The sequence below is a fragment of the Lactuca virosa genome, chromosome 6 (genome assembly GCF_052849685.1).
Source record: "Lactuca virosa cultivar CGN04683 chromosome 6, Lactuca_virosa_CGN04683_v6, whole genome shotgun sequence".
NCBI classification, from domain to species: Eukaryota; Viridiplantae; Streptophyta; class Magnoliopsida; order Asterales; family Asteraceae; genus Lactuca; species Lactuca virosa.
Window position 1 is genome coordinate 105,746,676 of NC_136431.1, and position 72,089 is coordinate 105,818,764.

A 72,089-nucleotide genomic window follows, 5' to 3' on the forward strand; every position below is an offset into this window, starting at 1 on the left:
AGCCCTAGCAGATATCAGTTGGTTATGGCACCGCCGCCTTTCCCATCTAAACTTTGGGTACATCAACAAACTGATCGGCGATGATCTTGTTAGAGGACTGCCACTTCTGAAGCTTGATAATGAAACTCTGTGTGCTGCATGTGAAAAGGGAAAACTTTCCAAATCCACTCACAAAAGCATCTCAGAATCTAGTGTATCCGAACCACTAGAATTGTTGCACATAGACCTTTGTGGCCCTGCCAAAACCCAAACCATACAAGGGAAGAAGTACATTCTTGTTGTCGTTGATGGCTTCTCACGCTTTACTTGGGTCTTCTTCTTAAGACTAAAATCAGAAGCACCTGAAGAGATGATCAACTTCATAAAACAAATCGAACTGAAGCTCAAACGACCTGTTCGAAGAATCCGAAGTGATAATGGTTTAGAGTTCAAAAACAAGACTCTAGATTCATTTCTCAAAGACAAAGGAATTGAACATAACTTCTCAGCCCCATACACTCCACAACAGAACGGAGTTGTCGAAAGAAGGAACAGAACTCTATGTGAAGCTGCAAGATCAATGCTTATCTTCGCTGATCTGCCACAATACTTCTGGGCGGAAGCAATAGCCACAGCTTGCTACACTCAAAATCGTTCCTTAATCCATAAACATCTTCATAAAACACCATATGAAGTCATTAACAACCGAAAACCAAACATCAAATTTTTCCATATTTTTGGTTGTCGATGCTTCATAAAGAACAATAAAGATCACCTTTCAAAATTTGAATCAAGGTCGGACGAAGGAATTTTCCTTGGTTACTCATTTTCTTCAGCTGCTTATCGAGTACTGAACAAACGTACCAGAGTAATTGAAGAAAGTACCGATGTTCATTTCGATGAATTTTATGTCAGGAAATTGGATCGTGAACATTTTGGTTCAAAAATGATCGATAATATTTTTCAAAATCCAATTCAACAAACACCTTCTCCTGACAGAGATATTGAAATCGATCTTGATTTACTTTTTGAACAACCCAAAACCGCTTACAATTCTGAACTTCTAACTACTTCTATTGATTCTACAGGAACAACCACTGAAGGAACTCCACAAACAAACCGAAATGATGCAGATCAATTCGAGGGGGAACCACCTACACATACTTCTTCATTGGAACAAACACCAAATCCTCCTTTAAATACCCCATCCCCAAATATCCAAAACAATCCCGATGCATCATTTATGAGGAAACCTTCAAACCTATTCCAAGATGAAACTCCCGGAGAAGAACAATGGGATACTGAAATTCCAATTATTATAGCGGAAGAGAATCGCTTAATAAAATGGACCAGAAACCACCCAACTGACCAAATCATCGGAGATCCAAACTCAGGCATCCAAACTAGAGCCGCAACTTCTAATGATTGTTTATTTGGAGCCTTCTTATCCATGACTGAACCCAAAACCATACATTCTGCTCTCAAAGATCCAGACTGGGTAAAAGCTATGCAAGAAGAGCTAGAAGAATTTGAAAGAAATGACGTATGGAATCTTGTCCCTACCCCACCCGATGTTTCTGTTATAGGTTCAAGATGGGTATTCAGAAACAAAACTGACGATCAAGGAATCGTTTGTCGAAACAAGGCACGTCTCGTAGTCAAAGGATATTCATAACAAGAAGGAATCGACTACGATGAAACATATGCTCCAGTTGCCAGAATTGAAGCAATTCACATCTTTCTTGCATATGCTGCACATAAGAACTTCAAAGTATTCCAAGTGGATGTTAAATGTGCATTCCTACATGGAGAGTTAGATCGCGATGTATACATCCAACAACCACCAGGTTTCGAAGATCCCAAATTTCCTGATCACAGCTTCAAATTGCAGAAAGCTGTCTATGGCTTGAAACAAGCACCCCGAGCCTGGTATGCCACATTGACAACCTTTCTCGAAGAATCAGGTTTTAAAAGAGGTTCAATCGATCAAACCCTCTTTCGTAAAATCTATAATAAACATCTTTTAATCGTACAAATATATGTTGATGACATTATTTTCGGTTCTACTGATGAATCTTTGAGTATTAAGTTTGCAGATCTAATGAAGAGCAAATTTGAAATGAGCATGATTGGGGAGATGACTACTTTTCTCGGACTTCAAATCAAACAGTCAACTGATGGCATTTTCATCAACCAAGAGAATTATGTCAAAAACCTACTCACTCGCTTTTCAATGGACAAATCCAATACCGCAAAAACCCCAATGGCTTTTGGATACAAAATCGATGCAGACTTAAATGGCAAACCTGTTGATCAGAAAAGATATCGTGGAATGATCGGATCACTCTTATACCTCACTGCCAGCAGACCTGACATCATGTTTTCTACATGTGTCTGTGCCAGATACCAAGCAAATCCTATGGAATCCCATGTAGTTGCTGTGAAACGCATCTTCAAATACCTAAAAGGCACTCCCAAACTTGGCCTTTGGTATCCAGCTAAATCCGATTTTCAGCTGAACGCTTTCACCGACTCAGACTATGGAGGGTGCAAGTTAGATAGAAAGAGTACATCTGGTAGCTGTCAATTCCTAGGAGGTAGACTAGTGAGTTGGACTTCAAAGAAACAGACTTGTGTATCCACATCAACAGCAGAAGCTGAATACGTCGCTGCCGCCAGCTGTTGTTCGCAAGTCATATGGATGCAAACTCAATTGCGAGACTATGGCTTCAAAATTTCACAAATTCCCATATTTTGTGACTCAACCAGTGCAATTGCCATTTCTCACAATCCCTTTCACCATTCCATGACAAAGCACATCGATATTCGATATCATTTCATCAAAGACAACATTCAAAAGGGTCATATCGAATTGCACTTCATCAACACCGAAGATCAAATTGTTGATGTCTTCACTAAGGCTCTCGATGAAACAAAGTTTCAATACTTCCTAGGCCGTCTAGGAATGTTAAATCCAGATAACATTTATCCTTAAACTTTTACTTTTTGTTTGTACAAAAGTGTGTTTACTTTCATTCAAAAGGAAAATTCAAAAACAATTGAAAATTGCTTTCCTTTTAAAAAATACCAAAAACATTCAAATAACCAATATTTCCAAAAACATTCAGAAAAACAAATCTTCAAAAAAAAAATTAATAAAAGACTTGCCATAATAAGCTTTTATAGAACCTTGTGATTAATCTTCTCTTGACTTAATTTTCAGATGCTTATGCTCGATGAAGATTTTAAGTCATATTGATTCTCAATTGGAGTGAAGGTTCAAATATCCTACTTTTCATAATGTATATAACTTTATTTCCTTCGATTTTATTTCATTATTGACGATTTTAAACAATCAAGGGACATAAGGTTAGGAGGTTCAGATGAAAACAAAAACCCATGTGAGAATTTGTGCCTCGTCGATCTAAATCATTGTGGAAATCATTTCTTGTGAGCTTAGGTGTGTCACTATTGCTTATAAGGTATACCCAATTATACCTTGTCACGGTCTCATTTTTGCTTAGATATCAAAATGACCAGGGACGATACATTCATTTCTTACATACTAGACAAACTGTCTTTTATGCCACCTATCCCTACCTAGATAAAAGCCAACCAAAAATAAAGACTTGCGATCCCATGATCCATCAAGAAAACAACGACATATCCTTACAAGAAAACCAAAGGAAAAACAAATATCTATCAACATCCAATCCTCAAAGACAAATCAACAAGAAAACAAATGGATTCAATAAAGATATACCAAACAAAACAAAAAAATATATTCTATATTTGGTATTTTCAAACAAACTTTCAACCAAATGGTTATTTCAAAACAAAAATCATAAAATCGCGCGATTTGTTTTAACCATTTTTCACAAAAGAAGATATCTCAATCACTCAAGTCAAATACTCTTAAAAAGGTCTCAACTGTAGCAAATTCTCAATGCTAAAACAAAATATCTTTTTACAATAAATCGATATTGATCAACAAACAAGATACTATCAAAGAAGAAGCTGCAACAACAATGGATTTCCCGGGATACTGTAGCCTTCATCACTGAAGAATCTTAGTTGCAAACTGCACTATGAAAATTGCTAAACCCCTCTACATGTATTTCCCGACGGAGAGAGAGTGAACTTTAATGGCATGAATGAAGAAACCCGCTGAGTAATGCCGAAACCAGTCTTATGTGATTGATTATCTAATAATGAGACTAAGTGACTTTACAGGAAAAGCATAGCTGAACACCTCCAATATGAGTGTGAGTCGTCAGAGAGAGATATCACTCATTTTTAGTGATCATTAACGTGTTCTACTGCCAGAACAACCAAACACCCAAAGTGAAGTGTGAGCTATACCTATGAGCGTTCATCTGAATCGACCTGTTAGACCACTTGTCGTCGTTAATAATGCTATAAAATATAAGGAAATTTCTTTAGATACATATATGACTACCCTTTGATAACAGAACCCGAGACTTTGATTCGGAAACAAATTTCTGAAAATCTTTTACATAAGATATGTTAAACCAAGTCACAAACTTTCAAAACGATTACAATGGTTTTATATATATCTTCTCATTGACAAAACTTTTATCCCAAATCTTCAAGATTAAAACTGTTAATGTGATTATCTCTATCCTTATTTCATCAATGATCACATAGGGGGAAATTGTTGAAAAATGTTTTTATATGTGATCATCACTAAAATAAGACGAATTGGTTTTATATTATCTAACAAATATTATCAGTTATTTCAGGTTGCGTGGATTCGTGCTTAATTATGAAATAGAAAAATATGCAAAAGACGAAATACGCAAAGACGGAAAAATAGACGCAATATTTGATCGTTTGAAGACAAAACAAATCAAGACTAAAATTGTCAAGAATTTAAAAACCTCAAGGGTCAAAAATGGAAATTCAATTCACAATTGGATATATATATATATATATATATATATATATATATATATATATACAAGTGTTCGTGTGTGTGTGTGTGTATATATATATATATATATATATATATATATATATATATATATAATGGAAAGAAATGAACAAAGCAAAAAGAACCCAACACCATGTGTGCTACCAATTATTACATCCACCAACAAATTCTTTTTCATTTACAAACACTAGTGGAAGATTTCTTTTGATTAATTTTGCATATATATATAGATACATACGTGAGTTTGTTATAGAGAGAGTTTAAGTGTGTTTTGTGTTTCCTTGTAATATATCTCCTATTACTCTCTCATCTCCAGAAGAATAAACACATAGCCAACCTCAAAATACTCTCCAAACACCCTCCAAATACCCTCCTTAAACCTCCTCCAAAAACCCTTTTAAATCACCACAACCATCACCACCTTGCTGTTTTTCGACATCAGAATTTGCAAGTTAAGAAAAAATTCACCGAGCACAACTCAACAAGATTATACAGGAGAGATTTTCACCGCAAATTATTCAGGACCTTACCTACATCCAGGAATTTTCCTCGATTTTTTTGACCACTGCAAACCCCAGAGAGACGCGAGAGAGAATTGGCTATCCAGAGAGATTTACTACGAAAATCTATATTCATAACCACCCAAAGCTCTTTCAACATCACCCTCTTTGTTACCTTATACCACCAAAACTACAACCTTATTCCACCTTCTACCACCCTCCAAATACCCACTTCAACCTCATCAAATCACCTTAAAAAAACCCATACCCACATACAAAAAACATTACCCGTGTATTTTGTATCGTTTTGTAAACAATTCATTGTTACATAAAAAGAACTTATTGTTACTTACCGGATTGAACTTTGAACAAATAGAGACACAGTCTATTAAGATCCAGTCCAATTCTAAACCAGTTCAGTCAATTTATTGACGAACCAACTTTACATATATTTATATATTTATATATTTTATTACAGCTTTACGTCATTTAAATACTGTCATTTATTTCATTTATAGCTTTCAGTCATTTATAGCTTTCCAGTTTATATTTATTCCGCACTTCTTATTTTTTTCCGCATCTTATCTCCTTAAATATATATATATATATATATATATATATATATATATATATATATATATATATATATATATATATATATATCTGTCACCCAGTAACTGGTATCCGAGCCTTTATTCGTGGTAATCAGATCGTATATTTTCAACATAAAGAATCCATACTATCGCTTGAATATTTGGCAAGTGAGTCTTATATGTCAAGAGGACAGTGGGAGTCTCAAAGATCTTGGAAAATTTTCAAGATCTAATCAAGAATAAAAACCTGTAAGTTTGACACTAGCACACGACGTGAGGTTTATAACCTATCGTGTTGACATTTTTCCTATTTCTGTGCCCATTCCAGTTAAAGTTGGCTTTGCATATGAGTTCTGAGAGTTCTCAATTGGTTGCATAACAACTTGGAAGCAATGGCAAACCCTTGTGCTGCCAGGTTGCAAGAAATTAAGATTGAGTTCAGTCCATATGAGTTTGGATTTGTCATTATGGTTTTGACAAATTCACATGGATAGGAACACATACACCATAAAATCTAAGTGTCATAAGGTTTCTCTCCGATTCATGAAAATGATGGTGAGGAAACGCTTTCACTAAGTAGATTTTAGGTAGATGACAAGTGTGATATTTGCATTCTCAAAGTCGTTAATGGAGTGTGTGTGGTTAACCGGCACACTGACATGGACTTGTGAGGAATGGAAAAAGGTCTAAACAATTGAGACTATGATTACGGCATCCCTTTTCATATTCTGAAATTGTTTAGACACACATGTGAGCTATCTAAGGAAAGGTGTGTGATATTGATAAGGTTTTATCAAAGCATCTCGTATCAGAAATCTGAACTTTGGTAAGAAAGTCAATAAAGTATTGATTTCTAGAAGTTCAACTGATTTCTGAGTACATGTCAAAGCTAGTGGGAGCATAAGTGTTATGCTAATAATCATCATGTTAGTAGGAGCATGATAATTATGATAAGTGTTGCGAGTTAGCAATGTTAATTCTAGAAAAACAAAAGTTTAATTGGGAAAAGTTGTTTTGCTATAATTAAGGGAGAGGAAATTATACTTCATTTCAATTCTAAAAGGCTTATATTGAGATTTTAATCGTCTTTAGTCAAGGTTATATATATGAATTTTATGTTGGAATGGTTCAACATAAGGAAATTCTATATATATTGCGTTCTCAAAATTCGATTATGATTACGGCATCCCTCTTCATAGTCAAATTTTGAAAACATGGAAAATAAAAATATTGTAGCAAAAATATTGGTCTAGTATCATGTCTTTATGTGAAACATCGTGAATCGTGTCCCATATGCTTCGGATATAGGATCGATTGCATGTGCTATAATATTCATCGTTTTTAAATTTTCCAAATGCCCAAGGCAATAAGAGGGGAAAAGTCTAGAATTGGATATGACTAAAATGATTAAGCAATTGTCGAGGACAATCTAAGGTTTACCAAAGATTGGTTGCTCAGGGACAGTTGGAAGTATAGTGTTAATTTTGGAAGGACCATATTGACATATTCTGAAAAGAGGCAACTCTTGTTCAGAAGTGATAGTCAAAATGGTCCTATGGAAATGTTTCATAGGAGGAAGTTATTCAATTTGTGTAAGATTAGAAAAACTTAATGCAAGAAGGATGTTTCCATGGAGTTGATCTCCATTGGAATACTCTGTAATGTCTGTTGACAAGTCTTTGTGACTTTGTGCATAATCATTATAAGAGCATCAGTGCATATAAGTTTAATATCTAACAAGATTTCGGTAAATGGCAGGAATTTGGAATTCTTGCATTTGCAGTAAGGATTTGGGACTGTGAAATGAGAATCATTGGAATCATGTTCAATCGATCTATTTCACAAAGTAAAGATCATAGACAAACTTAGTTTGCATACTTGGTGTAAGGCATGACTAGTGTTTAGAAAACATAGTGTACATGCTTGGAGCATGGGACAACTATTGTTTTAATTCAAGTATAAAGTTGATAGTTTGAAACAGTATGCAATGAATAATGTGTAATCAATATGGTGATAAATAAAAGGTGTTTTATTTATATTCATAAGTTCTGAGACCATATTGGATTCGATTATTCTTGTGTTTCACTTTGCATGTTTTGACTTCCAGAATAACTAGGTCGTTCTTCCTGAATGACTAAGTTATTCAAACTATCCACAGTCGGTCATATGTTGGAAGTAGATATGAATCAAGACTGTCATGGGTTGGCTTGTAGAGGTCTAAGATGTTGGACAAAGTGGTGCTACAACACTCATGAGTGCTCATAAGTTCTGAGTATTGGATTCAACCCACGCTCATTGGAATCACTTCATGGATTTTATCACGATTGATCATGAGACGATAATATCCTATATTCTTCAAACCTAGAGATATGAGTTGTTACTATGAGTTGGTTATACATTGATTGCACGAAAATGCATTGGTAACTCGATGTTATAAAACGTGCCTTTGTGTATGATTCAACAAGTAGTAGAACAAGCCATATGAGTCGAAGTTTATCCATTCCTTTTGCCTTCGGGATAAGAGCGATATATGTGGGCCCCTCGCTGATTTAGTGATGACACCCCGAAGTGCTTGGCCAAGCCAGGACTGATTTGATTTGTTCAATCAGTCAGTCATCATAAATCGGAAATCGGGAAACAACAAATGGATTGAGAGAATGATTGATAATCCATGTCTCAGTCCATATGATATCTATAATGGAGGAATATATGATCCCTTATCTAATGGACAAGTTATTGACTAGGTCAGGGTTCGACAGCGGCTTTAAGACCTACGATTGCCAGTTAGGTTTTGGAGTCATACACAATAATAGTTTTAGACTTATCCAAGTGGAAGACGGTTGGATTAATGTCTAATCCATAACTATAATTGGTATGTACTTGACCCGACTTGGCATGGTCCATTTGGGTTGCACTTCACCAGAACAATTTATATGGATAGTCTTTTGAGAATAGTATGTTTTATGATTTATATTAATATATTAGAAGTTCTAATATATTTATATGGAATCATATTATTTAATTAGTATTGATCAAGAATTAATTTAGTGGTCAAAATGAACTAATTAAATATGAACTCTTATATATATATATATATATATATATATATATATATATATATATATATATATATATATATATATATGGAGTGGGCCAAGTTCATTTAGGTTGGGCTAAGCTTTCATGGATAGTCCATGGAGTTTTTAACCCATGGATCCTATAGAAATGAAAGGTCATGGGTATTAGGGTTTACATGGATGTAACCCTAATCCTCCATAATATATAAAGGGGTCCTTGGCTCACAAAATGGGGACTAGTGTGTGAAAAAAACTGTGGGCCGATTTTAGTGAGCATACATATTCTCTCAAGTTCTTCCAAGGTGTTTTGGTGATTTGTGATTCCACTTGAGGCTTCCACACTATTGGGGCTAAGCTCTTAAAGTTCAAGACTTCAAGCAACATCAAAGGTATGTCATCTAACTAGAACTTTGTAGTATAGTTGCTTCATAATATGCTAGTTAGGATGAAACCTTGGAATATTGATTATTTGCATGTATAGTAGAGAAAACATAGATCCAAGGTTTATAGGGTTGCATGTACACTATAGGAGTGTTAGAATGCTCAAAACCCAATAGACCCAACAATTGGCGAATTTCTGTTGGTGTTGTCGGAATTGCCCAGACTTCGATGGCTTTGACCTTGGAGGGATCTACATGAATTCCTTCCTTGCTGACAACATGACCCAAGAAATTTACACTGCGGAGCCAAAACTCACACTTGGAGAGATTCGCATACAACCTTTCAGCCCGCAGAGTCTCTAAGATCTGTCGAATATGTTGGCTATGATCTTCTTCGCTTCGAGAGTATACGAGAATATCATCGATCAAAACGATTATGAAATGGTCAAGAAATGGACGGCGGACTCGATTCATGAGGTCCATAAATGCAGCGGGGGCATTTGTTAGACCGAAGGGCGTCACGACGAATTCGTAATGTCCGTAGCGAGTTCGGAAAGCAGTCTTAGGAATGTCCTCATCTCGGACTTTGAGTTGATGATAACCGGATCTCAGATCTATTTTTGAAAAATAACTAGCCCCTTGGAGCTGGTCAAATAGATCATCGATTCGTGGAAGTGGATACCGGTTTTTGATGGTGAGCTTATTCAGTTCCCTATAGTCAATGCACATCCTGAAGGATCCATCTTTCTTTTTAACGAAAAGAACCGGAGCTCCCCATGGAGAGAAGCTTGGTTTTATGAATCCTTTATCCAGGAGTTCACTCAGTTGGCTTGATAATTCTTGCATTTCAGCGGGAGCTAACCTATAGGGTGAATTGGCGATCAGAGTGGCTCCAGGCATTAGGTCGATTCAGAATTCGACTTGTCTTTCTGGGGGTATTCCCGGAAGATCTTCTGGAAACACATCCGGGAAGTCACATGCCACGAGAATGTTATGAATCTTTATCTCTTCCTTGGCCTTATCTACGACGTGAGTGAGGAAGGCTCAGTTCTTCTTATGTAGACACTTCTGTGCCTTGAAACACGAGATAAGGCAAAGGTTTGCGTCGGGATTATCTCCATAGATTATTAGGGTTTCGTGATTGGGAAGATGAAGGCGAACGGCCTTCTCGTGACACATAATATCGACATGATGGGGGCTTAACCAATCCATGCCAATTATCACATCAAAACTCCTAATATTTACATGCATCAAATCTATTTGGAAGGAGTGGTTGTTTAGTGTTAACGTGCATCCTATATAGATATCTTTGGTTGTTTCAGTTTTCCCATTAGCCATTTCCACCGTGAAGGCTTCGTTGAGCTTCTGGGGTTGTTGATTTAGCAAGTATTTGAATTTATTACTAACGAAACTTTGCTCCGCCCCACTATCAAATAAGATGCATGCGTACGAGTTGTTAAGTAGGAACGTACCGGTGACAACGGCTGGGTCCTGCACTGCTTCACCCTGACCCATTGTCAGCACTCTCCCTGCTGCTCCCACCCCTTGATTGTTTGCGTTGGGGCAATTACGCCTAAAATGCCCGGTTCTCCCACATCCGTAACAGGTATGACTGGCCCCAACATTTGTGTTGTTGTTGTTGTGGTTGTTATTGTTTTTGTTGTTGTTGTTGTTTGGCATCTGGTTTTGTTGAAGCTGAGTCCTACAGTACTTTGTTGTATGGCCTTTCCGGTTGCACCTTGTGCAATTCATCTCTCTGCATTCCCCTTGATGGTGGAAGTTGCATTTGTTACATTTGGGGAGATTTCCTGAGTACTGCTTTGGAGCATTTGGCGTGGATGAGGCTGGAGCATGTGGTGTGGTGGTAGTTTGTGTTGTAGCATGAACAGTCACCATTTGTTGTTTCTTAGATGATTCCGAGTTTTGTTTTTCCCTTTCGCTTGTTGTTTTTCCCTTTCTTGTTCTCATCTTCTTTCTTAACCTTCGCTTCCACTGTTTTGGCACCCTTTTTGTTGCATTGATCTCACAGTTTCTTGGCCAGTCTCTTGGCGCTATCAAACGTCTCAGGGTTTGCCGCAATGACATTCCCTTGGATAGGCGCAGTCAATCCCCAGATAAATCTCTCAATCTTTTTCCCTTCTAAGGTAATCATTCCGGGACACAGAAGAGATAGTTCGCTAAACCAGGATATGTATGCGACGATATTGGAGTTTTGAACCGTGAGGTTCCACAGTTCTTGTTCCATCTTTTGGATTTCACCTCTGGGACAGTATTCAGCCAACATCATTTCCTTAAGCTCTTCCCAGGGCATCGCATTCGCCACCGGGAGTGTCATGGCCTCTACGTGGCCATTCCACCAGGAAAGAGCTTGATCAATGAATGTGCAGGCTGCGAACTTGACCTTGCACCCATCTGGACACCCGCAGATTTCAAAAACAGATTCCACTTTCTCAATCCATCGCTTCAGGGCTATTACGCCTCCTATTCCATTAAAGGTTCGAGGTTTGGCGTTGGTGAAATCCTTGTAGGTGCAGGTTCGCGTGGCTCCGTGTTTTGTCCCTTGATTCGTGCTCCCGGCTCCCTGCCCGTTGCCTTCTCCGTTGTCCATTGCGAATTTGCGCAAGTGTTGCAGTGACCGCAGCGGACACTGCTGCTTGGAATGCAACCGAGTTTATCTCCGATGGGGTTGGCGTTGCGTTGTTTCCACGGTTGGGTCTTTGAGGCATCTTTCTGTCATAGAGCGGAAATATGTTGAGTGCATATTGTTTTGCGAGTTTAGAATTCCATAGGCTAGGCGTATCGAGTGTGTATTTAAGTAATTCCATGCATTAACATAAAACAAGGAAATAAAACACATAGCAGATAACCACATCATGATAAAAACATAAAGCATTTTCATTAATACTAATTGTTTTTGATACATGAAAATTTGCCAGAAGGCATACAGTACATGGGGAAATATAAAATCCGGCAGCATGACGACCCTATGAGTAGTGTGATCACTTAAACATAAGGTCGATAGTACATAAGGTAAAACAGAGAAATGGTAATCGTAACAGGAGCACATGAACAGGTGCTAGTCGCGGCGGGGTGGATCCGGTGGTGCTGATGATGAGGTGGAGGCGCCTTGAAGTCTGGCCAAGTGGCGCTAGGCGTCCTGAAGTCGGTATTCCATCGCTGTCTGACGCATCTGGTAGTCCCTGACTACCTCGTGCGTCATCCTCTCCGTACGCTCCATTGCGGATCTCATGGCCACCATTTGGCCATCGGTCGCTTGCGCCTGCTCGTCGATATCGCGAGTCCTCCTCACTATCACTGGCAAGGCTCGATCGGCGGGTCCACCGTGACTTAGATCGTAAAAGTTCAGGTCCATACCAAACGGGGGCCGCACCCCCTGCTGGCGGCTCCATCTCCAAATTTCATGTGCCCATGGGGGCGTAGGTCCGTTGGGGCCCATCCGGTGTGGGGGCACCCTGTCCATGTACGGAGGGTTGATGACTTCGGACCCTGTGTCCGTGTCATCGGAGTCGCTGCCCTCCGCCTCTTCCTCGTCCGAGTCGGCTACTGGTTCTGCTGGTACTTCTTCAGGCTCCTCTTCCGGGTCTTCTGCGGGTTCTTCCTCGGGTTCTAACCATCCCCCATTTCCCTGATTGGGGAAATAGGGATCTCCAGGGTGATGAAATCCAGACATGAAGTCTGCACGAGGGGTGTAAGACGTCGCAAAAAAATTTCTAATCACGTATGCATATAGTATTTCCAAAATACTCCTATAGTATTTTAATTATTTGTGTTTGATTTTCTGAGAGGGTTTTGGATATGAGGTAAGCTTCTAGGTCAATTTCCCGCCATGATTACCCCCAAACACATGTTGGTCATATTTTGAATAAATAGAGTTGATCAGACTATATTTACCCCCAATATAACCACATAACTACCCGGGTTTAATCACAACGTTCCATTTCCTCTAGAGACTTTTAATGTTATAGTTTTAGTGTATGTACTTTATTCGGAGTGTTTTAGTCCCATTGTATTTATAGTTGCATATCATTTATGGTTAGATATGCCAGTTCACTATAAACAATGCTCTGATACCAACCTGTCACACCCCGAACCAGACGGCGGAAACGTCCGAGGGCTCGTGTGACTATCAATTGAAATATCATCACAATGAATATATATGAAACATAACACAATCATCACCAAACATTACATATTACAGCTGATATTGTTCACATCAAGTACATTGTCATAGGTTACATAAATCCAAAGTATTAATAGTACGATGAGTGACGTTACACAAAATAAATCCATACACACTTGAAAGTTCTTCTGCTTAACGATTTCCTGAGAATACAAGTTATTTTGAAAACGATCAACATATATAATGTTGGTGAGTTCATAAGCATATAAGAATAAAAGTCTTTGTAGTGTTTGTAAAACCCAGAAAATCCGATATTTTCTGTAAAAAGTCTGAAAAATGATGTGAAAATCGAGTATAATGCATGTGTGAATTTCATAGTAGTACGTATAGGAATGTAGTTCAAATTTCTTTGTATTCTTTCTATTGTAAGTAAGTGGTATTTGAATAATAGTATTTCCCCAGAAAATCCGATATTTTCTGAATTATAAAAATGTCACGGTCTTTGCACTGTAGAAATGTTTTGTATCATTATGACTTACGAGTTTTTAATCTTCCGTAATGTCCTAATGGAAATGGATCTCTATATGAGTCGTTATAATCATACATGATAGTGACTGATTTGCCTGTCTTGACATTTTTCCAAATGCTGGATTTTCGATCAAGGTTTTATCACCCTAGACTGGCCTAGTCTAACTGTAGCGAACAACTCAGGTGTGGGGGAGTCACCCCCCGTATAGATCTATACACAAACTCTCGCTCTCCCTCCAGGAGACTCTGATTATAACTACAAACTACGACCATACACTCAATGATGTCAACCGACACGTCTCACTAGATCTCATTTGTTTTCACATGAATTTATATAATGTTATATGTATTTCGAAGTTCGAACCCTAGATGATGTATGAAATGAAAAGATAAGGCCCAATAATCATGAAGAAAAGGCAACTATGGCCCATTAAACGTGTAAGTTATTTGCAGGCTAAATTAGCATGTAAATGGGCCACTAAGGCCCAATAACATGTAAACGCTAAATTAGGCCCATTTAGCATGTAATTGGGTCACTGAGGCCCAATAGACATGTGATGAATTCATTGGGTCCAATAAACATGTATAGCAAATACTAGGCCCAATAATCACACCATTGTTGTATTTCGTTTAACCGAATTATTTATCCGTAGCGTTATAAAAAGTCCAATGTTTTGCCATAATAATATTTTTAGTTTGATGTGTCAAAGTTCTATAATTTGGACCCGTATTTACTAAAAATTACACTTTAGATCCCTTGAGAACTAATTTGAACATTTAAAGGCTTATTTTACATAAAATGTCATTTTGGTCTATTTTAAATTAAAAGTAACATTTTAGTCCATAAATTTATAAAAATCTATATTTTCGCCCCAAATGTTTAGTGATTGACGGGTTTGGCCCAAAAATACATGTAATGACATTTTCAGTCCATTTATGCAGAAAATTATAATTTCAGCCCTTATTTGCATAAAATGACATTTTCGGCCCAATTTTTATAAAATTGACATTTTTGGTCCAAATCTTGAGATAGTGTCATTTTCAGCCCCTAATCTTATTTATTCTCATTTTTGGCTCGAGTTTTGATTAAATAACATTTTAATCCCCAAAATTTTACATTTTTGCAAATTTGGGCCCAATAGGCCGTGAGGCCCACATTAAGGCCCAAAATGCCAAATTTTACACTTTTGACTCTTAGAAAAATATGGTTGTTATAAAAACTCATTTTTAAGCTAATAATACTCTTTTAGCCCCTATAAAACCGTAGGTGTCACAATTGACCCCAAACTTTTGTTTTATTTGCCAAAAATGATCCTTATACAAGATTTTGTTTGGTTTTTCACAACTTAGGCATTTATAACACTTTTAACTTTATAGTATAGTGTCTAGAGTGTTTTTGTTTGTGATTCTCACTTATTTTTGTTAGAGTTTTAGAGATCCATTGAGTTTATCACATAAACACAACAAAAGCCAAGAAAATCACACATAACATGCATAAGTACATAGATCTACCCATAAATACTTGTATTCTCCCCCAAAAACAAGTGAAAACCGAAAACAAGGGGGTATGAACTCACCTTTGCTTGTTGTTCTCCGTTTTGAAGAAGAAATGGAAGAGGTTTCGGTTCTAGCAAGCCTTCCTTGAATAGATCTCGAGCTTATGGGGGTTTTCTAAGAGTATGATTACAAAAAATGCTTAGAAGGAGTGATCTTAGCATAAGAATGAAGTTATACAACTTAGATATGTAAGGACTTACCAAGGAAAGATGATTTTTGGTGGAAATCTCCTTGAACAAGCCTAGATCTTCGAAAATTTGGAGAAGATAGGAGGTTTTCTAGAGAGAGTGTTCTTGAAAGATTTTTGAAAGAAAATGAGGTGGTGAGGCTGAGGTTCGGCCGAGAAGAAGAAGAGAGAGGAGAAAGGGAGTGAGGTGATGTGCATGGAGATCCACCATGTAATAAAGAGGTGGCAAGCTCTCATTAATCCTCTATTTTCCCTTAATTTTTCTTTTCTTTTCCTCATTGGGTCGAGAATGGGCTAAAGAGAAAGGAGGTGGATTAGCTTGGCCCATTTCTATCCTTGGTTCGAAATTATGAGGCCCAATAATTACTTTTCGGCCCATTGGGATCATTAGGTGGTCCACGACCCATTTGAAAGAAGAAAGGGAGTTTATGGCCCATTAAGGCAAAATAATCCATTTATGGCCTAATAAGGCCCATTAGGGTTAGGATGAATCATTCTAGGCCCAAATGGTGCAAAATGTTATAGACTTATGAATTGGGTCACATTAGAATCCAATAGGGTTTCTAAGCCCAATATAGTTGAATTGAATGCTTATTGATCCATTAGGCCCAATAAGGAAATCCTAGTCCATAATGAACTTGAATCTGAATCTATAGAGTTTTCAACCCTTAATTGAACATAAGATATGTATTTAAATGTGCATTGATTGATATTCACTTAGAGTACATGCTTTACAATAGTTGAATGATTTCATGAGAAAAGAATTTTCCTAGCTAAAATGCTAGTTGTGACACTGTTTAATCGTGATAACCGGAATATAATTGAATTCCTACTTCAAACACGTTTTTGATAGAGTTTTGTCTTTCGTTATAAAATTTTGTTTACATATTTGGAAACTCTATATTCAGGACACCGAACTAATGTTTTCGAAAAAACGTGAGAAGTCATTTTTCGTTGGATTTATGCATGTGATTTGAGACGACGACACGTGTCGCGATTGTGGTGGATCCGCTTGGCGTGATGTGGGTGCAACAAGTGTCAATTCCTCATTTCTTTTGAAGGCTATAAAATGGAGAGAGTAGCTACCCTCTCTCCCACCGAATTATCTCTCTATCTCTCCAAAATCCTCACTCACTCACTCACTCACTCTCTCTCTCTCTCTCGGCTAGCATCTCCGGCGACCGAACCACCGTCGGCCACCGTCCCTCCGCCTTATGCCACCACGAGCCACTACATGGTGCATCCCTTCTATTGACTGGAGCTCCGGCCAGCAGCCCCCTCTGACGACAGAAAATCGCCTTCGGCAACCGGTTTTCCGGTGAATTTCCATGGTATTCTAGCAAACTCCGTCGACCTCTGACGACAGAAAAATGGCAGTTTCCCGACTCTCTTTTGCTCGGTATACAACCATCGTAAGTCGTTACGTTGAAAGGAGGTTTCGTTTGTGAAGTCCCGAATCACAATATGGTTTCTTATCTCGATAACGGTTTCTACGCACGCTTTGAAAGTGAGTTCACGATGCCGCTTTTAAACACTTTAATGCTTTCGGGGGAGAATACGTGCAAAATACTCGTTAGTATTTATATAAACATTTTAATCTATTATTTAAATGTTTATATAATTATAAAAATGGTTATACATGTGTTTGATAAAAACTAGTTATTTAAAATAATAACACACTTGTTTTACCAAATCATATATATATATATATATATATATATATATATATATATATATATATATATATATATATATATATATATATATAAAGAGAGAGAGAGAGAGAGGTAAGTTCAAGTATTCGAACTAACTATTGTGTGGATGTAGAAATAATTGTAGACCAATAAAAATTAAAATAAATAATTAAATAATTAAATAAATAAATAAGGATAATTTAGTAATTTGATAAATAACTTTTACAAATATTCCCTATAATCATGCTAACATTCACTTTTAACCTAATTTCTCCCTTTTTATCTACAGTCGTTCCTATAACACCACCACCCATTCCGCCTAATACTAGTGACACCCACCTATTTTACAGGTGAGGCGTATGATTCAATTTGCCAAGTCTACATCTTCCTCCTCAATAGCTTTACTCTTCCACCAGAAAAAGCCCTATTTGTCTACGTCAAATTGTATGGCTCTCCTTACCAATTCGGCGACGCAGTAACCCTAGCCCACCCTTCCGCCATCCTCTCCCTCCCCTGTGCCTGATCCAGGAACCGAAGGACTTCAAAAACAGGTCACCGCCCCCAACGTCGCCCTCTCTCAGCAAAAATCAACATTTCCGTTGAAGAGCATGCCTCTCTCCCATCACTTGATGTGGGAACAAAGAAAAGCATAGAAAGGCTAGCTATGAAGGTTGGCAAGAATTTGTTTAATTTTATGCAATCGTTTTGTGGAGTTGATGGAAGCAAATTGGTGGTACCAATGGATATCTTGGATTAGTGGTTTAAGAAGTTTCAAGAACGGGCAAAACGAGATCCTGAATACTTGAAGGGATTTGCTTGGTAGTGTGAATTAAGGTACATTCCCTTTATTTTTGTTTTTCAAACAAGTGTGTATTTTGCACTCAAAGTGTTTGATCAAATATTTGAGACATAAAAACTTGAGTTTTAGGGACAATTTAATTTAATATGTGGGCGATCTTCTTCTTCAAACATAATATTTTGATGGGTGAACATGTGATGACTCTCAAGAGCAAATTAGGCACATAAACCGTCCCAAAGCTTCGTGAAGGGCGTGAATAATATGAAATGTGTGTTTGTCTTCGGCCTCATATTGTTAGTAATGATTTATGTTGACTTGAGAATATGGTGGATCTTGGTTTCTAGTTTAGTAGTCTTTAATATGCCATATCCAGGTTTCGAGTTCAAGAAGCTTATTTGTGATTTCTGATTCGAGTATCCATTTGATTTTCTGAATTTCGGTTTTGCTTCGTATTTTCTAGATTTATTTTTATTTTTGTATATTATGTATTACTTCCTTCCCCACCACCAATGCCAACCAAAAATGGATGTAACATGCTCTTCAAATCACTAACTTGAAATTTTGGTGATGAAATTTCCACATTTAGTTGCAAAAATGAGATCTCCACTAATGGGAGCCTCTTTGCCTTTAACTATCTTACGAAGCATATAATGATTATGTTTTCTAATGGTAATTTGCAACTTGCAGGCGTGTTCTTTGTTGATACCGTTCATCCTTGTACGAATGGTTGGAATTAAGTTGACTATGAACCATTGAAGAAGATCAAGTGCATTTGTTCAAGAATTGTATATTTAAGCATGTTATGTGTTTTAAGAATTTATTTCATTTTTATGACATTCTGGTTAGAATATATATAATTGTATTAAAATATATAAGACTATTATTCTGTAAGAATATATGTATGAATCTACATTCAAATGTTCATGAATATACAAGGATCTTGTTATTTTTAAACTAATGGTTCAAGAATGTTGTTTTTCTCTAAGAAGTTCATTTAATCAAAATATATATTCTATCAGAAATATGTATCCTTTCATTCTTATAGAATATCATTATAACATAATGTAATTCCGACAGAATAAAATTGGGTATAATTAAAAATTACGTTAGAACTAAAATTGAAATAATTAAAAAAAATCAGAATTTTTAAATCAAGAGAATTAATTATCCCCAAAAATCTAGAATTTTCATTTTTTTTTAAATTATCTCAATTGACTAAAATACCCTTATAGTGAAATTAGATGGTATTTTCAATTATTTTAATTCAATAATATTTATTAATCACTCTGTTAAAATAACTAAAATGATTGGTCCACTTCAACTCTACATCAACATAATAGATAGTTAGAATACAATAACCTAGCCCCTATATATATATATATATATATATATATATATATATATATATATATATATATATATATATATATATATATATATATATATATAGAGAGAGAGAGAGAGAGAGAGAGTAAATTACAAGAATGGTCCCTATGGTTTAGGGTAATTTACGTGTTTGGTCCCTAACTTATTTTTTTAACTCGGAAGGTCCCTACTGTTTGTTTTTGTTACGCATTTGGTCCCTATCTTACCTAAAAAGGCTATTTTGCTCTTGATTTTTTAATTTATTTAAATAAACACACCCCCAACCCCACCCCTCTCACCTTACCTTAATTACCCCATCATTTTTTCCCTATTTAAATAATAGTCTTTTTAGGTATGATAGGGACCAAACGCGTAACAAAAAAAACAGTAGAGACCAAGCGTGTAACAAAAACAAACAACAGGGACCTTCCGAGTTAAAAAAATAAGTTAGGGACCATGCGCGCAAATTACCCCAAACCATAGGGACTATTCGTGTTATTTACTCATATATATATATATATATATATATATATATATATATATATATATATATATATATTAGCGAAATAAATATTACATATTTATTATAGATTATACTTCCGAATGATAAAATTATTATAGTTATATAGTTTATAAGCTGTTAAATAGTTGTCGTTTTGTTAAAAACAATAATTATACATCTATTTAGACTTGTACATATATTTGGTATTGTTGGTTTTATGTTGGTTAAAACCTGGATTTACTCGGATTACTTCCGTTATGCTGCCCGATTTTGGTTAGAACCATATGCACGATTAAATCTTTAGTTTAGTAACTTACGGTTTAACACACACACACACACAATCACTTACTGTTTGAACTGTTAAAACTCGAAAAGTCTATGTGAGATATGAAATTTGTCGTAATGCCTTCCGAATCGCCTTCCGAACAGCGGCAAAATATTGCAGGACCTATCCTCCGCAGAACCAGCAACAAGGAAACAACAACAACAACAACAACACCAACAACAGCGGCAATAATGCAGGATCAAGCCCCACCTGCTATGGATGTGGAAAGACTGGGAATATCCGTCGAAACTGCCCCAACATCAACAACCCTGGGAATGGAGGAGCAGGAAGAGTGCTGACCATGGGACAAGGAGAAGCGGTTCAGGATCCCGCTGTTGTCACCGGTACGTTTCTCCTAAACCACACTTATGCATGCATCCTATTTGATACCGGGACAGAACGTAGCTTTGTGATTAATAAATTCAAACACTTGTTAAAACAACAACCCCAAAAGCTCAATGAAACCTTTACGGTAGAAATGGTTAATGGGAAAACAGAATCCACTGGGGAAATCTACATCGGATGTACCCTGACCTTGAACCATCACGTCTTTCAAATAAACTTAATGCTTGTTTCCATTAGGAGTTTTGATGTGATTATTGGCATGGACTGGTTAAGCCCCCACCATGCTGAAATTATGTGTCACGAGAAGGTCGTTCGCCTTCACCTCCCAAATCACGAAACCCTAATTATATACGGAGACAAACCCAACACGAACCTTCGTCTTATCTCGTGCATTAAGGCACAGAAGTATCTACGAAAGAAGGACTTGACGTTTCTAGCTCATATAGTGGATAAGTCCAAAGAAGAGATCAATATTCGAATCATCCCTGTGGCTTGCGATTTCCCGGATGTATTTCCTGAAGACCTTCCGGGGATACCCCCTGAAAGACAAGTCGAGTTCCGAATTGACCTCGTGCCAGGAGCTACACCCATCGCCAAATCACCCTACAGATTGGCTCCTGCGGAAATGCAAGCGTTGTCCAGTCAACTCAGCGAGCTTTTGGACAAAGGATTTATCCGACCCAGTTTCTCACCTTGGGGAGCTCCGGTTCTCTTTGTTAAGAAGAAAGACGGTACCTTTAGGATGTGTATTGACTATAGGGAACTTAATAAGCTCACTATCAAAAATCGCTATCCACTTCCGAGAATCGACGATCTATTTGACCAACTCCAAGGAGCAAGTTACTTCTCTAAGATAGATCTGCGATCTGGATACCACCAGCTCAAAGTCCGGGAGGAGGATATCCCCAAAACCGCCTTCCTAACTCGTTATGGACATTATGAATTTGTCGTAATGCCTTTCGGTCTAACGAATGCCCCTGCCGCATTCATGGACCTAATGAATCGAATATGCCGACCATTCCTTGACAACTTTGTCATCGTTTTCATCGACGATATCCTCGTCTATTCTCGAACCGAAGAAGAACACGACCGATATCTCCGACAAATCCTGGAAACCCTGCGAACCGAAAAGTTATACGTAAAACTCTCTAAGTGTGAGTTTTGGCTCCGTAGTGTGAACTTTTTAGGTCATGTTGTTAGTCAAGAAGGGATACATGTGGATCCTTCTAAGGTCAAAGCCATTGAAGGATGGGCGATCCCAACAACACCCACATAAATTCGCCAATTTTTAGGCCTCGCAGTCTACTACAGAAGATTCATTCAGAACTTCTCCAAAACAGCCAAGCCACTTACCTTGCTTACGCAAAAGGGCGTACCCTTTGAATGGACGGATAAGCAAGAAGCTGCATTCCGAACTCTGAAGCAACCACTCTGCAGTGCACCGGTATTATCACTACCAGAGGGAACAGAGGACTTCGTAGTCTACTGCGATGCGTCCAATCAAGGTTTAGGCTGTGTGCTCATGCAGCGTGGGAAGGTGATAGCTTATGCGTCCCGACAACTAAAAACACATGAGGGGAATTATACCACCCATGATTCTCACGTTCTCAAATCTAGCTTTCAAAAGAATTTCAGGACGAAATTCCCTCTAACGGGGGGATGATGTCACAACTAGGAATTCTGATACGCTGTAAACACTTAACAAAGAGTGACATTGTAGTTAAAACTTGAAAACATGTATTGTGTTAAATCAATGACAACAAAATTCCTATACAAGCATTCAAATAGTCAACAAAGATTGGAAACCCTAAAAATCCCGATTTAAGTTCATTTTTGGATTAGGATTTTCTTATTGGGCCTAATAGACCAATAAGCTTCCAATTTGACTATTTGGACTTAGAACTCTTAAATGGGCCCTAATTTGACTCATTTGCATGAAACTTAATATTTTGGGCCTTGTAAGCCTAAAATGAACTAGGTTATATTCAATGGGCCTTATTGGGCCATCACAAATCTAAATAGCCCTAATGGGTCATAAAACTCATTCCTTGATTTATTTTGGGCCGTAAACCATCTCCAAAGACCAAATGGGCCGAAAAACCATCAAATTGGGCCCATAATATGGACTTAAACACAATAGGCCCAAAATTCCCTTCTCTCTTCTCTAACCCTCAGCCCAAAGTTAAAAAAAAAAGAGATTGGTGGAGGAATTAAGGGGAAGATGACACCTCACCTTTGTTTAGGGGACAACCAAGCTAAGTATACAACATACAACAATGTAATCACATGTATCTATGCAAAATCCCTCTTTTTCTTCCTCCTTCCCCTACTCTCGGCCGAGACCAACTCAAGACACATCCACACACTCTCAAAAATCTCTCTCAAACACATAAGAACACCCTCCTTCTTTTCATCCAAATTTTCGAGAATTATAAGCATTCCAAGGAGTTTTTCATTCAAAAATCACTTCAAGTTACAAATCTTTGGTAAGTTCTTACTTAAATCCAAAGTTTAACTTCTATACCTCATCAAAAATCATCTTTTAATTCATTCAACTTCATGATCATACTCCCTAGAAGCAATCTAAGCTCAAGGACTTCTAAAGAAGCTTGTTAGGCCGAAATCTTCTCTCAAATCTTCATCAAAACCAAATCCAAAACTCAAGGTGAGTTCATACCCCTCTATTTTCGGTTTTTACAAGTTTTATGGGGGAGAATACAAGTAAAATGTGTAGATCTATGTGTATGTGTATGCTATGTATGATTTCATGTATGTATGTGTGATTTTATGTGCTTATATGTTGAATATGTAAACAAAAAAAGAAAGAAATCTCGAGATCTATGGCATAAGAAGGAAAACAAACATGATCTAAGGTATATTACACTAAACAAGTCAAGAAAATTACCCTCTAAGATTAAAATCAACATATTGCAACATAAAACCCATTTTTGGGCTTAATTTGTCAAATAAACAAAAGTTGGGTTGAAAAAAAATTGCCATTCACGGTTTTCTTAAGGATCAAAAGAGTCAAAACAGTTAAAATAAATGTTTTTATGAATATTATACTCTTCAAAGGGCTAGAAATGTAATTTGTAGCTTAATGGGCCAATTTTTGGGCTTTTCGGCCCATTAAGCCCAAAATTGCGAAAAACATAATTTTCAAGGGACTGAAATGATAAATTCCTCAAAACAGGGGATAAAGAGGGTAAACAAACCAATTCAGGGGTTAAAATGACTTATTTTCCAAACAAGGATAAAAAATGTAAACTTTTTGGATTTTGGGCCAAAATTGTAAAAGTTGCGAAAAGTTGGGCTTTAACTGAAAAACTCTTTACTGGAAGGGCTGAAACTGTCAAATAGTAAATTTTGAGCTAAAAACCTTTATTTAAACAAGTCTATGGTCAAAAATGTCAAGAAAATGAGTTAAGGGCCTAAAATGTCTTTTCTTTATGTAAGGGACTAAAATTGTCATTTTTATTAAAGAAAGGGTTGAATGGGTCAAATCAATATTTTGAGTCAATTATTTTGGTTTTAAGACACTTGGGTTAAAGAGAATACCACATTACAACTTATGAAAATAGAAGGAAAAATATACATATAATCTCAATTATCGTTATAAACAACCGACAAGTTTCGTGTTATTGAGATTTTAACAATTTTTCAATCAAACTTCCGACCATTATATTATACCTAAAACACGTAATTATTCAAATAGTTGGACTTAAAAGATCTTAATCATGCTTAATGGGCCTTTGTGACCCATTAACGTGACTTTTGGGTTCGACGATAATAACACATGTCTATTGGGCCTCTTGTGACCCAATTACATGTTTAAGGGACGCTCAATGGCTTATATGTGCTATTGGGCCTTGGTGGCCCGTTAGCATTGCTAGTAAGGTCCAAATTTAATCAAATATGAAATGGGCCAATGTGTCATTCGTATAACCAACAACCTTAAATAACACGCGTAATTAGCAGGACCTTGTATTCCTCTTCTCCGTATCTGTTAGGCTTATTTGAAATCAAAGTAAACAAATCCAGGTCGTTAATCAACAGTAATCAATTTTGTTTGGATTAAGTGAGTAATAACGGGCGACACCTCTAAGGGTCGTTCGTAGTCTGTAGTTATAATCAAAGTCTCCTGGAAGGAGAGCGAGAGTTTGTGTATAGATCTATACGGGGGTGACTCCCCCACACCTCAGCTGTTCGCTACAGTTAGACTCGGCCAGTCTAGGGTGACAAAATCTTAAGATCAATCCTGGCATACATTAGGATGCCAAGACAGACGAACTAGTCATTATTATGCATGGTTATAACGACTCACATAATTAATTAAATCCAATACCATCCGAGTAATCAAGGAAGAGTAATCAAAATCATTCGTTGTGGCGGTATAGCAATTTGAAAAACAATTATATTTTATGTTATCGGAAAACATCGGATTTTTCGAGGAAATCAACACCACTCGCTTGTATTTTTCTATAACTATAATACAAAACTCCCTTTTATACACGTTTTGAAATCATTCATGCATCAACTTATGGATCTTCACACTTTGGTAAACAATTGTCTTTTCAGAAAATATCGGATTTTCTGGGTTTTATAAACTACACAAATCATTTTTATCACAACACTGCTTATGAACTCACCAACATTTCATATGTTGACGTTTTTCAAAATAACTTGTATTCTCAGGTAACAGGTAAGCTGCAGGGTAATATCAAGTATGTTAGGAAGCTATGTTTTGAAAACTCTTAAACAATTTATGTTATGGATGTGTAATATTTAAAACAATGTACTGGATGTGAACAATATCAGTTGTAATGTATTGATGCATGGTGATGTTTATGTTATGATTCATTTATATCCACTGTGATGATATTCAATTTAAGTGACGCGAGCCCTCGGACGTTTTCGCCGTCTGGTTCGGGGGTGTGACAGGTTGGTATCAGAGCTCTGTTTATAGTGAACTGGCATATCTAACCACACATTGATATGCAACTATAAATTAAAGAGGGACTAAAACAACTCTAAACAAAACAAATAAAACACAACGACAAAACATCTTTACTTGTACGATATAGGAAAAAGAACATAATACCAAATCAAATAAGATAATACGGACATCTTGGTTAAGTCGGGACTGTTCTTAGTTGTATTAAGGGGTGGATGTAGCCTGATCAACTACATTTTCTCCCAAGTACAACTATTACATACCCCGGTAAAAACCTCGATGGACGGTAAACCTAAAAACATACCCCTTGTTACCAAGAAAAGAACATCAACTCAAATTACATAATAACTAAAACATCTTAGGAATAATATTAGTACATTTATATACTCTCGCATACTGTATGGCCGGCTTCCATCACCCCAGAGATCCGTATTTCCCTAATCAGGGAAATAACGGATGGCTGGAGGAGGAACCTGAAGAAGACCCTGAGGAAGGGTCTAAAGAGGAACCTGAGGCGGAAGTCGAGGGCGGACCTGCCGAGCCCGTGGAGGTCCTGGAAGAAGAAGAAGAAGCCGAAGAGGACTTCGAGGAGGAACCAAGCGATGATGGTGATTCGGACACGGAGTCCGAAGTCATCAACCCCCCTTACCCGACTAGGGTGCCCGCTCACCGGATGGGCCCGACTGGCCCTACACCCCCCTGGGGTATCGATCTTTGGAGGTGGAGCAGACAGCAGGGACAACGACCTCCGTTTGGCATGACACGTGCGTTCTACGACTTGAGGGAGGGAGGACCAGCTGATCGCGCGCTTCCGGTCATGGTGAGACGATTGCGGAACACTGGCGACCTGGCTCAGAGCACCGCTGATCAGATACACCAGATGCGGACTAGAGTCGAGCGTGCAGAACAGGAGACGCGATAGGTTATCCGAGAGTTCCACATGAGGCAGGTGAGATGGGAGACTGGCCTCCGAGACGCAGAACAACAGGTGGCTCGCCTTCAGGGAGCGTCCACTTCTTCAGCACCACCCCCTGGCACATCCCACCATGACTAGGACTAGTCATATCTATCCTTAGTATTATGCTTATATGATCTATGCTATGTACCATCAACTATATGTTTAAGTGATTACACTACTCAAAGAGTCGTTACGCTGCCGAACTTGCACCACTTATGTATGCTCTTTCGAGCAAATTTTCATGTATCAAATTACGGATATTATTAATGAAAGATTTTATGTGTTTTATTGTGAAGTTGTGATCTGCTATGTGTTATGTATCCATGATTGTATGCTAATTTGTGAAACTACTTAAGTTCATGCAATACACTTAGTTTATAGGACCACAATCTCACAAAAATCATAAGCACTCAACATCTTTCCGTTCCATGACAGAAAGATGCCCCAACGACCAACCCGTGGAAACCCTGGACCAACCCCACCCGAAGTCAACTCAGCTGCATTCCAAGCAGCTGTATCTGCTGCGGTTACTGCAGCCATGACGCAAATCCACCAAGGGAACAATGGTGGAGGCAATGGACAAGGGGCTGGAAGTTCGAACAACGGAACAAATCAAGGACCTACCAAGACATGCTCCTACAAGGATTTCACCAACGCCAAGTCACGAACCTTTAATGGCACGGGTGGAATGATAACCCTAAAGAGATGGATGGAAAAAGTGGAATCGGTATTTGAGATATGTGAATGCCCCGAAGAGGTGAAAGTGAAGTTCGTCGCATGCACATTCGTTGACCAAGCTCTCACTTGGTGGAATGGACATGTAGAGGCCATGACTCTCCCCGTAGCCAACTCTATGCCATGGGCGGAGTTGAAAGAAATGCTGATGGCCGAGTACTGCCCGCGAGGCGAAATTCAGAAAATGGAGCAAGAGTTATGGAATCTCACCGTCCGAAACTCTGACATAGACGCATACATAGCAAGATTTAGCGAACTGTCACTGTTGTGCCCTGGCATGATTACTTCAGAGGGAAATAAAATCGAACGATTCATCTGGGGATTAACCTCCCCAATTCAAGGATATGTGATAGCTGCAAACCCCGAAACCTTCGACAGTGCCAAGAGGTTGGCCAAGAAACTATACGATCACAACAACAAGAAGGGCGAGAAGCCAGTGGAAACTGAGAGCAAGAAGGAGAGTGACAACAAGAAAGGAAAGAACAACAAGAGAAAAGGGCGACAAGGCTCAGAGTCGTCAAAGAAACAACAAACAGTGACAGTCAATGCTGCAACCACCCAAGTACCCTCCACACCACATGCTCCAGCCTCAGCTAATCCAAGTGCCCCTAGGCAGTATTATGGGAATCTCCCAAAGTGCAACAAGTGCAGTCTCCATCATAATGGTGAATGCAGGGAGATGCATTGTACCAGTTGCAATCGGAAGGGTCACACGGCAAAATATTGCATGACCTATCCTCCCCATAACCAGCAACAAGGAAACAACAACAACAACAACCGCAACAACAACAACACCAACAACAGCGGCAATAATGCAGAATCAAGCCCCACCTGCTATGGATGTGGAAAGACTGGGCATATCCGTCGAAACTGCCCCAACATCAACAACCCTGGGAATGGAGGAGCAGGAAGAGTGCTGACCATGGGACAAGGAGAAGCGGTTCAGGATCCCGCTGTTGTCACCGGTACGTTTCTCCTAAACCACACTTATGCATGCATCCTATTTGATACCGGGGCAGAACGTAGCTTTGTGATTAATAAATTCAAACACTTGTTAAAACAACAACCCCAAAAGCTCAATGAAACCTTTACGGTAGAAATGGTTAATGGGAAAACAGAATCCACTGGGGAAATCTACATCGGATGTACCCTGACCTTGAACCATCACGTCTTTCAAATAAACTTAATGCTTGTTTCCATTAGGAGTTTTGATGTGATTATTGGCATGGACTGGTTAAGCCCCCACCATGCTGAAATTATGTGTCACGAGAAGGTCGTTCGCCTTCACCTCCCAAATCACGAAACCCTAATTATATACGGAGACAAACCCAACACGAACCTTCGTCTTATCTCGTGCATTAAGGCACAGAAGTATCTACGAAAGAAGGACTTGACGTTTCTAGCTCATATAGTGGATAAGTCCAAAGAAGAGATCAATATTCGAATCATCCCTGTGGCTTGCGATTTCCCGGATGTATTTCCTGAAGACCTTCCGGGGATACCCCCAGAAAGACAAGTCGAGTTCCGAATTGACCTCGTGCCAGGAGCTACACCCATCGCCAAATCACCCTACAGATTGGCTCCTGCGGAAATGCAAGCGTTGTCCAGTCAACTCAGCGAGCTTTTGGACAAAGGATTTATCCGACCCAGTTTCTCACCTTGGGGAGCTCCGGTTCTCTTTGTTAAGAAGAAAGACGGTACCTTTAGGATGTGTATTGACTATAGGGAACTTAATAAGCTCACTATCAAAAATCGCTATCCACTTCCGAGAATCGACGATCTATTTGACCAACTCCAAGGAGCAAGTTACTTCTCTAAGATAGATCTGCGATCTGGATACCACCAGCTCAAAGTCCGGGAGGAGGATATCCCCAAAACCGCCTTCCGAACTCGTTATGGACATTATGAATTTGTCGTAATGCCTTTCGGTCTAACGAATGCCCCTGCCGCATTCATGGACCTAATGAATCGAATATGCCGACCATTCCTTGACAACTTTGTCATCGTTTTCATCGACGATATCCTCGTCTATTCTCGAACCGAAGAAGAACACGACCGATATCTCCGACAAATCCTGGAAACCCTGCGAACCGAAAAGTTATACGCAAAACTCTCTAAGTGTGAGTTTTGGCTCCGTAGTGTGAACTTTTTAGGTCATGTTGTTAGTCAAGAAGGGATACATGTGGATCCTTCTAAGGTCAAAGCCATTGAAGGATGGGCGATCCCAACAACACCCACATAAATTCGCCAATTTTTAGGCCTCGCAGGCTACTACAGGAGATTCATTCAGAACTTCTCCAAAACAGCCAAGCCACTTACCTTGCTTACGCAAAAGGGCGTACCCTTTGAATGGACGGATAAGCAAGAAGCTACATTCCGAACTCTGAAGCAACCACTCTGCAGTGCACCGGTATTATCACTACCAGAGGGAACAGAGGACTTCGTAGTCTACTGCGATGCGTCGAATCAAGGTTTAGGCTGTGTGCTCATGCAGCGTGGGAAGGTGATAGCTTATGCGTCCCGACAACTAAAAACACATGAGGGGAATTATACCACCCATGATTCTCACGTTCTCAAATCTAGCTTTCAAAAGAATTTCAGGACGAAATTCCCTCTAACGGGGGGATGATGTCACAACTAGGAATTCTGATACGCTGTAAACACTTAACAAAGAGTGACATTGTAGTTAAAACTTGAAAACATGTATTGTGTTAAATCAATGACAACAAAATTCCTATACAAGCATTCAAATAGTCAACAAAGATTGGAAACCCTAAAAATCCCGATTTAAGTTCATTTTTGGATTAGGATTTTCTTATTGGGCCTAATAGACCAATAAGCTTCCAATTTGACTATTTGGACTTAGAACTCTTAAATGGGCCCTAATTTGACTCATTTGCATGAAACTTAATATTTTGGGCCTTGTAAGCCTAAAATGAACTAGGTTATATTCAATGGGCCTTATTGGGCCATCACAAATCTAAATAGCCCTAATGGGTCATAAAACTCATTCCTTGATTTATTTTGGGCCGTGAACCATCTCCAAAGACCAAATGGGCCGAAAAACCATCAAATTGGGCCCATAATATGGACTTAAACACAATAGGCCCAAAATTCCCTTCTCTCTTCTCTAACCCTCAGCCCAAAGTTAAAAAAAAAAGAGATTGGTGGAGGAATTAAGGGGAAGATGACACCTCACCTTTGTTTAGGGGACAACCAAGCTAAGTATACAACATACAACAATGTAATCACATGTATCTATGCAAAATCCCTCTTTTTCTTCCTCCTTCCCCTACTCTCGGCCGAGACCAACTCAAGACACATCCACACACTCTCAAAAATCTCTCTCAAACACATAAGAACACCCTCCTTCTTTTCATCCAAATTTTCGAGAATTATAAGCATTCCAAGGAGTTTTTCATTCAAAAATCACTTCAAGTTACAAATCTTTGGTAAGTTCTTACTTAAATCCAAAGTTTAACTTCTATACCTCATCAAAAATCATCTTTTAATTCATTCAACTTCATGATCATACTCCCTAGAAGCAATCTAAGCTCAAGGACTTCTAAAGAAGCTTGTTAGGCCGAAATCTTCTCTCAAATCTTCATCAAAACCAAATCCAAAACTCAAGGTGAGTTCATACCCCTCTATTTTCGGTTTTTACAAGTTTTATGGGGGAGAATACAAGTAAAATGTGTAGATCTATGTGTATGTGTATGCTATGTATGATTTCATGTATGTATGTGTGATTTTATATGCTTATATGTTGAATATTTAAACAAAAAAAGAAAGAAATCTCGAGATCTATGGCATAAGAAGGAAAACAAACATGATCTAAGGTATATTACACTAAACAAGTCAAGAAAATTACCCTCTAAGATTAAAATCAACATATTGCAACATAAAACCCATTTTTGGGCTTAATTTGTCAAATAAACAAAAGTTGGGTTGAAAAAAAATTGCCATTCACGGTTTTCTTAAGGATCAAAAGAGTCAAAACAGTTAAAATAAATGTTTTTATGAATATTATACTCTTCAAAGGGCTAGAAATGTAATTTGTAGCTTAATGGGCCAATTTTTGGGCTTTTCGGCCCATTAAGCCCAAAATTGCGAAAAACATAATTTTCAAGGGACTGAAATGATAAATTCCTCAAAACAAGGGATAAAGAGGGTAAACAAACCAATTCAGGGGTTAAAATGACTTATTTTCCAAACAAGGATAAAAAATGTAAACTTTTTGGATTTTGGGCCAAAATTGTAAAAGTTGCGAAAAGTTGGGCTTTAACTGAAAAACTCTTTACTGGAAGGGCTGAAACTGTCAAATAGTAAATTTTGAGCTAAAAACCTTTATTTAAACAAGTCTATGGTCAAAAATGTCAAGAAAATGAGTTAAGGGCCTAAAATGTCTTTTCTTTATGTAAGGGACTAAAATTGTCATTTTTATTAAAGAAAGGGTTGAATGGGTCAAATCAATATTTTGAGTCAATTATTTTGGTTTTAAGACACTTGGGTTAAAGAGAATACCACATTACAACTTATGAAAATAGAAGGAAAAATATACATATAATCTCAATTATCGTTATAAACAACCGACAAGTTTCGTGTTATTGAGATTTTAACAATTTTTCAATCAAACTTCCGACCATTATATTATACCTAAAACACGTAATTATTCAAATAGTTGGACTTAAAAGATCTTAATCATGCTTAATGGGCCTTTGTGACCCATTAACGTGACTTTTGGGTTCGACGATAATAACACATGTCTATTGGGCCTCTTGTGACCCAATTACATGTTTAAGGGACGCTCAATGGCTTATATGTGCTATTGGGCCTTGGTGGCCCGTTAGCATTGCTAGTAAGGTCCAAATTTAATCAAATATGAAATGGGCCAATGTGTCATTCGTATAACCAACAACCTTAAATAACACGCGTAATTAGCAGGACCTTGTATTCCTCTTCTCCGTGTCTGTTAGGCTTATTTGAAATCAAAGTAAACAAATCCAGGTCGTTAATCAACAGTAATCAATTTTGTTTGGATTAAGTGAGTAATAACGGGCGACACCTCTAAGGGTCGTTCGTAGTCTGTAGTTATAATCAAAGTCTCCTGGAAGGAGAGCGAGAGTTTGTGTATAGATCTATACGGGGGTGACTCCCCCACACCTCAACTGTTCGCTACAGTTAGACTCGGCCAGTCTAGGGTGACAAAATCTTAAGATCAATCCTGGCATACATTAGGATGCCAAGACAGACGAACTAGTCATTATTATGCATGGTTATAACGACTCACATAATTAATTAAATCCAATACCATCCGAGTAATCAAGGAAGAGTAATCAAAATCATTCGTTGTGGCGGTATAGCAATTTGAAAAACAATTATATTTTATGTTATCGGAAAACATCGGATTTTTCGAGGAAATCAACACCACTCGCTTGTATTTTTCTATAACTATAATACAAAACTCCCTTTTATACACGTTTTGAAATCATTCATGCATCAACTTATGGATCTTCACACTTTGGTAAACAGTTGTCTTTTCAGAAAATATCGGATTTTCTGGGTTTTATAAACTACACAAATCATTTTTATCACAACACTGCTTATGAACTCACCAACATTTCATATGTTGACGTTTTTCAAAATAACTTGTATTCTCAGGTAACAGGTAAGCTGCAGGGTAATATCAAGTATGTTAGGAAACTATGTTTTGAAAACTCTTAAACAATTTATGTTATGGATGTGTAAAATTTAAAACAATGTACTGGATGTGAACAATATCAGTTTGGTGATGTTTATGTTATGATTCATTTATATCCATTGTGATGATATTCAATTTAAGTGACGCGAGCTCTCGGACGTTTCCGCCGTCTGGTTCGGGGGTGTGACATAAAATACCACCACCACCGTTCACCACCGGTTGGAGATATGAACGCCGCCACCACCGTCGCCGACCATTGATATGAACGCCATAAAGGGTTTCATGGTGGCGGCGGCGGGTAGATTAGGGTTTTCTGGAGACGGCGCTGTAAGTCAAAACATCCTTAATTTTCCGGTGAAGACTGAAACATCCTCGTTTCTTCAGTGAAGACCCTCGTTTTTCCGACAAATACCCTCGTTTTTCCGGTGAAGGATGAATTTTTTTTTCATATATGTCGATCTGAAAACCCTCCCCTTCTTCAGATCTGAAAACCCATCCCACAGTGGTAGCTTGATTTTCAGGACAGAGCACCACCGCCGTTGCCAATGTTTGTTCATCCGACCAAGCTTTAACAATGACGGAGTTTAGATGGTGTTTTGGTGTTGGGTTTGACAGCTATTCCAAATGAAGATATAAAGTGGGAGAGAGAGAAGGGGAGCTGGGGGAGGAGTGAGAAAAACCTAGTTCCGATCTCCTCTAGATCTTGCAGGCGCCGACATTGCCGGAGAAGGAAAAAGAGAGCGGAGCAACAAATCTGTAAACGTGTGCAAACCCTTGCTCCGATCCGAGGTGGCGACATCTTCATCTGCTCTGATTTGAGGTGGCGACGTAGATCTAAGAAAGGGTCGACCGTATGAAACCACCATGAAACCACCCCCGTCGTCTGCTAAAAATCGAGCCGGTGAAGGATAAGGATTTTCAGAAAAATTGCTTGTTCATGTTTGAGCTTACAGATCTGAAAAAATGAGTGTTTTGTGGCGTCCGATGGCGGTGGTGGTGTCTGACGACGGTGTTCCCAGAATTAATTAAATGGAAGAGGGTATAAGATGTTAGATAAGGAGTGAGTAGGTGGGTAGGGGTGGAGTGTTTTTAATTGTCTTTTTTTAATTAGAAAAATGATTAAATAATTAAAAAAATGGAAATACCAAGGGCAAATCCGTTATTATAAAAACTTTATAAATTTTTAGGCCAAACTTGCAATAAAATTCTTATTTTGGACCACTGGTATAAATTCAAAATATTTTGGACCAAAATCTCAATTTTTGACATTTGAGGGACAAAATTTACAATTTTGTCAATCTACAACGGTGGCTAACCCAAGTAAGCACTACAGAACAGTGCTCGGTGTCATGGTCCGTTAACTCCGACTTCTGATACGCCGTGTCACTCACACCCATTTCAGACTCACCCTTCACTAATAACGAGCAACGACGACGATCGGATGGTGTATTAGCGGGTGATGGTGGCGGACGGTTGTTTACAAGCGCTGTAATATGGAAACTTCTGATTCAGATGAGCCTGAGAAAAAGCGCCCTCATCTGAACAACTCCGACATGGCACGTCACCCTAACCCTTCTCCGGAAAATGGCACCGTATGTTTTAACTCTATCATTATTTTCTCTATCGTCTCATTCCTTATTTATTAGCAGCTTAACACATTCACTGAAGATTGGAGTACCATTTTTTTAAGGTTTTGATAAACTCAAAATTAGGGCTTCACATTGTAGTTTGGGCAAGTCGGTGTTTTGTATGTTCAGTTAGTGATTTCTACTATATTGATATAAATGGCACGGACGCTGGATTCTGATAAAACAGTAACATTAAATGAATTGAAGGCTACACAAGCTTTTGCGTATTTTCTTGAGGTTACTATTTAAAACCTAATGTTCCATTTGCTATTGACGTATTGTAGGTTGATGCGACAGTGCTGCAGTATCAAAATCAGAAACTTGTTCAGCAGTTAGATGTCCAGAAGCAGGAATTACATGATCTAGAAGACAAAATCAAAGAATTAAGACATGAGCAAACTTCTTATGATGACTTTTTGATCAAAATCAACCAACTATGGAGACAGGTAACTTCTTAATTCAAATTTCCTTTATAATTAGTATCATAGTTTTTACTTGAACCCCTTTTTTTCTAGTTGGATGATGACTTAATTCTCCTTGGAGTACGAACTGGAGCAGGCCAAAGTGCCTTGGAAGCATTGCAACATGCAGATTCTTCACGAGGTCTTTAACTATATATTTATCTTATCTGACCCTTAATTATGAAATTACTTAATTGACCCTTAATTATCAACTTATTACTCATTTAGGTTCAATCCCTTCTTGTCCTGCTGAGGAAATATTCCTTTGCAGACTCCTGCAGTCGGATTCCATTGAAAAGAATGGAAGTGAAGAACGACTTATTTATATAAAAGAAGCTCTTGCTTTGAGGCATTCATCTACTCTAGAGTTAATGAAATTAATAGAAGATACTATTCAAGCCCTGATGTGTAAAATTGAGAGCATTGATCAATCTTTTCATGAAAAATCAACCACAGAAGGTCGGTTTTGCCCTTATTTGGAGGAAAAAAAATTTCTTACATACTTATCCACTACTAAACAGTCTAAACTAACACTATCATGATTCATGAATGTCTCAGATGCGATTATTCAGTTGAATAAGATTGATGAGTTGATGAAAGAGGAAGTTAAGCAATTACAAATAGTAATAGAAGCTCTCCATTTGAAACATAAAGAATATGCTGACATGATTCAGAGTTATATTCATACCCATTCAGTGGATCAATCCGAAATCAAACGTGTTGCAGGTTTTACAACATTTTCATCATCTTTAACAAATGATTCACCAACATTTAGGTATCTGAATCTCTTTTGATTATATTTCTTTTTTTTATGATTCTTATAAGGTGACCTGGAGGACAGCATGGCAGAACTTGAAGAAAGTAGAAGAAAACTTGTGAATTTAAAAATGCAAAAGGACAGAATCGCCATTGTGCAATCTCCAGTTCCATTTGCTGTTAATGGAAGTATTTCACCTGAAAATACTGTAGATAAAACTATGGGATTACGCGATTTAAAAGACTCCATAGAGGAAGCAAAGGTTTTTATTCTACTATTTCACTATTTCACTATTTCACTATTTTACTATTCTACCCCTAGGCCTACAAACAAAGTATTATATTAACTTTAAACTAATGTATAGATAGTAGCATCTGATCGTCTTTCTGAGCTTCACGAAGCACAAGAGGACAATATGGTCTTATCAAAACAATTACACGATCTTCAGGTTTTTCTTTTTCTTTTTTCTTTTATGTACTTCTTGATTCCTATGTTTTAACACATTATATGTTGGCAGAATGAACTGAAGGACAACAAATATATTTACACATCACGCCCTTACACTTTACTCAATGATCAACTTCCATATTGGAAATCTGAAGTTGAGCGATTCAGGGTGGTGATAGATTCCTTACAGGTAATTAATTAATTACTTTTATAAATTTTCTTTGTGTAATATTCTTTTGATATTTAAAAAAAAAATGTTAAAATTTCAGGTTGATAGGTTTGCAGTTATGCGAAAAGAGAAAGAACTGAGTTTAAAAACTGAGTCAGTAGATGCTTTGAAGAATCCTATTGACAACACTGATTCCACTATTGAAGAATTAGAGCACAAACTTCAGCAATACATTAATGAGAGCAATGAATTGGAGATTAAAATGGAAGAAGCTGTTCAAGATTCAGGTAAATTTAGTTATAAATATAAAATAAACTTATCATATGCAAATTATTTTACTGAAAGTTTAATTTTTTTAGAGAGAAAAGACATTAAAGCAGAGTTTGAAGTCATGGGCTCAGCTTTATCTAAAGAAATTGGAATGATGACATCACAATTGAATCGATGGAAAGAAACAGGAAGTGAAGCTCTTAAATTACAAGAGGAAGCACAGTCACTTAGGGCTTTGGTGGACAAAAAGGTTGTTTTTATTTATTTATTTATTTATTTTTTTGAAAACCATAATATTTGGTTTGCTATTTTTTTTAAAAAGCTTGAAACTTTTATTGATTATAGAGTAGGGAACATAAGGAATTGGTGGATAGCTGTTTTGAACAGAGTTCAGAGATCAAGAATTTACAAGCCCATGTAAGTTTTCTAGTTTCTATTTTATTTCTCATTTGAATTTTTTATTTAATATATTAATAAAATGATTTTAAGTTTATATACAAAACTGTTGTAGATTGAGAGACTTGAAAAGGAAAATTTAGAATCACAGATTTTTCTGGATATGCTTGGACAGAGAATATATGACAATAGGTATATATAATGTAAAAACATTCAGTTTATATTCTTTTAATGTGTTATTAAAATTTTTACTTTTTTTTTTTTTTTTTTTTTTTTTTTTAAAATTTTTTTTTGTACAAGGGATATAATGGAAATAAAGGAATCAGAAAGAAGAGCTCATTCACAAGCTGAAGTTTTAAAAAATGCATTTGAAGAACACAGTTTGGAATTAAGGATTAAATCTGCTAAAGAAACTGAAATTGCTTGCCAACAAAGATTATCCATCACTGAAGCTGAAATTGCTGATTTAAGGGCTAAATTGGATGATTCAGACAGGTTTGACTTTTGACTTTAGTAAAGACAATCTTGCCCTTGTGACTAAAACTAATGTTTTTGGAACTTGTAGGGATGTTTTGGAACTTGAAGAGGCTATTAAAATTAAAGATGGAGAGGCAGAGTCTTATATTTCTGAAATTGAGGTATTTTGTTAGTTAGTCCTACAAGGGCATTTTGGTCATTTGTTGTCATATTTTTATCATTTCTTTTTTCAGACTATAGGTCAAGCATATGAAGATATGCAGACCCAAAATCAGCATCTGTTGCAGCAGGTGATGGAGAGGGATGATTACAACATTAAGGTTAATTCTTTTCCTCTGTTTTTAAATCCAATTAATGGGAAAACGAATCAATTTTGATTATATATTTTTTTTAAACTTTGTTTCATATTTATGAGATTTGGTATTTTTGTTACTTTGTAACGAAATACTTCATTTTTCTTAATGAAACAATTTCATAAATGGTATTAATAAACATACCACATGTTTAATATTTTTAGTTTCATGTTTTGGCCATAATAGTTTAGTATTTTAGCAGTTTTGATCCCTATGTACAAAATAAATTACAAAATCAGTCCCTGTAATTTACAGAAAAGGTCCCTGTGCAGATTAATTTTTACAGAAATGGTCCATGTGTTTAAGACCTTCGTACTTTGATAGATTTGGTCCCTGTGTAGAAAATAAATTTCAAAAACTGTCCCTACAATTTACAAAAAAGGTCCCTATGCAGATTCTTTTTACAGAAACAGTCCATATATTTATAAAATTTGCAGATTATGTTTAAAAAATTTACAAAATAGCCCCTACCTGATAGATTGCCATGTTTCTTCCCTACATTTTTTGATTTCACACTTTAGCCACATGACTTCTGTATATTTTCAGGTTTGCTCCCTACACTTTTGTGGTTACACAAAGTTTGGTCCCCCCACAAAGTGGGGGTAGTAACTTACTAGTTTGGTTACTATTTCTCAATAATCTTGCCACATCAGCATTCAGCGCTAATTTTCTTGGATTTTTGTTGTCCTTTTTGGTACAGGTGGTTTCTGAAAGTGTAAAGATGAAACAAACACATAGTGCTCTACTTTCTGAAAAACAAACATTAGACAAACAGCTTCAACAAATGAATTCAGCATTTGAATCACTAAAATCACGGATTGCTCATTCAGAAGAACAGGTATTGTTTCATATAACAATTCCTTTTTTTTTTTTTTTTTTTTTGTAATGATTTTATAACATGTGAAGATATGATGATGTAGATGAATGGTTGTGTGACACAAGCTCTTAAGTCAACCGAAGAAGACAGACACCTGGCAATCAACCTTGAAAACAGCAAGTGGGAATTATCGAATGCTGATAAAGAATTGAAGTGTCTTAAATCATTGCTTTCTTCTTCAGAAAAGGAATATGATCAAGTCCGTAGGAAGATGGAAGAGATTCAAGAGGAGTTGGACAATGAAAGGTATTATATTATAACTGATTCCATTGATTTGTGATTCCATTCCATCGATACTAACGGAATGGAATCGGTGGTTTTGAAACCAGAATGGACAGGAAGAAGCTTGATGAGGAGCTTGTTGAACTAAACATGAAGGTTACAGAATTAACATTAGGAAGTGGTGAAGCTGCTATTCAAAAACTCCAAGATGAAATCAAGGAGTGCAAATCTATTCTCAAATGTGGGGTTTGCTTTGATCGACCAAAAGAGGTATTCTTTTTTTTTTTTCTTTTTAATTTTTTCTTTTTGGTTTTAAGAATTTTGGGTGGTGGTTTTGGGACAGGTGGTGATTGTGAAGTGTTATCATCTATTTTGTAATCCGTGTATTCAGAGGAATTTAGAGATCCGACATAGGAAATGTCCTGGTTGTGGAATGGCTTTTGGGCAAAATGATGTTAGGTTTGTCAAGATATAAATATTTTATAGGAATTAGTTATTATTTTTTTTTTTTTTTGTAAACATAAAATATGTGGGCCATAGGAGGGAGATGGGTGTGTAATTAGTAGGGGTTACGTTACGTGGAAGTGTTAGAAAAATATGGCTGGATATTTTGATAGAATTGTATTGAAAGAAGTGTGATGTGGTGGTTTTCATTTTTATTACGGAAAAGGTTAAAAGATGACTAAATAATTTCTTTTGACCATTTTTAATCATTAAATTTAATTTTGTTCCAAAATCGTCTTATTTTAGTCCTTTAACCTGACATCGTGTCATATGTACATTAAATGTCTCGTTATGGCCTTTAACCTGCTTGCGTTCCATTTTCATTTCTTATGATTTGGACTTTATTGGAAATAAAACGATGGTCTTATAAATTTGACTTGGTATTTTAGCTCCTTAAAAGAACAGATTTACTAAAGTGGAAAATACCGTAGAGATAGAAAGCCAAAAGACTAAATTTGCTTATTAACAAAAAGATATAGAAAGACTTTAATCTTTAAAAAGAAAACATTAAACCTGTGAGTATTAGGTGAAACTCCTAATCCAAAAACTATTTCTAAGTTCCGAGCTTTTAGTTTTTATGTAAATTGATACATTTAAAAGATAAAAACCAATTTTCCGAACACTTGTACAGATAAAAGCTACATATTCCGGCTTTCAACTAATTGCTAGTTTTACCAAACACGCTCTAAATTTGTTTTCCCCTTAGAACTGAATCCGCTAGTAAATACTTGATATTTTTATCAATTTATAGCATAAAAATCCAACAAACTTTTCCATCTAGAAATCATGCAAAAAACACTCATCTACCTCTCTCTCATATTACAATTTAAGAACAGATTAAGTGTTTCTACAAGCATTCCCAGTAAATAGTCACTCACCTCATCAAAAGGCTTTCTATATTTTAATTGCCATCAAAGCAACAACTGTTTTATAGATTACTCAACTCCAACAGATGCCATCAAGTCATCATACCTAGGATCACTCTCCTGCTTCCTTAAATTTTGAGGATTCCCAGGCTTATGTGGCCCAACACTAGGCGAAAACGGATCATATATATGTTGACGTGGCACAAATGGATGACCTGGCCTACCTAAAGGATGCAGTGCATTGCCACTAACTGCTGATTTGGAGGCAAGACGTTCTTTGGCTGAATCCCATTGACGGATGATGATTTTGTGGAACTTGTGCAAAGTTGCTAGACCTTGGCAGCAAAATGTTGGCTGGTGGACCAAACTGCCTAGCGGGTGGTGGTGGACCATGGCCAGAAAAAACAGGCCGCCTATCCGACATACTTGATGGGCCAATTTGATGGCTATTTTGTGGCCTATGAAACCCTTGCTACATCATAGGTGGTGGTGGTCCTGGCCGGAATGACGGTGGTTGAGGTGGCGACATGAACTGAGACCCTGGCCTTGGAAGTGGCTGAGAGGAGAGAGGTTGTGGGCGGTGGGTTTGAAAGGTGAAATCGTTGAACTTATTGGTTGTGGTCTTAGGGTGGTCATGGGCGGCTGCAACCTTATAGATGGCGGCAACATTGACCTAGCCGGTGGTGGCGGTGGTCGAATCATCATCTGTGGGGCAGCGGCGGTTGAGACCAACCACTAGAGGTCAAAGGTTGAGGAATAGGCGACCTTATTGGCCACATATTTGGGGATGAAAAATTAGGCTGACGTGACACACCTTGTACAAGTGGCAAAGGATTCCTGGGTGGACCCGCATAACCCATATTTGGTGGTTGGGATTGTATGCGGGCAGAATTTGAAGGGGTTGAAATTGACAAATTTGAAAAAGGAGGGGTTGAAACTGATAAGTTTGGAAATGGAGGGGTGGGAAGCCATTGATTAAGTATCGAGGAAACTGAGGTAATGGTGGTGTTTGGTTTATAGAGGGAGGTGGATATGGATCTTAGGTGAGACTAACCATGGTTGGGTTATCTTTAGAGACTGGAACTTTTATAGGCTCGGGTTCAGTGTTTGCCTAAATAAAAAGTCTGATTATATGGACTAAATTTGTAAAATATTATATTATTAAGGTTAAAATTGAAACATTCAAACTTAGTGAAACTGGTGTGATTAGTAACTTAATAATAAAGGGGAAAATGACACTGTAGCACATTAAAGTTTCGTCAATTGTCAAATTTGGTCACTAAAGTAATTTTCTTGCGCAATAGACTACTAAACTCGTATTTGACCTATCAATTAAGCAATTTTCATGTTTTTAAAAGGTTTACCGGTTTCATGCTTACGTGGATACGTGATGTGTCAAAAAAAAAACCCATACGTGTAAATCCAACGTGGACTACTGACGTGGCAATGAGGATCTATTTGCCCACCAACTTTATTAATTGAAATCCTGATTTGGACCGCCTTCACTTCTTTCTTACCCATTCGTGAAAACTCAAATCAAGAACCTTCCTTTTCTTAATCCGACTGTTGCGTTCTTCAAGATCAATGTCTTCGAGCTTGTCCACTGCAAGGAATCGACTCCAAGTTGCTCGTGTCTATGTTCTAGACGGTGTGCCAAAATGCGATTGCGATGTTCCAGCTAAGGAACAAACTTGTTGGAAACTCACTAACCCCGGAAGGCGTTTTTGGAATTGCCGAAATAGTATGGTAAGCTCTCATCACCAACTAGACAGATACTTGGTGTCGTACAATTCAAATTGTATAATATATGAGAATCTTGTTCATTGGAAAATTATGACTTAAATCACTGTTCACATGTTTATGTGAGACAATTGAATGACTAATGGATCTAGTACATATTGATATGGATTAGGGGTGAGCATTTGGACCGAACCGGACTGGTTTCGGAGAATATTGTGGACCGTGGACCAGACTGGATGAGACTTATCGGGTCCAGGTCAATGTTCGAGTCCATGTCTGGGTTTTCCGATTCTTGGATCCGTTTGGACTGGTATAACTTTACATGCATATATGGTACTTGTTAAAACGTGTTTTTGGGTTTAATACAACTCGTTAAAACGAATATGTTGCTGGGTTTGATAAGTTACAACTCGTTAAAATGAAGACTTTTTGGGTTTGATACGGTACAACTCGTAAAAATGAATATGTTTCCGTTTCTTGTGCCCTTTGGACCGGTCAAACTTTGATTGTTTATACTTTATACCATTTGTTTGAAGGATTGTAACTCATTAAATATAACACCAAAAACAACAAATTATAGTCTAAACTCATCTACAAACTCTAAATTACACGTTGGAAAAAACCGCATGTCAATTTGACTTAAAACAAATAAGATATGCTTTTTAAAGAACTCATAGAATACAAAAGTTTAAATTTCTTGCTGAAAAGCTGAAATATTTCAGCTTTGATATCTCATCTTTGAAGGATTGTAACTCATCGAATATAATACCAAAAACAACAAAATTATAGTCTAAAGTCATCTACAAATTCTAAATTACATGTTGGAAAAAACCGCATGTCAATCCGACTTAAAAAGAATGAGATACTCTTGTTTAATGAATTTCAACGAATACAAAAGTTTAAATTTCTTGCTAAAAACTGAAATATTTCAGCTTTGATATCTCATCTTTGAAGGATTGTAACTCATCGAATATAACACCAAGAACAACAAAATTATAGTCTAAAATCATCTACAAACTCTAAATTACATGCTGAAAAAACCTTCATGTCAATCCGAATTAAAACGAATGAGATATGCTTGTTTAAAGAATTTCACAGAATACAAAAGTTTAAATTTCTTCCTGAAAAGTTGAAATGTTTCAGCTTTGATTTCTCATCTTTGAAGGATTTTAATTCATCGAATATAACACCAAAAACAACATATTATAGTTTAAAATCATCTACAAACTCTAAATTACACATTAGAAAAAAACCACATGTCAATCCGATTTATAACGAATGAGATATGATTGTTTAAAGAATTTCACAGAATACAAAAGTTTAAATTTATTGCTGAAAAGCTGAAATAATTCAGCTTTGATATCTCATCTTTGAAGGACTGTAACTCATTGAATATAACACCAAAAACAACAAAATTATAGTCTAAAATCATCGATAAAATCTAAATTACATGTTGGAAAAAACCGCATGTCAATCCGACTTAAAACGAATGAGATATGCTTATTTAAAGAATTTCACAGAATACAATTTTTTTAAAAAAAATAAGCTGGTCTAAAATCGGTTTTTACCCAGAACCAGCAGGACCAGACCAGTAAAAAATTGGACCGGTAAAAAAATGGACCGGTTTTGCTCAAATCCTAGAACCGAGAACTGGCCCGGGGGTCCAAAAAAACGATCTGGTTCGGTCCGGTCCGATCCGGTCCACATGTCCAAATGCTCACCTCTAATCTTCAGATCTACCAAAAGGGACGATAACTCTATTCGTCATGATTTATTGATGTTTCAATAAATATGATTGTGTTTATAAGATTAAACAAAATTTTGATACTTTGAAAAGATTCAACTAGTAGTAGAATGAATAAAAAAATCAATTAAGCAGAAAGATAAAGGATTCTCCAATCTGAAAAGAAAGGAGAGTGCTTTAGTATCATGTTTTATGATCATCTTAGTAATTGTGGAATTGTATCACAATTAATCCTCAAAGAACATCTTAGTGTAATTGTATGACTAAGAAGAGGAATCAAACATTGATGGAAATGGTTCAATCATAGATGAGTCATACTTTGTTCCAATCAAAGTTTTAGAGTCATGCTTTAGTATCTGTAAATCGTATCTTGAAACTCATTTCAAAACTGAGAAGGATGATAACACCTCATAATATGTGGAGTAATAATGTTTTCTTAACATTTGGAATTGGAGTTGTGATGTTTTTTCGTTGATCGAGAAACAAAAGATAAATTGAGTCTCATTCTATGAAGTGTTTTCTTGTCGGAAATCCGCACGAACTTTTGAATATTGGGTTTAGCTCTTCAATGAATGTTTCTTGAGAGAAAAATTATATGTCAAGAAGTCAGTGGGAGTTGTATTTGATGGGTTTGAAGCAAAACATCAATCCTATGGTGCACATGCAAACCCTAAAGCTTTGGATCTAGTTTTCTCTATTGTACATGCAAACCATCCAAAGCTTATAAACCCTAATTCTAGCATATGAAATTCGAAAATACTATCTAAAGAAGTTTAGATGATTACCTTTCAAGAGTAGCAAGAATCTTCAATCTTCAAGAGCTTAGTATTACAAATGTAATACCTCTTATGGTTTACAAACACCAAACTAAGAAGAATGATCTTGGAGAGAGGAGATGGAGGCACAAAATCAGCTCTAAGAACTCTAGGGTTTCACTAGTAGCTGATTTTGGATGCCCTAGGGTTCCTTTTATAGGTGTGCTGCTAGGGTTTTAGTCAAAACCCTAATTGGATAGCTTAGGCCTTAAACAGTCCAATGGAACCTTCTGGAATAAGGATTTGGACGATTTCAAGGTGGGCTTCCACCCTAATTTCGTCCACCCCTTGATCCATATGACCCACAACCCAAAATCCAATTATCTTATAATTGCAATTCCAGTCCCCTAAGTTCAATCAATATCTTTTGATCACAAAATTAATTCTTAATTAATTATTGACCAATACTAATTAACTAATATGATTTCTATTTTAATATATTATTCTTATAATCTATTAATAAACCATATTATCCTCTCTCTCCACTAATCATTCAATCAAGTTGCTCTGGTGAAGGCAACCCAAAAGGACCATGCTCATAATCGGGTCAAGTACATATCAAATATAGTTATGGGCTTAGACACCTAATCCAACAGTCTCCCACTTGGATAAGTCTAATAACTATATTTACAAGTATGACTTTAGAATCCGATCAACAATCGTAGCTCTCAAAAATCCTCTGTCAACTCTGACCCACAATCACATGGAACATAGTCATACTTATTGTCCGACAGTTTGTTTCTAGATCTCAGATTTGTTCGACATAGAACTTATTTGAACACATCAACTTAGTCCTGACCGGTCCCGACACATAAGTCAAGCCAAATCATTGAGGGGCCCAATATATCGCTTTTATCATTGTGGGACAAAAGGAACAGATAAACTTCGACTTATATGCTTGTACTATTTGCTCATCAAATTGTACACAACAATACGTTTTATAACATGAAGTTACTGAAGCATTTACGCATTATCAATGCACAACCAACTCGCAAACAACAACTCATATATCTAGGTTTAAAGACTATATGATATTATCGTCTTACAATTACTCGTGCTTAAATTCCATGAAGTGATTCAGGTAAGCGCAAGTTTAATCCAAAACTCAAATCTTATTTCATAAGCACTCATGAACGTTGTAGCAATCTTTTTCTATGTCCAAAAATTTTAGACAGTCTACAAGCTAATTCATGACAATCTTCTTTTGAAACATCCCAAAAATATAACCCAAAAATTTCGTTTTCCAAACCATTATTAAAATCATAAATCATCCAAAGTCATCAGTGAAATCATAAATCATGTATCATAAAACGTCATAGTATATGTCTCAAATCAAAATCTCATAACAAATCATCAGAGTAAGCTCCCAGGCTAATAAAACTGTGGTGTGTGCCATGCCATCAACTCGAGCCCTTCCCTTTACTAGCTGAAGTACCTGAAACCAAAACTGAAAACTGTAAGCACGAAGCTTAGTGAGCTCCCCCAAACTACCACATACCATACAATAACACATATAACACATACTGGGCCTTGCCCACTGCATCGGGCTCCGCCCGGCATCGGACCAAAGTCCGGCATAAATTGGGCCCCGCCCACTACATCGGACCGAAGTCCTGCATAAATTGGGCCCCACCCACTGCATCAGGCCCCGCCCGGCATCAGAACGAAGCCCGACATAAACTGAACATAACATAAACATAACATATAACCTAAACACATATACTGCATCGGGTTTTCCCGACATCAGACCGGAGTCCGGAACATAACACATATCATAACATGCATGAATCACGAAGACATCAAGCATACGTAACTACTTCTCGGGACCACCCTGGCATCGGACCGAAGTCCGGACCTAGTATCATCTAAACAGGCCGGCATTGTGGCCATAGACCCGTTCCTACTGGAAGGAAACTCACCTCGTATGACTGACTGCTGTAACTCTGGGTGAGGAATCTCTGTCTGCTGCTCCGACGACTCTCCGGCTATAATTTCCATAAAGGTTCTTAGTCAAAAACTGATAATTGCTCTTAGGGTAAAATGACAATTTTACCCCCGGCTAAAGTCAACATCCTGGTCAAAGTCAACACCCAGTTGACCTGACTCGCCGAGTTGATTCACCAACTCGTCGTGTCCCTATTCTTTCATCTGTTCCCAACACCGACTCTACTCGTCCAGTCTAGCAAGAACTCGACGAGTTTCCCCTTCAAACATAACATCAGGACTATCTTCATCTGGCTCGCCGAGTTCATCCTTGAACTCGTCGAGTTCATCTTTTTCATATGAGTGTGACTAGTCTGTGACTCGCCGAGTTATATGAACAACTCGTTGAGTCCGTCTTCATGGGTTGGGAGATTGCCTTGGACTCTCCGAGTCTGTTCATACACTCGCCAAGTCCTAAGATTTCTAGACCTATAATCACGTGTATCCTTGTTGAGTCCCCTCCTAGACTCAACCAGATCCCTTCGAAGAAAAAGTTTGGGGAACCAATGCTCGACTCGCCGAGTCTCAAGAACGACTCGCCGAGTCCCCTAAAGTCCATGTCCATAAAATCGATTTTTGTTGAGCTCACCTCATCCAAAGGGTAGATCTAACCTCCTAGACTCAATATAGAACATAAAGTTAAGAACTTTACGTCCATGCATGTGTCCCTAAGCTCAAAAGACCCTAAAATGAGGTCTACAAGATGCATGGGGTTACAATGGACCTAAAGTTTGCATCTTTCAGCCATGTAACCTTTCCTAAAGCCTAGATCTAAGATATGAAGCACTTGGGATGTCCCAACACCAAGGACCAAGGTTTTTGGGCCAAAACCTTTCTTAATATGGGGACAAATAGATCTAAGAGAAAGAAGATCAAGTTGGAAGCTTGATTACCAGAAAAGATGGCAAATGAGATGTAGCTCCTGGATCTACTCCTTCCCCCTGAGTCTTCTATCTTCCACTTCTTCCACTAGCTTCAAGATGCACCAAATAACACTTAAAATAACCAAGTAAGCTCAATTTCACTTATGGAGGATTAGGGTTTCGAGGGCAAAGCTTGAAAGTGATGGAGGCTGGGGTGAAAGCCTCATAAGATGTTTAAATAGGGTGCAAACCCTCCAATTTAGGGTTTCACTCAGACAACTCCTACTCGCCGAGTCGGTCTTCCGACTCGTCGAGTAGGTCACTTAATCCCTCGACCCGGAGTCGATCCTACTCGACGAGTTGGGCCTCCAACTCGCCGAGTCCAAGGGTAAAATATGAAGTTTGGCTCGAATTGAAATGCGTACCTGAGGCCGGGTGTTACAATTCCCCCCACTTGTCTTAAACTTCGTCCTCGAAGTCTGCTGCCTCTGAAAACAACTATGGGTAATGCTCCCTCATTTCCTCCTCGGGCTCCCACGTCCACTCCGAACCCTTGCGGTGCTGCCACTGCACCTTCACTAACTCTACCCTCTTGTTTCTCAGCTCCTTCATCTTGCGATCTAAAATCGCCACGGGTCTCTCGATGTAGTTCAGGCTATCATCAACCTGAATGTTCTCAAGGGGTACCGCTGCTGAAAGTAGCGTCTCGCTCTTGCTACTGAACAAAGAATCGGTCCGCGCTGTGGTCTCTCACCCTGAATCACTAACTCTCCCCCACTGGGAGTGCGAACTCTAACCAACTGCTGCTCACAATCTATAACCGCCCCATTGGGGCTCAACCAATCCATCCCCACGATAACCTTATTCCCTCTCTGGGGAATAGGAACCAAGTCCACTAAAAACCGCTCATCAAATAACCAAAGTGTACATCCTCTTTGAACTCTTGCGACCCTGACGGTCCAATCATCTGCTATCTCAACGTCAAGTGGGCAATCCAGCTCCCCCGAAGCTCTGCTAAATCGCTTTCTAAGTGCAAGCGACACAAACGATCGGCTAGCCCCCGAATCAAACAATACCATAGTTGAAATGCCGTTAACTAGGAACAACCCTATAAACAACACATAAACATGAGTAATAATCAAAAGTAATAAAGAGAAGATGGAGAAAAATACATACCTACAACCACATCAGGAGTCGCTCGTGCCTCCTCTGCTGTCAACTGGAAGCCTCTGCTCTTCGCCACTGACACCTCAACAGGACCCTGCCGACCGTCTGTAATCCTCAGTGTGGTAGGAGCGGGTACCACCACCTGTCCTGCTGATGCTAAACTCGAACACTGGGACTTCTTGTATCCCCTCTGATTGCAATGGAAGCAAATCAGATCAGATGCTGCTGTGGTGGTAGTGGTAGTAGCTATACAATCTCTACTCATATGCCCAATCCAACCGCACTTGAAGCAGCCGGAACTCCACGCCTTGCACACCCCATCGTGCAACCCGCCACACTTGCCACACCGTATGTGGCTCTGCTGTCCCCTAGACCTGTGATCAGACACCTTGAGCTTCTTGCCCGAACCCGCTGCGCCAGACGCCACCTCTGGCTTCCTCTTCCTCTCCATTTCTAGATCAATCTCCCTCTCACGAGCCCTCGCAATCATGTCCTCCAACGTCTTGCAGCTGGAGCGGCTCACAAACTGGCGGATATCACTCCACAACATCTCATGATATCGGGCCTTCTTCATCTCGTCGTCCGCCACATACTGCGGAACGAGAAGGGCCCTCTCCCTAAACTTGGTAGTAATCTCCGCCACAATCTCTGTCGTCTGCTGGAGGTCCTGAAACTCTCTAGCAAGCTGCTGCACTTGAATGACAGGTGCGAACTCGACCCTAAACATGGTCGTGAAATCACTCTAGGTCATCGCATCCAAAACTGTGTCATCACCAATAGCTCGTTCGATCTCCTCCCACCAATCTCGTGCCCTGTCCTTCAGAAGGCAGGATGCTAATCTGACCTTATCCCCCTCGGGACATCTGCTGGTGCGGAATGCGTTGGCGACATCTGCCAACCATCTGGTACTTGCAATGGGGTCCCGAGCCCCATGGTATTCGGGAGCTCCACAAGCTCTGAACTCCCTGAAAGTCAACGTGCGCGATCCCATCATGGCCGCTATCTCAGTACGGAACGCGCCTAGCTTCTCGCCCAGAAGCTCTAAGATACCCTCCTTGACCGATCCGAAAATCACAGGAGTCTGGTCTAGTATGCTGCGTGTGACCTCCGAGGAGATGAACTCCCTGGTCTGCTCATCTAACTGCCCGACTCCAGAGCATAAGCCCGATCCCTCTCCTGCACCTGAACTACCAACTGCTGGTATAGGGTGTAAAACCACCATTCTGAAAACACATCATAACAAGCGTCAAAATACTAATATAACTGGAGGGATCACACATACTTCAAGTTCCCTGGTCTCATCTCAGCCTTCTTTGATTCGAGTACGGATCCTCTGCTTTCAGTAGTATGGGCCCATACTACCTTCCACATTTATCCGTACTTTCCTCAAGAACTGCCTTGACTCCACCAAGTCCCTTCTACTGCTACTGCTCTCTGCTACTCTCATCCTAGGCTTGACCTAGGGTAATCACCATCCCACTCTCCGCCATCAGCTGCATAAAAAGTCCCTATTTTCTTCCCCTAACTAGCTCACGAATACTATTACATATTACTCAGACTAGATAATTCTTCGAATGAGAGATCCTACCCTACAACGGTTACACTCAAATAAGAGCTGCGAAATAGAGCTAGACCTAGCCTTCTGAAATTATTTAGTCCTTGCAATATGTAACTTAACATATTCGTTTACTAGTTAGTGAAAGACAACTAGAACTCCTAAAAGCACAAAGCAAGCAGCATTCGGCATTGAGTACACATATTCAAACATATACTACTCTGGCTATCATATTAACAATTTTGTACTAGCATGCAGTTCTCATAAAGATGAAACACATATAACAGGCACATAAGGCATCCTTCCTAGATCCTTAGTCCTAATCTAGCATGCTGTTCTAATAAAGCTGATAATCATAACATAGCATAAACTTGTATGGGTAATTTGGGAGTACTTACTTGAGCTCGGTTAATTGCATGCACCACACCCTTTTCTCTTTTCAAAGTTCTTTTCTCAAAAAATTTCTTTTCGCTTTTTCTAAAACTCTTTTCTTTTGCAAAAACTGATTTTCCATTTTGAAAATTTCTCTACCAATTCCTTAGTTTGAGTTCAGACACACCCGAAAGTGCGCCCGAATCCCTCAAACCAAGGCTCTGATACCAACTTGAAACATCTCAAAAATATAACCCAAAAACTTCGTTTTCCAAACCATTATTAAAATCATAAATCATCCAAAGTCATCAGTGAAATCATAAATCATGTATCATAAAACGTCATAGTATATGTCTCAAATCAAAATCTCATAACAAATCATCAGAGTAAGCTCCCAGGCTAATAAAACTGTGGTGTGTGTCATGCCATCAACTCGAGCCCTTCCCTTTACTAGCTGAAGTACCTGAAACCAAAACTAAAAACTATAAGCACGAAGCTTAGTGAGCTCCCCAAACTACCACATACCATACAATAATACATATAACACATACTGGGCCTTAGCCACTGCATCGGGCCCCGCCCGACACTGGACCGAAGTCCGACATAAATTAGGCCCCGCCCACTACATCGGACCGAAGTCCTGCATAAATTGGGCCCGTTCCACTGCATCGGGCCCCGCCCGACATCGGACCGAAGCCCGGTATAAACTGAACATAACATAAACATAACATATAACCTAAACATATATACTGCATCGGGCTTGCCCGACATCGGACCGGAGTCCGGAACATAACATATACCATAACATGCATGAATCACGAAGACATCAAGCATACATAAATACTTCTCGGGACCACCCCGACATCGGACCGAAGTCCGGAACTACTATCATCTAAACGGGCCGACATTGTGGCCGTAGACCCGTTCCTACTGGAAGGAAACTCACCTCATATGTCTGACTGCTGTAACTCTGGGTGAGGAATCTCTTTCTGCTACTCCGGAGACTCTCCAGCTATAATTTCCATAAAGGTTCTTAGTCAAAAACTGATAATTGCTCTTAGGGTAAAATGACCATTTTACCCCTGGCTAAAGTCAACATCCTGGTCAAAGTCAACACCCAGTTGACCTGACTCGCCGAGTTGATTCACCAAATCGTTGAGTCCCTATTCTTTCATCTGTTCCCAACCCCGATTCTACTCGTCCAGTCTAGCAAGAACTCGACGAGTTTCCCCTTCAAACATAACATCGGGACTATCTTCATCTGGCTCGCCGAGTTCATCCTTGAACTCGTCGAGTTTATCTTTATCATATGAGTGTGACTAGTCTGTGACTCGCCGAGTTGTATGAACAACTCGTCGAGTCCGTCTTCATGGGTTGGGAGATTGCCTTGGACTCGCCGAGTCTGTTCATACACTCGCTGAGTCCCAAGATTTCTGGACCTATAATCACGTGTATCCTTGTTGAGTCCCCTCCTAGACTTAACCAGATCCCTTTGAAGCAAAAGTTTGGGGAACCAATGCCTGACTCGCCGAGTCTCAAGAACGACTCGCCGAGTCCCCTAAAGTCCATGTCCATAAACTCGATTTCTGTTGAGCTCACCTCATCCAAAGGGTAGATCTGACCTCCTAGAGTCGATATAGAACATAAAGTTAAGAACTTTACGTCTATGCATGGGTCCCTAAGCTCAAAAGACCCTAAAATGAGGTCTACAAGATGCATGGGGTTACAATGGACCTAAAGTTTGCATCTTTAAGCCATGTAACCTTTCCTAAAGCCTAGATCTAAGATATGAAGCACTTGGGATGTCCCAACACCAAGGACCAAGGTTTTTAGGCCAAAACCTTTCTTAATATGGGGACAAATAGATCTAAGAGAAAGAAGATCAAGTTGGAAGCTTGATTACCAGAAAAGATGGCAAATGAGATGTAGCTCCTGGATCTACTCCTTCCCCCCTGAGTCTTCTATCTTCCACTTTTTCCACTAGCTTCAAGATGCACCAAATAACACTTAAAATAACCAAGTAAGCTCAATTTCACTTATGGAGGATTAGGGTTTCGAGGGCAAAGCTTGAAAGTGATGGAGGATGGGGTGAAAGCCTCATAAGATGTTTAAATAGGGTGCAAACCCTCCAATTTAGGGTTTCACTCAGACAGCTCCTACTCGCCGAGTCGGTCTTCCGACTCGTCGAGTAGGTCACTTAATCCCCCGACCCGGAGTCGATCCTACTCGATGAGTTGGGCCTCCAACTCGCCGAGTCCAAGGGTAAAATATGAAGTTTGGCTTGAATTTAAATGCGTACCTTAGGCCGGGTGTTACATCTTTCATACCTACTTCCAATGTATGATCGACTGTGGATTGTTCGAATAATCTTATTATTCAGGAAGTCAAAACATGCAAAGTGAAACAATAGTAAATAATTAACACAAGACAGTAACTTTACTTATAAATAAAACACCTTTTATTTAATCATCAAATGTCAACTACAATTTATCTATTACAAGTTTCTAAAAGCTATCTAATGACAAAAACTAATATCGTCCTTCAGCCTAATGCTCCTGGCGTGCTGTAAGTGCTTGACCCTACTCAGTCCCTTCGTAAGGGGATCTGTTGGGTTATCCTCTGACGATACCCTCTTCACTACGTGGAGTCCATCTTCTACGCGGTGTCTAATAAAGTGATATTTCCTGTCGATATGCTTGGATCTGCCATGATCCCTTGGTTCCTTGGTCAAGGAAACCATACCTTCGTTATCACAGAAAATCTCCATAGACTCCTTTATGGCAGGTACAACTCCAAGGTCTCCGATGAAGTTCTTTAGCCATATTGCCTCCTTTGACGCTTCACTCGCTGCTATGTACTCTGATTCGCACGTTGAATCAGCCACATTTTCCTGTTTGGAACTTTTCCAAGTCACTGCTCCTCCATTGAGAGTAAAGACCCAGTCTGACTGAGATCGGTAGTTATATTGGTCTGTCTGGAAATTGGCGTCACTGTACCCTCGTACTCTCAAGTCATCACTCCCACTGAGGATAAGAAACCATTCCTTGGTCCTTTGTTGGTACTTAAGAATATTCTTGACTGCGGTCCAATGTGCTCTACCAGGGTTTCCTTGATATCTGCTGACCATGCTCAAAGCGAAGGCCACATCAGGGCGAGTACAAGTTATAGCATACATGATTGAGCCAACTGCGGAAGCATAAGGTACTCGACTCATCTCTGCTATCTCAGTCTCTATAATCGGGCTCTGAGTCTTACTTAGTTTGGTATTGCTTTGGATCGGTAACTCCCCCTTCTTGGAGTTCTCTATACAGAAACGTTTCAGCACTTTATCCAAGTAAGTACTTTGACTAAGTCCTATTAGTCTCTTATTCTTGTTTCTCATTATCCTTATCCCCAAAATATAGGCAGCTTCTCTGAGGTCCTTCATAGCGAAGCACTTCCCAAGCCAGGACTTAACCTCCTGCAAGGTTGGAATGTCGTTTCCTATGAGTAGTATGTCGTCCATATACAACACGAGAAAGCTAACTATACTCCCACTAGCTCTGACATATACGCAGGACTCATCCTCGCTCCTCGCAAAGCCAAACTCTTTGAATTTCTCATCGTAACAAAGATTCCATCTGCGAGATGCTTGTTTCAATCCAAAAATGGATTTCTCAAGCTTGCACACTCTATTAGGATGCTTCGCATCGACAAAAACCTCTGGCTGACTCATGTAAACATCCTCAGCCAACTTTCCATTAAGGAAAGCGGTTTTGACATCCATCTGCCATATTTCATAGTCATGAAATGCAGCTATGGCTAGCATCACGCTAATAGACTTTATCTTCACAACTGGTGAGAAGGTCTCATCATAGTCAACTCCAGGAGTTTGAGTAAAGCCCTTCGCAACCAATCGCACCTTATGCGTGTGCACTTTCCCATCCATGTATGTCTTCTTCTTGAAGATCCACTTGCACCCGACCGTCTTACGACCTGGTACATTGTCAACCAAGTTCCAAAATTGATTGTCATACATGGACTGAATCTCGCTGTCCATCGCCTCTTTCCACTTTGCAGACTCCGGGCCTGCCATGGCTTCCTTGTAGCTGTTAGGTTCATCTAAATTTACTAGTGTACTATCATTAATATATGTATCACCCCAGTAGTAATATGGAATCCTTAAAACTCAGGTGGATGACTAACTCTACTGGAACGTATATGAGGTAAGGACTCATCAACTGGTTCAACAGGAGTTTCCTCCTCAGGTTGATCGCTAGTGTTGGAGGTTCCTTCATCACTTGAATCTTGAAGCTCTTCAAGATCAACTTGCCTCCCACTGTCCTCTTGGAATATGAGCTCTCTCTCGCGAAAGACTCCTCTCCTCGCAACGAAGACAACATTGTCACTCGGTCTATAGAAGAGATATCCAAAGGACTTCTGTGGATAGCCAATGAAAATACACCGCTCACTTCGAGGCTCGAGCTTGTCATGAGTCTCTCGTCTTACAAAAGCCTCGCAACCACAAACCTTGATATGTGCCAACGAGGGAGTTTTCCCTGTCCACATCTCGTGAGGTGTTTTAGTAACCTTCTTGGTAGGGACTAGGTTAAGGATATGGGCGACAGTCTCTAAGGTATACCCCCAGAATGAGATAGGTAGTGAAGCACGACTCATCATGGAACGAACCATGTCCAACAAGGTCCGATTGCGCCTCTCAGCCTCACCATTGAGCTGCGGTGTCCTAGGTGGCGTCAATTGCGAAACTATTCCGCATTCCTTGAGGTAATCGTGGAATTCAAGACTAAGGTACTCATCACCTCGATCAGATCGAAGCATCTTGATTTTCTTGCCCAACTGATTCTCCACTTCTTGTTTAAACTCTTTGAACTTTTCAAAAGTTTATGACTTGTGCTTGATTAAGTGGATATACCCATATCTGCTATAATCATCAGTAAAAGTCACATAGAAGCGACAAGCGTCCCTTGTGGTGGATCTGAAGGGCCCGCATACATCAGTATGTATGAGATCCAACAAACCCTCACCCCTTTCATAAGTACCAGTGAAGGGTGACTTGGTCATCTTTCCAAGTAAACAATACTCGCAAGTGTCATCTGAATTTAGGTAAAATGACTCCAACACTCCATCCTTTTGGAGTTGGGCCATGCGTTTCTTGTTGACATGTCCAAGACGACAATGCCACAAGCATGCTTTGTCCAAACTATTGGACGAATCTATATACAACATACTATTTCCTAAGTTATCAACAATTTTCACAGTTTCATATGATGGGTTTTGAGCATTCTAACACTTCCTAAGTGTACATGCAACCCTAATAACCTTGGATCTATGTTTGTTTAATTATCATGCAAAGTTGAATTCCAAGGTTATATTCCTATCTAGCATACATGGGGAACATTTTTAACTTGAATGAAAGATAGAATAACTTACCTTGTTGTTGATTATGATCCTTGAAACCTTGTGAGCCTAGCACCCCAAGTGTGATGCCTCAAATGCTTCACACAACACCAAATGCAAAGGAGTAAACTTTGAGAGAATCTTACACTTGCAAAATCGGCTCTATCCCTCTTGATTCTTGTGTGCAACCAATTTTGGTGGAGCATGGGTTCTTTATATAGTGTTGACACATCTAGGGTTACACCATGTAAACCCTAATGTGTCATGACTCTTCATTTCCATGACCCATGGGTTTGTAACTCCCATGGAGCATCCTATGGGTTTAACCCAACTTGATAATCCATGGAGCCTCTTAGCGCACTATACAAGTTATGCATAATTTACATAATCAACCCATATATTTAATTAGTTATCTTTTGATCACTTAATTAATTCTAAATTAATTCTTGATCAAACTAATTAAATAATATTATTAATATATTAGAACTTATAATATATTAATAATCCACAAGTGTTATTTCTCTCATTTAGTCTATCCAATTGCATGGTGCTATGCAACCCAAATGGACCATGCCGGGTCGGGTCAAGTACATACCAGAAATAGTTATGGACTTAGACACCTTATCCAACAGTATCCCACTTGGATAAGTCTAATAACTATAACTGCAATACTTCAGGAACCGATCGGCAATCGTAGCTCTTTCAAGGTCTCTCGGAACTGAGAAGATGATGATACGCCATTTAAGATAAGTGATCATATAATCCTCTGTTCGAGATATCAGCCGGACAAATACATGGAACAATGTCTTACTTATTGTCCAGCAGTTTGTTTCCCGATTTCCGATTTGTTTGACAAAGAACATAATTGAACACATCAACTTAGTTCTGACCGGGCCCGGTACATAGGTCAAAACAAAATCATCGAGGGGCCCAGATATCAGCTTCTAATCCAAGAAGGAACAGATAAACTTCGACTCATATGTTTGTTCTACCACTCATTGAATTATACACAAGAGCACGTTTTATAACATCGAGTTACCAATGCGTTTTCGTACAATCAATGCATAACCAACTCATAAGTAACAAATCATATCTCTAGGTTTGAAGACTCATATGATATTACCGTCTCACGATCACTCGAGATAAATTCCATGAAGTGATTCCAGTGAGCGTGGGTTGAGTCCAATGCTCAGAACTTATGAGCACTCATGAGTGTTGTAGCCATGTCCAACAACTTAGACCTCTGCAACTAATCATGACAGTCTTGATTCATACCTACTTCCGACATATGACCGACTGTGGAGGTTCGAATAATATGATATACCAAACATAATTATTCTGGAAGTCAAAACATGCAAAAGAAATATAGTAAACGATCGACAAGAGATAGCAACACTTTACTCATAAATAAAACACCTTTTATTCATCATCTAATGTCAATTACACTTTACAAATTTCAAGGTTATCTAACTACTAAATCTAATATCATCCTTCAGCCCTATGCTCCGAGCATGCTGGAGATGCTTAACCCGAGTCAGTCCCTTCGTGAGGGGATCTGTTGGGTTCTCATCCGATGATACCCTCTTTGCCACGAGGAGTCCTTCTTCTATCCGATGTCTGATGAAATGGTATTTTCTGTCGATGTGTCTGGATCTCCCGTGATCCCTTGGTTCCTTGGCTAAGGCAACTGCACTTTCACTATCACAGAAAATTTCCATTGGCTCTTTAATAGCTGGTACAACTCCAAGGTCTCCAATGAAGTTCTTCAGCCATATCGCCTCCTTTGCTTCCTCGCTAGCTGCTATATACTCTGATTCGCAAGTTGAATCAGCCACTGTCTGTTGCTTGGAACTCTACCAAGAAATTGCTCCTCCGTTTAAGGTAAAGACCCAGCCTGACTGAGAGCGGAAATTATCCCTATCAGTCTGAAAGCTAGCATCACTATACCCTACAACTCTCAAGTCTTCACTCCCACCGAGGGTAAGGACCCAGTCCTTAGTCCTCCGTAGGTACTTGAGGATATTCTTTACCGCAGTCCAGTGTGCCTTGCCAGGGTTCCCCTGATACCTGCTAACCATGCTCAAAGCAAAGGCTACATCAGGTCGAGTACACGTCATAGCATACATGATCGATCCTACAGCCGAAGCATAAGGTATTCGACTCATTTCTGCTATCTCAGCCTCAGTACTAGGGCTTTGTGTCTTACTCAATCTGGCGTTACTCTGGATGGGTAACTCTCCTTTCTTGGAGTCCTGCATGCCGAATCTCTTCAGCACCTTATCCAAGTAGGTACTCTGACTAAGTCCAATTAGTCTTTTACTCCGGTCTCTCAAGATCCTTATCCCTAGAATATAGGCAGCTTCTCCTAGGTCCTTCATAGAGAAACACTTCCCAAGCCAGGACTTAACTTCCTGCAGAGTTGGGATGTCATTTCCTATGAGTAGTATGTCATCCACATACAATACCAAAAAACTAACTATACTCCCACTAGCCTTGACATATACACAAGATTCATCTTCACTCCTAGAAAAGCCAAATTCTTTGACTTTCTCATCAAAGCAAAGATTCCATTTGCGAGGTGCTTGCTTTAACCCATAAATGGATTTCTCAAGCTTACACACTCTATTAGGGTACTCTGTATTGACAAAACCCTCTGGCTGACTCATGTAAACATCCTCAGCCAACTTTCCATTAAGGAAAGCGGTTTTGACATCCATTTGCCATATTTCATAGTCATGAAATGCAACTATGGCTAACAGAACCCTAATAGACTTAATCTTGGCCACTGGAGAAAATGTCTCATCATAATCAACTCCCGGAGTTTGTGAGAAACCCTTTGCAACCAGTCGTGCCTTATAAGTGTGTACATTACCATCCATGTCGGTCTTCTTCTTGAAGATCCATTTGCACCCTACAGTCTTACGACCTGGTACATTCTCAACCAAGTTCCAAACTTGATTGTCATACATGGACTGTATCTCGCTGTCCATTGCCTCTTTCCACTTGGCTGACTCAGGGCCTGCCATGGCTTCCGCGTAACTGTTAGGTTCATCCAGACCTATCAGTGTCTCATCACTGATAAGTGTATCACCTTCCGCAGTAATATGGAATCCATAGTAATGCTCAGGTGCATTCCTAACCCTTGTGGAACGCCTCAGAGGTACAGACTTGTCAATTGGCTCAACAGGAGTTTCCTCCTCAAGTTGAGTGCTAGGGTTTGAAGTTCCTTCACCACTTGACTCTTGAATTTCTTCAAGGTCAACTTGCCTCCCACTGTCTCCTTGGCTTATGAACTCTCTCTCTTGAAAGACAGCCCTCCTAGCTACAAAGACCACATTTTCACTAGGTCTGTAGAAGAGGTAACCAAAGGATTGTTGTGGGTAGCCGATGAAAATACACCTCTCGCTTCGAGGTTCGAGCTTATCATGAGTCTCGCGTCTCACGAAAGCCTCGCAACCCCAAATCTTGATGTGGTCTAGTTTGGGTACTTTACCAGTCCACATCTCATGAGGAGTTTTGGCAACTTTCTTTGTAGGGACTAGATTAAGGATATGGGCGGCAGTCTCTAAGGCATACCCCCAAAATGAGATTGGTAGCGAAGCTCGACTCATCATGGAACGAACCATATCCAACAAGGTTCGATTACGCCTCTCAGCTACACCATTCAACTGCGGTGTCCTGGGAGATGTCAATTGTGAGACAATCCCACATTCCCTAAGATAGTCGAGGAACTCTGAACTAAGATACTCACCACCTCGATCGGATTGAAGCATCTTAATGTTCCTGCCCAATTGATTCTCGACTTCCTGTTTAAACTCTTTAAACCTCTCAAAAGTCTCTGACTTATGCTTGATTAAGTAGACATATCCATATCTACTGTAATCATCAGTAAAAGTCAAATAATAACGATTAGCATCCCTTGTGGCATGTTTGAAGGGCCCACACACATCCGTGTGTATAAGATCCAACAAACCTTCACCTCTCTCACAAGAACCTGTGAAGGGTGACTTTGTCATTTTTCCAAGTAAGCATGATTCGCAACTATCATCTGACTTTAGGTTAAATGACTCCAATACTCCATCCTTTTGGAGTTGGCCTATGCGTTTCTTGCTTATATGTCCAAGACGACAATGCCATAATGATGCTTTATCCAAGTTATTATCATTAACAGAATCAATACACAATACATTATTTCCTAAGTTATCAACCACATATACAGTTTCATACACACCATCACAAGGTAATGCTTTAAAATAAAGAACATTATTAAAGAAAGCATTAATCGAACCAACTTCATTATCAAATGAAAAGGTGAAACCTTGTTTATACAATGCATGAAAGGAAATAATATTTCTTGTCATTTCTGGCGAATAACAACATTTATTCAAATCTAAACTAAACCCACTACTTAGCGATAAAGTATAAACTCCAATCTTGGTGACAGGTAAAGCTTTCCTATTCCCCATGATTAAGTTTATTCTTCCATGCTCCACATTCTCACTTCTTCTTAGTCCCTGCAAATCAGAACAGATATGAATACCACAACCGGTATCAAGGACCCAAGAGTTAGAATGGGGTGAGTTATTAGATAAGATAGTGTAAATACCTGCATGGTTGGGTTTAACTTTCCCATCCTTCACATCTTGCTGGTACTTTGGGCAGTTCCGCTTCCAATGTGACTTTTCATGGCAATAGAAGCATTCAGCCTCTTTAGGGTCAGAAGAAGGAGTGACGAAACCTTTCTTGGTTCCACTTGAAGAAGAGCCATCAAGGGTCCTAGCCTTGGTACCCTTCGAAGAGCTCTTCCTCTTCTTCCCTCGACCTTTCCCGATTGCCAAAACCGGGGCGGAGTTTGGAGTAGGAGTGTTAACAACCGACTTACCCTTAAGACCTGTTTCTGCGGTCTTGAGGAGTCCTTGAAGTTTGCTGAGTGTGACCTCTTCCTTATTTATGTGATATGTCATGCGAAATTGATCATAGCACGATCGTAAGGAGTGCAAAATGATATCTATTGCAAGCTCCTCAGGGAAGTTCACATTAAGCTTCAGCAACCGACCCACATACCTTTGCATTTTCTGCATGTGGCTCGTGACGGATTCCCCGTCCTTCATCATGGTTGTTATGATAGAGCATATGATTTCATACCTCTCTTGTCGTGCACTTTGATGGTATCTTTCCATCAGATCTTGGTGCATTTCAAAAGGGTAGAAGTCCTCATAGGACTTTTGGAGTTCCGCTGTCATGGTGGCCAACATGATGCATGCCACTTTTGTAGCATCCCTTTCATGTGCCCGGAAGTCAGCGATCTCCTGGGGAGTTGCAGTGGTCTCATCAATCTCCTTAAGCTCCTTGTCAAGGACATATTCTTTGTCCTCGTAGCGGGTAATCATCCTGATGTTTCTGATCCATTCATTGAAGTTGGATCCATCAAAAATGACTTTCCCACACAAGTTCATAAGGGTAAAGGAGCCATTAGGATTAGAGCCAGAAGCAGCATTGTTTGAAGACATCTGAAAGAAGAGAACAAGATTAGTTTAGATATTAAGAGAGTCCTTAATAAAACACCCAAATGTAATATTAAGGCTAGGATCCAATCACAATATATTATAACTTAGAAGAGGTATGTCGTAATCCAAGCTATAACATATTTGAAATGTAGGTGAATGACGATTCACCAATTTCCACCATGAAAAACGAAATATAAATATTAGGTTTTTAATTGGTTCTTAGAAATTCCTAGATTCTTTTGAGATTCAATGAACTTTTCAAAGGCATGTTTCAATCTCGAGTGTGCCCTCCAAGTTTTGTGACTGGGATACCGAGGATCACAAAACGAGGTGTGAAGTAACCATGCAAATCACTTGGTACCCTCAAAGTTTATCACTCAATCGATGTGCCGGTAAACCACACACGCTCCACCGATGCTATGGTAAACCTTAAGTCACCCTTTACCTACCTTGTTAAGTCCAAGTTAGTGTGCCGGTTAACCACACACGCTCCACCAACGACTTAAACAAAGTGTAAAGTGTAATTTCATGGATTAGCACCTTATTCACATTTTTCCTAAAGTAACTAAAATTGGGAATTTAATAAAAGCATTTAGTTACTTTATAATATTCATCATACTTTTAATGAGAATTTATAAGTCCTTGTCCTACCCGTTCGGCTAACGACCCTCCACCGATCAAGGAAGCGGTGGGTGAGAGTGGACACCCATTAAGTTGCCATTTTATAGGCAACAACCTTATACCCCCCTTATAGACCGGCTTCGTGAATGAGGCGTACTAGCGGTAAGACGACTTGATCTTATACATATATATATATATATATATATATATATATATATATTAGTAACTTATAATATTATAAAGTATAAGGGTTGAATTTTAACTTTTAAAATTCTAAGGGTTGGAACTAAAGTTTTAATCAAGACTTTACTTGTTCCAAAACTTGAGGGCAAGTTTTGTAAACTTCAAAAACTTTTCATTTCTTATAACTTATGAATTAATTGAGTAATAAAAATGAAGACTCTTCATTTTTATAACTCTTGTGCTCTTTTAATGGCTTTAATAAAAGTGAGACTTTTGGTTTTCCATAACTTGAGAACAAGTTATGGACTCCATTAAAACACATTATGATCATGAATTAAACGACCATGAAGGTTACAAACAATTCCTATGATCATCTAATCTTCATAAGTTCAAGAACATGAATATGATCACTTTCAAGAATCAAAAATTACACTTAAAAAAAACTTGTAATTTTGATAATTGCCATTGTAAATGGATTAGAATAAACATTACACCATCTAAAACAAGTTTTAAAACATCAAAACAGTTTAGGGTAATGTTTCTAGTCCATTTCCAGCAACAAATGTGCAAACTTTCATACGAGCAGAAAACAGAAAAACGAGTTTTTTCCAAGTAGTTTGCACAAAAAAAAAACAACAAACAAACCTAGGCTCTGATACCACTGATGGGTTTTGAGCATTCTAACACTTCCTAAGTGTACATGCAACCCTAATAAGCTTGGATCTATGTTTGTCTAATTATCATGCAAAGTTGAATTCCAAGGTTATATTCCTATCTAGCATACATGGGGAACATTTTTAACTTGAATGAAAGATAGAATAACTTACCTTGTTGTTGATTATGATCCTTGAAACCTTGTGAGCCTAGCACCCCAAGTGTGATGCCTCAAATGCTTCACACAACACCAAATGCAAAGGAGTAAACTTTGAGAGAATCTTACACTTGCAAAATCGGCTCTAGCCCTCTTGATTCTTGTGTGCAACCAATTTTGGTGGAGCATGGGTTCTTTATATAGTGTTGACACATCTAGGGTTACACCATGTAAACCCTAATGTGTCATGACTCTTCATTTCCATGAACCATGGGTTTGTAACTCCCATGGAGCATCCTATGGGTTTAACCCAACTTGATAATCCATGGAGCCTCTTAGCCCACTATACAAGTTATGCATAATTTACATAATCAACCCATATATTTAATTAGTTATCTTTTGATCACTTAATTAATTCTAAATTAATTCTTGATCAAACTAATTAAATAATATTATTAATATATTAGAACTTATAATATATTAATAATCCACAAGTGTTATTTCTCTCATTTAGTCTATCCAATTGCATGGTGCCATGCAACCCAAATAGACCATGCCGGGTCGGGTCAAGTACATACCAGAAATAGTTATGGACTTAGACACCTTATCCAACATCATATACTCCATTACAAGGCAATGCTTCAAAATAGAAAGTACCATTCAAGAAATCATTAATAGAACCAATTTCATTATTAAACGAAAATCTAAAACCTTGTCAGTACAAACCATGAAAAGAAATAATGTTTCTCGCCATTTCTGACGAGTAGCAACAATCATTTAAATCTTAACCTAACCTAATACTAAGCACTAAAGAGTAAACTCCAATCTTGGTAACAGGCGACGCTTTCCTATTCCCCATGATCAGGTTCATCTTCCCATGCTCCACATCCCTACTTCTTGTTAGACCCTGTAAATCAGAACAAATGTGAAAACCTCATACTGTATCAAGGACCCAAGAAATAGCATGTGATGAGTTATTAGATTGTATAGTATAAATACCTACGAAGGATGGCTTTATCTATCCTGTAAGTATTTCGGGAAGCTTCTCTTCCAATGCCCTTTCTCGTGGCAGTAGAAGCACTCTGCTTCTTTAGGGTTGGTGGAGGGGGTAGCAGAACCAGGTTTGGTCCCATTAGAAGAGGATCCATCATGGGTCTTGCCCTTGAAGCTCTTAGAAGGAGCTTTCCTCTTCTTCCCTTTACCTTGATCAATAGCCAGAACAGGGGCAATAGTAGCAAGAGTTGATGCAACAAAATTTCCTTTTAAACTGCTCTCAGCAGTTCGCAAGAGGCCTTGAAGCTTGCTTAGTGTGACCTCCACCTTGTTCATGTGATAGGTCATACGAAACTGGTCATAGCAAGGAGGTAAGGAGTGGAGAATGATATCAATCGCCAGCTCCTCATCGAAGTTGACGTTTAACTTTAGCATGCGGTCCACATATCTCTGCATCTTCTGCAAGTGGGCCGTGATGGACTCTCCATCCTTCATCTTGGTAGTGATCATCGAGGCGATGATCTCTTACCTCTCTTGACTGGAACTTTGATGGTACCTTTCCATCAAGTCCTGGTGCATCTCATAGAGATAGTAGTCCTCATAGGACTTCTGGAGTTCGGCAGTCATAGTAGCTAGCATGATGCAATGAACTTTCGTTGCATCCCTTTCATGTGCCTCATAGGCAGCTATCTCTTCAGGAGTGGCAGTGTTAACGTTGATCTCCTTGAGATCTTTATCGAGGACATATTCTTTGTCCTCGTATCTGGTCACCATTCGTATGTTACAAATCCAATCGTTAAAGTTGGTGCCATTAAAGATCAGTCTCCCACAAAGGTTCATGAGAGAGAAGGAGCCAGAAGCGTTAGAGCCTGAAGCGTTGTTGTTCTGATTAGACATTTGAAAAAGAAAAGAGACAAAGTTTTGACTAGATATGAATCCCCAATTAAACACCCATATGAGAAATTAGGGCTAGGACCCAACAACATTATTTACAATTTAGAAGAGGGATGCCGTAATCTAATTGCAAATGAATTGAAGGTAGGTAAATGACGATTTACCAATTTCTACCATGAAAAACCAAAAAGACTTTAAGTTTTAAATGAATTGAAATTCCTAGATTCTTTTGAGATTCATTGAACTTTTCAATGACATGTTTAAATATCGATTATGCCCTTCAAGTTTGTGACTGGGATACCGAGGATCACGAACAAGGTGTGAATAACCATGCAAATGTGCTTGGTGCTCTCGATGTCATTTACCACCTAACCAATGTGCCGGTTAACCACACACGCTCCATTAGTCTATGATAAACATCGAGCCACCCTTTTCCACCCAAGCTAGTCCCAAATTGGTGTGCCGGTTAGCCACACACGCTCCACTAATGACTGGGCAAGGTGCAAAGTGCAATTTCAAGGAATAGCATACAATTTCACATTTTACCTAAAGTAACTAAGATTGGGAATTTTTTTGTAAAAACATTTAGTTACTTTATTAATTATTATACTTATAATGAGGAATTAGTTGCCCTATCCTACCCGTTCGGCTAACGACCCTCCACCAATCAAGTTAGCCCACCTTTTAGTTAGCATGCGACCTGAGGTTGATAACATGTTGTTTTTATTGACAAATTCTAATTTCTGTGCACTTCTAGTTGAGTTGGCAACGCCTATGAATTCTATATTCTTCATTTAACTGAAAAAGGATAAGCATGTTGGTCAGTGAAAGTACACTGATTAATATTGGTGAGCTGCTAACAACATGGAAGCACTGATGGGCTTTTTGAGCTGCCATAAGGAAAGAAATTTAGATTAAGCGAAGTTCAATCCATGAAGAAGAACTAAATGTGATTTTTTGGTTTGTTCTAAAGCTTGTCTTATGACTGTAGGTTGGAATTGAAAGATTCACATGGATAGGAACATATGAACCTTGAAATCTAAATGGCAAAAGGTTTCACTTTAATTCATGAATATGTTTATGAGGAAATACCTTCGCTAATAGATTTTGAAGATCTGATCTTTACGGATATTAGTTATGTAAATTGCATTCTCAAATTCACAATATGATTATGGTATACCACTTCATATTTCGAATTGTGAGGAATGGCAAGGGACTGTTTAAACTTCCAAGAAATATGTTTATCACGTCTTGAAAGAGTTTGAACATATACACCATCTAGATAAAGTGCATAAGCTTAAGAAGCCTAATTAGAGGCTTAACGAAGCATCGTGAAATAGGAATTTTCACTCCCATGAGAAAGTCAAAGGGTATTGATTTCTAGAAGTCTAGTTGATTTCTGGGTACATGTCAAACCTAGTGGAAGCATAATTGTTATGCTGATATTACATGTTGAAAATTGCAAAGTTCAGAAAAATGTTTCACTATAATGGACTTAAGGGAGAGGGAACTCATACTTCGTTACAAATCTTAAAGTTTAGATTATATAGTTTAATAAAACTTAGTCAAAGACATATATGAATAGCATGTTGAAATGTTTCAACATTAGATATTCTATATATATGGAAATATTAAAGCAAAAGATTGAACATACATTAGACCCTTGTAATAATGAGTCGAGTCCCATATGCTTCAGAAATAAGATCGACTACATATGCTATAATATTCAATTATTCTATTTTTCAAATGCTCTGAGAATTATGAGAAAAATGATTAAAATTTTAAGTGACTAGAGTTATTAAGCAAACTGTCAAGAACATTCTGAGGTTTTACCAAAGATTGGTTACTTGTGGACAGTTAGAAGTATGGCATTATTTGGGAAGGACCATAGTGACACATTTTGGATTGAGATGATTCTTGTTCAGAATTGATGGTCCTATAGGAATATGGAAATGATTCCATAATGGGAGATGTGTAGTGGTGTAGATTTTGATGGCGTGTGCGGAATTAAGAATGATTTAGTGAATCATCAAGTAAAATCAAGAACATGAACACAAGATCTAAATAATTCTTTTAAGCTCTCATTAGTTTCATAGAAAGAGTACAAAATGGGTTTTGCAAATTCTCTCTCTAAACTAATCTCTCAAAATGTTCATTAGATATAATGAGTGCCACTCACTTCCTTATAAAGGAAAGAGAACTCATTATGCACAATCAAAGGAGTAAGCCCTCATAACATCCAAGAGTGACTTTGCACCCTTACATTCTCCCCCTCAAAGTTAGGATTGGATGCCCGACTTCAATCTCCAACGAGCACGCGCGATCAAGACCAAACTCCCCCTCGAAGTAAACACCGATCTTCAAATCCACAAATGAAAGACCCGCTTCGAATACCCATCATTCTCCCCCTTTTTATAATCAAAAAATGATTATAAAACCCACTAAGGGTGAGAAGCGCTCGAGGAATGAACTTTACAAAACTCCCCCTTGATGTGTGCGAAAAATGAAACACCAAAAATCTTGCATGGAAAAACAATCACGAAAAAGCCACAAGAAATTTTCAATTTATGAAATTTTTTGACTTTTTGGGTGAAAGTTGCAAGATTTTTCAAAAACCGGGTAGAAATTGTCACTTTATGAAACTTGCAGGGACCCATTGTGCCAAAACTAGCCTAATATGCGAAACTCTACCCCATTTGCGAAACTGGGCATAAAGCGTAAATTCGCACAAACTGCAGGGACCAGAACTGTAAAATCTTCATTTTCTCAGAAAATTAGCCCAATTTTGAAGTTGGGTATCTGCTGCCAACTTTTCGAAAATGCAGGGGCTAAATGAGAAATTCTGCCATTCTTCACAAATTTTTACTCCAATGTCGAAGTTGGACCATTTGTGTCATTTCGTGAAAAGGGCAGGGGTGCAAACTGAAAATATTTGTTTTCTTCCCCAATTTTCGTTATACAGGGACGAAGGATGAGATTGACTAATAAAAGTCAAAATCGACTTCCAACCCTTCGTTCTTCAATTCATTACCCCTTCGTGCAAAATCATCTGCACCCTTCGTACGAAATCTTTCTCTCTCCCCTTCGTTAGATTCAAAGCAACCCTTCATTACTTAACAATCAAAGTAACCCTTCGCTTTTAGCTGCAATAATTCGACTAACAAAGCTACAATCAATAAGTCTTCGTTAGCAATCGTCATTCACGCTTCGACTATTGACAAATCCAAGTCTTCGATCAACAAATCCAAAAACAAATCCCAGCAACCCATGGCTTCGTTACTTGATCAAACACACCCATTTAACGAATTCATAGCTTTCGTTCTCACATGTCGTTCATTACTCCAAATCATCGATTCGTTAATAATCAATCCATTAACATCGACCTTTTATCTATTCATCCCCAAACAATAAACCAGAATCAAAAATCAATCCATTGATTTCAACATACTGATTTCGTTCTTCGTTAGCAAGCCATTAACCAAAGTGCTAATAGCGAACAACAATCCACACTTCATTCTTCAGTCATCAACCCAAATCAACTTCTAAAAATTGACCATACGCTCTTGGCGAACAATAGACCCATGAATCCCTCGCACATGAGACCCTTCGCACATGAATCCCTCAATTCCAATTCTGCAAAATCAAAAACACTGATACCCAAGTCTTCGAACATCGACCCTTCGCACATCAGATTCTTTGATTCTTCGCTTTTATACATCATCAATCAACCATCGAATATCAATTCTCAAATACTCAGCCTTCTCTTTTCATTCACCCTTCGACTTCAATAAACGAATTGAATCAACGACCAAGATAGTCAAAATTAACTTTGACTTTATTGATTGACCTTTCAATTTGGAACAGATACAAACACATACTGCTAGCGAAATTCAGTCACTCATAATCTGGAACTCAATATCATCATCATCGAATCAATTATGAGGTCAAGTGTTTTGATCGATGAAAAGAAGTAAAGGATGAAAACTTCAATTTTGACTGCAATTTTGAAATTAAACATCTGAAATCGAACAACAGTCGAAGTGTTCAACTATTAACCCAAAATTGAACTTGACACAATTGAATAATCAAAGGTTTCGATTATAGTCGACTCCAATTTACTCAAACATGTTCGATTCACAGCGGGAGATGAAATACGAGACACAAGAACTGATGAGAATGAAATATATCGAACCAGGTACATGAACAGTGATAGATCAGTTTGGGCTGGGCTTCGAATTAATTAAATTGATGAACAGTAAAGAGAATTATTTGGACTCAAACAAATGACACATGAGAATTGGACTTGAAAGTTGGATCAATGAATAGTTAAATTCGAATTATAGAAAATGATTTTGAATTTGAGTTTTGATCTAAAAACAAATTAATTGGATCAACCAATGGGGTTTGAAACGGATTTGATCCAATGATACAAATCGATCAAAAATTGAAAAACGTAAAGCACGAATCGAAATCATGGATGTTTTAGAATCCATTTGAGAATTTGAGTTACCTTTTTAACGAAACGAGATCCATTTGCAATGAACGAATCAAATTTGGAAGATCTTGGTTCTTTTGTCGGAACGAGAAAATCTCCAACTTGAACATTGTACCACCCACTATGCGAGATGTACAACTCGTTCTTCGTGTTCTTCATCAAACCAAGAACATCTTCAAAAGAATCACCAAAACTTTTGGGTTTTGACTTTAAATTCAATGCAACCTTTGGAGATTGTTTCTTTGGAACCCAAATTTGCTTCACGGATTTCAGATTCACAATAACATTTGACGATTTTTGTGAATAAACCCGCTTGTTCTTCCTTTTAATCTTCTTCTTATTTTTCTTTCTCATCTTTTTGCATCTTGAAGACTTGATTTCATGAACAAACCCACTTTCCACAACTTGAACATTTGGAGTTTGAATCAAATCTTTTGGGGTTTGATACTTGTGAATTTCTTGGATCACTGGCTTCCGATAAGGAATCATTCCTTCAAACGAATAACAAGAACACAAAATATCATCGGTTTGAACTCCAATCGAGCAAAAAACTTTTTCATCATGAGAATCAACTTGAACTCCTTTTTCTTGAACTTCAAGAACATCAAGAACATCAAGAACATCTTCAACAACCATAAGAGCATGAAGATCACTTGGATTTTCAACAAGAGAAATGTATCTTTTGTTATACAAATCTCTTTCTTCTCCTTCTTTTCGGTTATTGCTTGCAACTAACTTCATAATGAAAAGATCATACAAACATTCAATCTTCAAAAGTGGTTGAAATATCAATCTTCCATGATCATCCTTCAAAGCTCCATAAGAAAGCAAAGTTTCTTTTGAAATCAACCCACTTAACACCAATCCATAGAATTGATATTCGTTGACTTTGTATTTCAAATCTTTAACAATCACAACCCAAGAATCATACTCCCAACGCACCATGATCTCAAAAACTTGAAGATTTATAGAGAGAGAAAGTGAATATGAACCAAATTCTAGTGAGAGAAAGTGGTACAAACAAGTATGCTAGAGAGAGAAAGTCGAATTATGGATCAAATCAAGGAAAAATTCGATTTCTAGAACACAAAACACTCTCTAAACACGAAGATCAATAACAACATGAAGAATCACCAAATCAAGATAGCCATCAAGGATCAATTCTTGATCCAATCAAGAACACCCGCTCTGATACCAATTGTAGTGGTGTAGATTTTGATGGCGTGTGCGGAATTAAGAATGATTTAGTGAATCATCAAGTAAAATCAAGAACATGAACACAAGATCTAAATAATTATTTTAAGCTCTCATTAGTTTCATAGAAAGAGTACAAAATGGGTTTTGCAAATTCTCTCTCTAAACTAATCTCTCAAAATGTTCATTAGATAAAATGAGTGTCACTTACTTCCTTATAAAGGAAAGACAACTCATTATACACAATCAAAGGAGTAAGCCCTCATAACATCCAAGAGTGACTTTGCACCCTTACAAGATGTTTGCAAAATCTACATGTGAGCTGGAAACTTTAATGCAAGAGAAGTGTTCAAGGAGTATACCTTGAATTTGAATCTTCATAACCATGGAATTGTTTCTAGTAACAAGTTCTAATGGAATATTCTGTAATATCGAAGGCTCTGTCTCTGCGACTTTGGAACCTCGATATCATAGAAAGACAATGCATGTAAAGATGAAATTCCACTACATCTTAGATAGCGATAAGAATTTAGAGTTGTGAAATGAGCATCATTGGAGTAATGTCCAGTCGATCTGTTCACAAAGGAAGGACCATCGAGAAGCATAGTATGCATGTTTATAACATGACATGACTGATGTTATCTAATTCAAGTGGTTAGTTCATAACTCGAAACAATATACAATGAATAAATTCGTAATTGTTATGGTGATTAAATAATAAGGATTTATTTATAATAAATGGGTATGATGCCATAGTTAATTAATTTATTATTGTGTTTCACTTTGCATGTTTTACTTCACTAATTAATTTTAAAATTATTCAAAATTCCACATTCGTTCATGCTTTTGGAAGTAAGTAGTGAATTTAGACTGTCATGAATTGATTGTAGATTGTCGACTGAGGTTAAGACATTGCAATTGGAATTGATACAATATTCATGAGTACTTTGAAAATAAAGATTTTAAGTATTGGATAAACCCACTCTTAGATATTACTTCATGGATTCAATCACAAGTAATTCTAAGACGATGATATCTTTTATTCTTAAAGCAG

The 72,089-nt window shown here is 38.3% G+C and overlaps 1 protein-coding gene and 1 pseudogene across 1 annotated transcript; both read left to right on the forward strand.

The window, feature by feature from the left end:
• Positions 1-17,266: 17,266 nt before the first annotated feature.
• On the forward strand, positions 17,267-18,413 carry LOC145121828 (uncharacterized; annotated as a pseudogene).
• Positions 18,414-34,596: 16,183 nt separating this feature from the next.
• On the forward strand, positions 34,597-40,049 carry HUB2 (histone mono-ubiquitination 2). Its single transcript, XM_079055737.1, has 19 exons — positions 34,597-34,866; positions 35,187-35,348; positions 35,418-35,505; positions 35,592-35,822; positions 35,922-36,089; positions 36,189-36,382; positions 36,485-36,568; positions 36,638-36,757; positions 36,837-37,023; positions 37,096-37,256; positions 37,352-37,423; positions 37,518-37,594; positions 37,703-37,897; positions 37,968-38,040; positions 38,113-38,199; positions 38,933-39,070; positions 39,153-39,355; positions 39,439-39,601; positions 39,675-40,049. Exons 1-19 carry the CDS (start codon positions 34,768-34,770, stop codon positions 39,804-39,806), a joined length of 2,634 nt encoding a protein of 877 aa, XP_078911863.1. The 5' UTR covers positions 34,597-34,767; the 3' UTR covers positions 39,807-40,049.
• Positions 40,050-72,089: the final 32,040 nt, after the last annotated feature.

Coding starts and splice junctions, on each gene's coding strand:
- HUB2 (XM_079055737.1), top strand. CDS start 34,768: ATGGAAACTTCTGATTCAGATGAGCCTGAGAAAAAGCGCCCTCATCTG. Junction 35,823..35,921: donor TGAAAAATCAACCACAGAAG/GTCGGTTTTGCC, acceptor TGAATGTCTCAG/ATGCGATTATTCAGTTGAAT. Junction 36,758..36,836: donor TGGTGATAGATTCCTTACAG/GTAATTAATTAA, acceptor TTAAAATTTCAG/GTTGATAGGTTTGCAGTTAT.